This window comes from Xenopus tropicalis, chromosome 5 (genome assembly GCF_000004195.4).
Source record: "Xenopus tropicalis strain Nigerian chromosome 5, UCB_Xtro_10.0, whole genome shotgun sequence".
Classification (NCBI taxonomy): domain Eukaryota; kingdom Metazoa; phylum Chordata; class Amphibia; order Anura; family Pipidae; genus Xenopus; species Xenopus tropicalis.
In genome coordinates this window covers 18,626,886-18,698,974 of record NC_030681.2, presented here as the reverse complement: position 1 = coordinate 18,698,974, position 72,089 = coordinate 18,626,886, and the positions used below count along the sequence as shown (strand labels likewise).

General features: G+C 40.2%; 2 protein-coding genes across 7 annotated transcripts in view; both read right to left on the bottom strand.

Annotated features, from left to right (window-relative positions):
• The window catches only part of slc3a1 (solute carrier family 3 (amino acid transporter heavy chain), member 1), a 12,848-nt gene extending 12,198 nt beyond the window's left edge, over positions 1–650 (bottom strand). The window contains exon 1 of the mRNA NM_001079435.1: positions 1–650. This exon is cut by the window's left edge and continues 1 nt beyond it. Coding sequence (NP_001072903.1) covers positions 1–435 — 435 coding nt within the window. The 5' untranslated portion in view covers positions 436–650.
• Positions 651–12,943: 12,293 nt separating this feature from the next.
• Positions 12,944–40,330, bottom strand: ppm1b (protein phosphatase, Mg2+/Mn2+ dependent 1B). Of its 6 annotated transcripts, XM_018093856.2 has the most exons (7): positions 39,599–40,169; positions 32,528–32,581; positions 28,859–29,719; positions 27,328–27,445; positions 25,069–25,180; positions 24,006–24,063; positions 19,701–23,498 (listed from the first exon to the last, which is right to left on the bottom strand). In XM_018093856.2, the coding sequence occupies exons 3-7, from the start codon at positions 29,702–29,704 to the stop codon at positions 23,265–23,267; spliced, it is 1,368 nt and encodes a 455-aa protein (XP_017949345.1). In that variant the 5' UTR covers positions 29,705–29,719; positions 32,528–32,581; positions 39,599–40,169; the 3' UTR covers positions 19,701–23,264.
• Positions 40,331–72,089: the final 31,759 nt, after the last annotated feature.

Here is a 72,089-nt window from a genome sequence, read left to right as displayed (position 1 = left end):
TTTGAGGTCCCCGGATCCATCATTGTTGCTGTCTTTGAATGACTTTGGGTACACTTGATATATAGGGCTACGCTGCCACCAGTCGAGGCACTTTGGAGAAATGGCTATGATTGCGATGGTGGCGGCGATGATTGCTAGGGTAGCGACAATGATGAGCCAGAAGATAATTTCTCTAGCGATTCTGTAGCACGGCTGATTGGAGAACTGAAGGAGAACATCCTTTGGCATGCCGGCGTAAGGCTTCAGTGGTGGTGCGTTTTCAGGGATTTCATCAATCCTTACAGAGTAGATATGGGTATCCTCTTCTTTGCTGTTCCTTCTAATTTCCACTTTCTCAGGCTTCCCTTCCTCTTTCCCATCGTGGTCGGAAATAAAACCATTATTTTCATGGCCGGCTTTCTGCTTTAATTCCACTGAGTTGGGATCTTCCTCCATGGCTAATGAGGGATCGCCTGACTGCTTTGTCACGTTGGTGTTGCTGAAACCAGAATTTGCTAAGCAGAATGGGTCTTTACAGAGCCTTTATATACAGTTGCTGGGGTCAAGGTACACTGAGACAAAAAAAGACAAAGTTCAGGTAATCATTGATTTCCCACAGCAGCATAATGAGCTTCGGAGATGTGAATAAACCCTCTTTTTTTAATGCAGTTTTTCCATGGCTGTTTGTTTCTCAGTCGGGTTCCAGCGTGTGAAGTATGTTCTCGTCAGTCTTGGTAATGTGATCTTTGTAGGACAAAACAATGGTTGCTTCAAGTAACGAAATTCCTGATCCGAGACAAACAATACATCCATTATGGACTTTTATTTGCCTTTCAAATGTTTTGATTACAGTAGTTAAATTAACTGCTTGCTTTGCATTTAGCACAGTCACAATGCTGGTGGCATTTCTATCCCTCACCATTGCATTCTGTTAAATTCGTTTGAAATAAAAATGAGTCAATGCAATTAGATGCTTTCAAGTAGATGAAACACAAAGAAAACAGCAGATTAAAAGCTCCGAGCACTGAATCCTAAAGATACCTGGTTCACAGGAGCGTGTATACTTACTCACAGTCACACTTAAGGTGCCCATACACGTGAACATTTGCTCGCTTGGCGAGGTCACCAAGCAAGTGGATCTTCACCCGAAATCTCCATCTAAGGGTGGGTGATATTGGGGAACATGTAGGCTAATTCGTTTGTTTGGCCCTAGGGCTAAACGATAAAATTAAAATGGCGGCAATGGGGCAGTCGGTTCGGGGGCCTCATCAACAAGCCGATGCAGTCCCCGATCCGACTGAATCTTTTAACCTGCCCGATCGATATCTGGCCAATTTTAGGCCAGACATCGGTCGGCTATGGCCGTCGTTTCTGCCCCTACACGGGCCGATAAACTGCCAAATTGGTCCAAGGGACTGATACCTTCACACAGTCAAATGTAAAAAGACTTGGAGAGCAACACAAGCACCATAAAAGTTTATGGAGGTGCCAAATAAGGGCTGTGATTGGCTATTAGGCAGCCTCTATGCACACTATCAGCTTACAGGGGCTTTATTTGGTAGGAAATCTTGTTTTTATTCAACCAAAACTTGCCCCCAAGTCAGGAATTCAAAAATAACTCCCTGGTTTGGGGGCACTGAGAGCAACACCCAAGGGGTTGGGGAGCAACATGTTGCCCCCGAGCCACTGGTTGGGCATCACTGATATACAGTCATTTAGGGCCATGTGGATGATTAATAACTAGTGTGGCCCCCATCTGGTGTAGCTTTTTCCTGTTGAGCAGCTAGCAATACTATGCAAACAATGCAAAATTAAGGGGGTGATTAATCAATGTATAATCAAAATTTTTTCCATGATTCGATTTTATTTTTTTTTTGCACAAAAACTCCCAAATTCAAATTATGGTTTCCAAAACTCGATGTTCAAGTTTTTATTAAGCGAAAAAAAAATCCAAAACATCTGACTGTAAAACTTTGGCATCTAAAACCTTGTGAGCTCATGTAGAAGTCAATGGGAGTTGTCCTAGGCAAGATATGTGCATTTTTTGGAGATTTTGTAGACCCATTGAAAATGATGGAGAGAATACAAATTTGATGCATTTGAGTTTTTTTCCCACAGTTTAATTCAATCAGGATTTATTATTTACATTTTTTAATAAATAAACAAACGTTCAAGTTTGGTAACATTTTGGGGCACATTTACTAATCCAAGAACGTCCGAAAAGCGTCCGAATGCGTTTTTTCGTAATGATCGACTTTTTCGCGAATTGTCGCGAATTTTTCGAGCGCTCAATACGAAAAAGTCGCGACAATTCGCGAAAGTCGTAATGGCTATGCGAAAGTCGTAATGGCTATGCAAAAGTCGCGACAATTCACGAAAGTCATAATGGCTATGCAAAAGTCGCGACAATTCGCGCAAGTCGTAACGGCTACGAAAAAGTCGCGACAGTGACAGAAAAAATCGCAAAAAATACGAAAAAGTCGCAAAATGTTCGTTTCCAATTCGATTTTTTTCCATTCGGGATTCGGATTTGTGGATTAGTAAATCAGCCCCTTTGAGTTTATTCAAATTTTTTTGAAAAACTCTAAAATTCATTTGAAAATCGATAAATAAGCCTTCCTGTGTAGCATTTGTCATGTACAGATGGTTTCCACATGATAAGTTGAATGATGTCCAAGCTGACATCCCATAATACCCACATTGATTGGCTGTTCTAGCAGACCTTAACTTTCACAATAAAAGGGGTGACCAACACAGATTCCCTGACTATCCCCTATCATTAATTCATTTTACAAACATACACAGGGGATCATATTATATCACATATTTATGTTCATAAAATGCCATGAAAGGTCATTATGCACACATCAAGGTAGGTCCCATATAGTGATCCTAACTTACCTGGGTCAACTAGTTGCTTCGTCTGAATTTGCTTGGGAAAAGCCTTCTAACCAGTACATTTACAGAAAGAACATTTTTCAAGACCCACAAATATTATAAAAGGTGAGAGACCACCATTAAGACCACATAGAATTTGATTTTCTGTACACTAGCCTCGGTAAAATATAAAAGTGCAGGTTGGCTGTGGGTGCACTGTAGGGCTAATTGAACAATACTAGATGGACAAAGTTGATGAAGTTAATGTTTTACGCTAAAATAAAAGAGATTATGCATGAGTAACCAACTCTTCTGCTGGAAACAAATGGACACACACCAGCAAACTGGGTCCCTAGATAGGTTCCAGAGAAGCTGAAAGACTAGAAAACACAGTAAAGGTGGCCATAGATTATAAGATCCACTCATTTGGTGCTAAAGATGGGCAGTATCAGGCTAATGCGATTGTTTAGCCCTAGGCCGATGTGGTACAGGTATAGGACCCATTATCCAGAATGCTCGGGACCAAGGGTATTCCGGATAAGGGGTTTTTCCGTAATTTGGATCTCCATACCTTAAGTCTACTAAAAAATCAATAAAACATTAATTAAACCCAATAGGATTGTTATGCCCCCAATAAGGATTATATATGTCTTAGTTGGGATCAAGTACAAGGTACTGTTTTATTTCTACAGAGAAAAAGGAAATCAGTTTTAAAATTCTGAATTATTTGATTAAAATGGAGTCTATGGGAGACAGGCTTTCCGTAATTCGGAGCTTTCTGGATAATGGGTTTCCGGATAAGGGATCCCATACCTGTACTTGATTCAATTGGGAAATCAAATTTGCCTGATTGAAATCTGCCCAATTTTCAGGCAGATATCAGTTAAGTAGGCCTGTAGGAAGGCCAATACACGGGCAGATAAGCTGCCGGATCAGTCTGAAGGACCCAAAGAAGCTTTAATCTGCCTGTATATGGCCACCTTTAGCGTACTTAACTATTTCTTCATCTAAGCCTGTTCAAAGCACTTACTACTGTACCTATTTTCAAAAGAGAGACCATGTTTTTATCAATACATTTTTATAAAATTTTAGTTGCAGAAATAAAGCCATAATGTACAACTTGTGTTTTGTGTTTGCATTTTAGTTGGAATGGGCAGATGTCTAATATAATAGCCAGAACACTACTTTCTGCTTTCAGCTCTCTAACCTCTTAGTCTTAGTGCATGATTTTGGAAGCCTCCCATAGGACTCAATGGCACTCTGCAGCTCCAACCCGGCCCAAGGAAAGTCTCCCATAGGGCTCAATGGCACTCTGCAGCTCCAACCCGGCCCAAGGAAAGTCTCCCATAGGGCTCAATGGCACTCTGCAGCTCCAACCCGGCCCAAGGAAAGTCTCCCATAGGGCTCAATGGCACTCTGCAGCTCCAACCCGGCCCAAGGAAAGTCTCCCATAGGGCTCACTGGCACTCTGCAGCTCCAACCCGGCCCAAGGAAAGTCTCCCATAGGGCTCAATGGCACTCTGCAGCTCCAACCCGGCCCAAGGAAAGTCTCCCATAGTTCTCAATGGCACTCTGCAGCTCCAACCCGGCCCAAGGAAAGTCTCCCATAGGGCTCAATGGCACTCTGCAGCTCCAACCCGGCCCAAGGAATGTCTCCCATAGGGCTCAATGGCACTCTGCAGCTCCAACCCGGCCCAAGGAATGTCTCCCATAGGGCTCAATGGCACTCTGCAGCTCCAACCCGGCCCAAGGAAAGTCTCCCATAGGGCTCAATGGCACTCTGCAGCTCCAACCCGGCCCAAGGAAAGTCTCCCATAGGGCTCAATGGCACTCTGCAGCTCCAACCCGGCCCAAGGAAAGTCTCCCATAGGGCTCAATGGCACTCTGCAGCTCCAACCCGGCCCAAGGAAAGTCTCCCATAGGACTCAATGGCACTCTGCAGCTCCAACCCGGCCCAAGGAAAGCCTCCCATAGGGCTCAATGGCACTCTGCAGCTCCAACCCGGCCCAAGGAAAGTCTCCCATAGGACTCAATGGCACCCTGCAGCTCCAACCTGGCCCAATACCGAAGCTTGAACGAATCCGAAACTTTTGTACTCGTTGTGACAATACGATTTTGTCGGGTTTTTTTCAACGCACACACTGAAAAAGTCATGTAAAATAACGAAAAAATTGGTGAAAATACGCAAGGTACGAAAAAGTCGCAGAAAACACGAATGGTCCAATCGAACGAACAATCGGACCATCCGTGGATTGATAAATCTCCCCCATAGTCTAACTAACTGAGCATGTTCACTTGGTCTGGGGGGTGTCTGTGCAGGAGTGAGGCATTATGGGAACTTTCTTTATATAGCTCAGCATTTTTTCTTCCTGTTTGGCTTCTGATCTTCTGAACAGGTGAAATATGGGGAGACTTAAGGGCACTATTGAGAGAACTGAAGGTATGCCTGCAGCTTGAGATTAACTCTTTATTAGCCTTTCCTTCTCCTTTAATAGCACTTTACATTGTACTCATGGAGACTGCATTGTAGTTCTTTTTAGCTTTATCTAGGGAAAATTGCAGTTACGTGTATATGCAGTTCTTCCAATGCCATAAGCCTAGCCAATTAATGGTGCTTGAGGGTTTTGATCACCAATACTTGTAGATAGGTCTGGACAAGGATTTAGCATCGGGCCTGGCATGTTAAGTACAAGATTGTAATTTCTGCCATAAAATACAAACTGCCAAATTTTCAGTAGAAAGCTGCCCATACAGGGTAACCCTGGAATCTCCCCATCTACTAATGGCAGCTGCTAGGTGTGTGCAATGTCCTAAACTAATTTTATTTCCCCTATTAGGCAATTTTATCACATAGTACCACAGTAGATACAAAGGATATTTGTATTATATAGAAAAAAACAAGTGTCTCTCAGTGTAACTAAGCAAAGTCTAAAGCACAGCATTTAGCAGTGACACAAATAATCCTTTGTGTACATTGGACACTGTAAATACACCATACCTCTTTCTCTGGAAGTTATTTATTAGCCCTGACTAAAAGAATTTTGTATCCACTGTAACAGTAATTAAACTATAGGCTGTAAAACAATGAGTTATTTGATAAAGTGTATCTACTTAAATACAGCTTCTTATCTTTCAGAATGTCATTGCATGTCAGTGAGTGTACAGTAAGGTTACCCGTTCATATGAAGGTGTATTTAAAATACATGCAAGTTGCTGGGCCGCACTGATTGCAAACCTACAGCATTCAAAGGGGAACACCACCCAAACACAACTTTTTAAAAATAATTTCAACTTTGCAATATACATCACTTAAAAAATATGCAGCCTTTTCATGATTTTTAATGTAATAATATAATTTGGAACATGACTACGAAGATTTTCATTCTTCCAGGTCATGGTATATCTAGTATAAATAAATCTAAAGCAACATTTCACTACTCATCCAAGCAGCTTCTTCAGTTCAACTGACTGATCCATTCATGCAACTCTAACAAGTAACACCTGTTTCAATAAGTTGCATGATACTTTGGCAATCCTATCAAGGTAACTCCACAGCATTCACACCTCTGTGAGTTTCAGGTGTCACCTCTCTGAAGAGTTACAAAGTGCCATTGTGATTGGATTAGTGGAAGAGTTTATATGCTGAGGACTTCCCATACCAGTCAGTTGAACTGAAGAAGCTGCTCGGATGAGTAGTGAAACATCTTCAATGATTACTTAACAAGTCCAGTTGCTTTAGATTTATTTATACTAGATATAATTTGGAACAGTTACCTGAGCCTGGCACCCTGTTCCCCTGCTGATCTGGCTGGCTACGTTGAGACTCCAAAAAAATCTAACTGTAGTTGACTGACCCTGCAGATGACAGTGATAGGTATATTAGGGGTTTATGTGTTGAGTGGGGCTCTTTAACAAACTTTGGTTCAGAAGCCGAAGTTCCCCTTTAAGTTCAATACAACTAGTCAGTCCTTCTAGCAGGATTATATAGAAGCAGGGCCGCCATCAGAAATCACGGGGCCCCTCACAACAAGATTTTCTGGGCCCCCCCTCCTCCCACACTCCCAATGGCCCCTCCCCCAGTGACCCCTCCCATCAATACAAAGGACATACAGACATTTGTAGCCAGGGCCCCCCTAAAACATTGGTGGCCAGGGGTTACGTTTTGCATTGGTGCCAGGGCAGGTACCCCCTAAATCAATGCTGGCCAGCCCAGGGCCCCCTAAAACATTGGTGCTTCCCCCAAATTACTCATACTATGGCCTGCCCTCTGCTGCTTCCTTCCGCATCCTTCGGCTCCCCCCAAGCATCCTCCTGTTTCTTCCAAGGCCACCCAACCATCCTCCTGCCCCCCCAAGCATCCTCCGGCTTCCCCCAGGGCACCCCCAGCATCCTCCTGCTTCCCTCCAGGCCCCTCAAAGCATCCTCCTGCCCCCCCAAGCATCCTCCTGCTTCCCCTAGGGCACCCCCAGCATCCTCCTGCTTCCCCCAGGGCCCCTCAAAGCATCCTCCTGCTTCCCCCAGGGCCCCTCAAAGCATCCTCCTGCTTACCCCCAGGGCCCCCAAGTATCCTTCAGCTTCCCCCCAGGGCCCCCAAGTATCCTTCAGCTTCCCCCCAGGGCCCCCAAGTATCCTTCAGCTTACCCCCAGGGCCCCCAAGTATCCTTCAGCTTCCCCCCAGGGCCCCCAAGTATCCTTCAGCTTCCCCCAGGGCCCCCAAGTATCCTTCAGCTTACCCCCAGGGCCCCCAAGTATCCTTCAGCTTACCCCCAGGGCCCCCAAGTATCCTTCAGCTTACCCCCAGGGCCCCCAAGTAACCTTCAGCTTACCCCCAGGGCCCCCAAGCACCTTACATTTCCTGGCACCCAGCTCCGGCGATGTCCTCCTCTATGTGCCGCGGCTCTCTGCTACTTCCGTGCTTTTATAAAGGGGGCCCGGCCACGCTAGAGTTTCCTTAGCTCGGGCCCCCTTTCCTCAAGCCCGGGCCCTGTCTTTAGTTTTATCCTCCTCTTTATGCCGCGGCTCGCTGCCGCAACTTTGCTTTTATAAGGTTGCGCCCGTGCGTACTGACGTCACATGCACGGGCCGCAGGCCCCCTTTAAAGCTCGGGCCCGGGACGATCGTACCCCCTGTGCCCCCCTGATGGCGGCCCTGTATAGAAGTGTCCCATATTTTTTCACATGATCTGGTAACCTATGTGTAAAGTGCAGGTTAGGTAAAATAGAAAATGTATGGCCAAATGTGTCAGTTTAATCCTCATAATGTGCCCTCAGTCGGAACACTGATTTCCAAGCTGTTTCCAGAAGCGTATTGGCGCTTATACACAAGCTGCCTGTACCCAGAAGCACTGAATCTGTCCGGGTACAGTCACATGTAGCTGATATTCGCCAACTCACACCAAATTTAGCGTTAGTTAGCGGATATCGCCTGCGTGTGCCTGCCCCCGGGCGGATTCAATGCTTTCAAGTGCAGGCACAATGAGAAGAACTTTTAAGCCTACAGATGGATTGTCAGCCTCACAATCCACCTGATAGGGCCTTACCCTAAGAAAGTGATCCCCAACCAGTGGCTCAGGGGCAACATGTTGCTCCCCAACCCCATGGGTGTTGCTCTCAGTGCCCCCAAACCAGGTAGTTATTTTTGAATTCCTGACTTGGGGGCAAGTTTTGGTTGAATAAAAACAAGATTTACTACCAAATAAAGCCCCCTGTAAGCTGATAGTGTGCATAGAGGCTGCCTAATAGCCAATCACAGCCCTTATTTGGCACATCCATGAACTTTTATGGTGCTTGTGTTGCTCTCCAAGTCTTTTTTAATTTGACTGTTGCTCACGTGTAATAAAGGTTGTGTATCCCTGCCCTAAGAGCTATACACATTACAGGCAAACTAACATAACATCATCATGGCAAACATCAGCTGGAGTGGTGTAAAGGTCACTGACACTGTACTCTGGAGTAGTGGAAACAAATTCTCAGTAGTAATAAATGGCATTTCGCCATCTGGCAGTTTGGGGGTAGGCAGATGCCAAAAGAACTGTAGCTGCGGAATACCTAATACTGATGGTAAAGTTCACCAGAGGAGAAAATGGCCTAGGACTGTGTTCTGTGGCTTGAACTCAAGTCCCTGGTTCCACTAAAACTACAGTGTATAAAGATAATTTAAAAATTCCATGCTTTCTACTTAGTGGCAAAAGTCAAAGGAAGGCTTTTACAATAACAACCCCATGGACAAAACAAGGCCTGTAAATAATGGGTTTGCTTGGATGGAAATTAAAGCAAAGATTTCCCATAAAAGTAGAGGCTGTTGTAGCAGCCAAGGGGCAACCAACTTCATGTTAACACCCTCAGTTTTGGATGTTCTTGTGGCCCTGTACCATAGCACATGATTTGAAGTGACAACATACCATTTTGGTAAGTGGAATGCCAAAGTATCCACAGTGAAAAGCATAAAATCTGGGAGAAAGAAAATCTCATTATAAAATGTTCGGGAAGGGAATACCTTAAGAAAAACAAGTCGGCAAAGGCAGGAGACGCAGCACTGTGCCAGCTTTAGGCATTTGTGTCCAATATTTTTGAGGCAATTACTGTACCAGACATTGATAATCTATAGCAGGGCTGTCCAACTGGAGGCCATTGGGCCGATTGTGGTCATTTAAAGGATGGCACACAGTCACAGACATCCATAGATGTCACTATATAACATCAATTTAATTTTATCCGCCCCTCGAACATGCTATATGAGAAATAATCATCTCACTACATGTAAGTTGGAGAGCAATGATCTATAGAACCATTAATAATGAGACTGCTACAGCTGATCCTCAGGATAGTTTATGTATGTAAGTGGATTGATAGGTCAGTATGGGTCTGTATGTGAGTGGATAGATAGGTCAGTATGGGTCTGTATGTGAGTGGATAGATAGGTCAGTGTGGGTCTGTATGTGAGTGGAGAGATAGGTCAGTGTGGGTCTGTATGTGAGTGGATAGATAGGTCAGTGTGGGTCTGTATGTGAGTGGATAGATAGGTCAGTATGGGTCTGTATGTGAGTGGATAGATAGGTCAGTATGGGTCTGTATGTGAGTGGATAGATAGGTCAGTATGGGTCTGTATGTGAGTGGATAGATAGGTCAGTGTGGGTCTGTATGTGAGTGGATAGATAGGTCAGTATGGGTCTGTATGCGAGTGTACAGATAGGTCAGTATGGGTCTGTATGTGAGTGTATAGATAGGTCAGTATGGGTCTGTATGTGAGTTTACAGATAGGTCAGTGTGGGTCTGTATGTGAGTGGATAGATAGGTCAGTATGGGTCTGTATGTGAGTGGATAGATAGGTCAGTGTGGGTCTGTATGTGAGTTTACAGATAGGTCAGTATGGGTCTGTATGTGAGTGGATAGATAGGTCAGTATGGGTCTGTATGTGAGTTTACAGATAGGTCAGTATGGGTCTGTATGTGAGTGGATAGATAGGTCAGTGTGGGTCTGTATGTGAGTGGATAGATAGGTCAGTATGGGTCTGTATGTGAGTGTATAGATAGGTCAGTATGGGTCTGTATGTGAGTTTACAGATAGGTCAGTGTGGGTCTGTGTGTGAGTGGATAGATAGGTCAGTATGGGTCTGTATGTGAGTGGATAGATAGGTCAGTATGGGTCTGTATGTGAGTTTACAGATAGGTCAGTATGGGTCTGTATGTGAGTTTACAGATAGGTCAGTGTGGGTCTGTATGTGAGTGGATAGATAGGTCAGTATGGGTCTGTATGTGAGTTTACAGATAGGTCAGTATGGGTCTGTATGTGAGTTTACAGATAGGTCAGTGTGGGTCTGTATGTGAGTGGATAGATAGGTCAGTATGGGTCTGTATGTGAGTGTATAGATAGGTCAGTATGGGTCTGTATGTGAGTTTACAGATAGGTCAGTGTGGGTCTGTGTGTGAGTGGATAGATAGGTCAGTATGGGTCTGTATGTGAGTGGATAGATAGGTCAGTATGGGTCTGTATGTGAGTTTACAGATAGGTCAGTATGGGTCTGTATGTGAGTTTACAGATAGGTCAGTATGGGTCTGTATGTGAGTGTATAGATAAGTCAGTGTGGGTCTGTATGTGAGTGGATAGATAGGTCAGTGTGGGTCTGTATGTGAGTGTATAGATAGGTCAGTATGGGTCTGTATGTGAGTGGATAGATAGGTCAGTATGGGTCTGTATGTGAGTGGATAGATAGGTCAGTGTGGGTCTGTATGTGAGTGGATAGATAGGTCAGTATGGGTCTGTATGTGAGTGTATAGATAGGTCAGTATGGGTCTGTATGTGAGTTTACAGATAGGTCAGTGTGGGTCTGTGTGTGAGTGGATAGATAGGTCAGTATGGGTCTGTATGTGAGTGGATAGATAGGTCAGTATGGGTCTGTATGTGAGTTTACAGATAGGTCAGTATGGGTCTGTATGTGAGTTTACAGATAGGTCAGTATGGGTCTGTATGTGAGTGTATAGATAAGTCAGTGTGGGTCTGTATGTGAGTGGATAGATAGGTCAGTGTGGGTCTGTATGTGAGTGTATAGATAGGTCAGTATGGGTCTGTATGTGAGTGGATAGATAGGTCAGTATGGGTCTGTATGTGAGTGGATAGATAGGTCAGTATGGGTCTGTATGTGAGTGGATAGATAGGTCAGTATGGGTCTGTATGTGAGGGGATAGATAGGTCAGTGTGGGTCTGTATGTGAGTGGATAGATAGGTCAGTGTGGGTCTGTATGTGAGTGTATAGATAGGTCAGTGTGGGTCTGTATGTGAGTGGATAGATAGGTCAGTGTGGGTCTGTATGTGAGTGGATAGATAGGTCAGTGTGGGTCTGTATGTGAGTGGATAGATAGGTCAGTGTGGGTCTGTATGTGAGTGGATAGATAGGTCAGTATGGGTCTGTATGTGAGTGTATAGATAGGTCAGTATGGGTCTGTATGTGAGTGGATAGATAGGTCAGTATGGGTCTGTATGTGAGTGTATAGATAGGTCAGTGTGGGTCTGTATGTGAGTGGATAGATAGGTCAGTGTGGGTCTGTATGTGAGTGGATAGATAGGTCAGTATGGGTCTGTATGTGAGTGGATAGATAGGTCAGTATGGGTCTGTATGTGAGTGGATAGATAGGTCAGTATAGGTTGTGTGTGCTGGGGTCCCTTGGAAGGGCTGAACTTGATGGACTTCAGTCTTTTTTCAAACCAACTTAACTATGTAACTATGTAGTGCAGGGATGGTCAGCTTTCAATGCTCTAGCTCATTACCGCCTTAGATGTTGTGCCCACTGACCTTGAAGCAGGTTCCAATTTGAATATTCTTGACTTGGAGGCAAATTTTGTTTTAAAAACACAGCTTTACTGCCAAACAGAGCCTATAGCATACTAGCACACCACATAGGGCTATCAAACAGCCAATTGCAGAACTTATGTGGCAAGCCTGAGGAGCTGCAGCTGTTGCAAAACTAATGGGGTAATGTACTTATATATGTCCCTTGCCAAGGTCTGGTAACCCATATAATTACCAGTAAATGTTAACTGATGTTATTTATGGGTGCTAGACCAGTAGCAATAATTGCATCTTATTCTGTACATTAGCTGTGTATATTTTGTTCTAGATGGTCTAACAACTCAAATACCTACTTTATTGTTTTCCATTCTCTCCTCACCCTGGGATCCTTAGAGCCCAAGCTGAAAAAGTGTTGGGGAGCCAAACAAGCATGAAAAAAGTTCTTTGGGGATGGCAAATAATTGGCTATTTAGTAGCCCCATGTGGACTGCTGGCCTGCAGGAGGCTCTCCTTGGGGTAAAATGGAGTCTCTGTGCCAAGACTTCCTCCAAGCCAGAAATGTAAAAATGGCACATACTTTGAGGCCACTGGGAGCAACATCAAAGGGGGTAGGGAGCAACATGTTACTCACAAACCACTGGTTGGGGATCACTGCTCTAGACAGACACCATTAAACTCAGGAGTGGGTGTGTGGGAGAGTTAAAGTGCTTTTCAATAGGCCGGTATGTGCCATCAGCCATATGGTTAAACCAGTATAAAAGGTAATTGCAGCAACAGTTAAAGAAGCTTTCCCACACAGGGGTCAGTATTGAGCCAGCAGGTAATTTATTAGCTTTCCTGTGAATCTGTAGCCTTTACAATACACTTTGCATCCCACTGGAACTCGGCATCCCTGCGGTGGAATTCTGTGGCTTCCCTCAGACTAAGCACAAGTAGAAACAGAAACCCTGATTCAGAGACACAATGGAAAGAGCAAGCTTGGTTACAATTGAAACGGTTTCATCATTAAACATCACATTACAGCTACTTAAAGGGGAAGTTCACCTTTAGATTAAATATTAGGCTGTAAATGGGCCTGTTTTAAACAATGTTTTGACTGCTCTACATGATTAATTCTTATGGCACTTGAATTATTAGTGATCTTATTCAACCTTTTTCCACCTGCAACAGAAAACGCTACCAGGGTCACTGACCCCAGCAACCAAGAAACAGACTGAGAAGGTTCCATTTTACTGGCTATTTTTCTTGGCAGGCCCTCACTTGTTTATCTTATTCCAACTTCTGAACTGCTGTGGTGTCGCCAGGATAATAAATCCCTAAACACCAGACTGCAGTTGAAACAGTAATGAAGACTAATTGCAAGTTGTTTAATAATATAATGCTTTCTACGTCACTCTAAAAGTTAATTTTAAGGTGAACTACTCCTACTCGAAAAAAAAAAAAAAATATATATATATACACATGTAAACCATGTCAAAATGCCTGACTTATAAACGGCCACTTATGACACCTGAATTTATCATAAGGCTTATATAAAGTCTGTTTGCTGCATGGTCGTTCAATTAAGAGGGCAAGAGTCCATATAGTTTGCCCTTTGCTTCAAACAAATCATTACCCCAGCAGGGCACCTTTTCTAAAAAATTGCAGCTCAATAGCCTCCAGGATTAAACAGTGCCAGCACAGTAGTTTAGTAGCTAACACTTGGGCCCTTTGGTTACAACCACTGCCTATTTAGCTTAATAAACCCAAACAATGTAGGTCTCTATAAATATACATTGCATAAACAGCTCATATGTAAAACCCTGCTTCATCTAAATAAACCATTTTCATAAAAATATACTTTTTTTAGTAGTATGTGCCATTGGGCAATCCTAAATACAAAACTGCCATTTTAAGAATTAAGGGCCGCCCCCTGGGATCATAGGATTCTCAGTGCTCTGAGGGAGCGAGATTCTTTAATAGGTCACTTAATATAATATAAACTGTTGGTTAAGAATTCATTCTGGGGGTTTAGTTTTATTTTAAGCTCCACTGGGCCAAGGATCGATGTGAATAAACAATCTCGGAAACGATAACATAACATGCCAGCACTGTATAAAGGGATAATACAATGTATGTTATAAAATACTGTTAACACCAGTTGATTTATATAGCTACATAAATAACATTTACTTGCAATGGAAGAAACGTTTAATTGACTGTGTGTGTACACACATGTGTAACAGGGGCATTCCCTTTTGTGAGACAAGCAAGTCCAGCAATACCATTTGCCCAGCTAAGCATTCTGATCCCTGCTGTCCTCCCCGGCACATTCCAAGCAAAGTCTGCCTTCTAACCGTGCCAAATGATACTTACTGACAGGGTGCAGTCGCATACCGTATGTCCCATTCAACACAGCAAAGAGCAACTGACAGCAGGAAAGGGTGTTCTAGTTTCTCTGGTTGTATCATAAGAATTAAAAAACGCTTTGAGGGTTCTGTTGAAATCGTGGTTTAAGGCTGAATCCATTGGAAACACTGACTGTGGTGAATATTCAGGTGCTTGGGGAGTTTCCTTATATTTACACTTTGTTACTTTACAGCAGAATAATGGATCATAGGCCTATGATTAAGTGCCTCATGCATGAAGCGCGTAAAGGTGCCCATACACCTTTAGATCCACTCGCTTGGCAATGTCTACAGGTGGGCGATATTGGGAGAATCCAGGCTAATTTGATCCTTTGGCCATGGCGCCAAACGGTCAAATTATAATGACTGGTATAGGAAAAGAGCCGATCAACGAGCCGATGCAGTCTCCGATCCAACTAGATTCGATCGAGATCTGGCCGATTTCAGATATCGGTCGGGCAGGCCCATCAGTATTGCCCATACACGGGCCGATTAGCTGCCGAATCGGTCTAAGGGACCCATATCGGCAGCGAGAATCGACCAGAGACCTTTAGGATGTAATATCCTACATAGAGCCTGCTGTTAATTCATATATGCTTTTGTGTGGGACCCCTTGAGTGCCTGTTTCATTCACAGTAAGATCCTCCTCAAGCTGTAGGCCAGGGGAATGCACACCTGTACCCCATATGTTTTTTCGGAGATTCTCCTAACTATTGTGCAGTTAAACATTAAAACATTTATACCGACTTTCTTAGGATTTAGCTCACCCCTTAAAAGCATTTACTATCCAACCTCTCCTTGCTCCTTCTCATCTCCTTTCTATTCTCTCCTTCCATTCCCAAAATGTAATTTTCAAAATTTATGTTAAATTGCAAAAATCAAATTAAATGTAAATAAAAAAGGGGGGGGGGGGGGAGAAAAGAAATGCAGCGTGATGCCTGGGTCTACCTCCATGTGAAATTGCTCTTCTGAATACTTTTGCAATTTTTCCTTTACTATGCTAATATCATTAATGTGTAACCTCACTGCTCTTTGGGCCAAATTTACTGAACCAAGAAGTGTCAAAGTGCCCCTGTCACTCTAACTGATGGGAATTGCAGAGACTGTTTCTGCTTTGGTAAAAAAAAAAAAACATTGGGGCAACAGTACATTATATATTTTAATGACACTTTCATTTCTTTGCATTACTGTTTTCTTAAATCCCCACACACTGGTAACAAAAAAACAGTTTTCGTCTCTCCATTCCCAAAGAAATGTGTAGTAAATTAACCATTCAGAATCGCAATGAAATCTAAAAATAATAATAGAGAACACATTGTTTAGGAATCCTTTATTGAAGGTAACAAGTTGGTTATGTTCACTGTATTTAATGAAACATCACAATATCATACTGGGAAAAGTATCAGTACAGGTTTGGACCAGAGCAGACACTGACCAATCCATTTTGTGTGTCCCCCACCCCCCCTAAAACAAAAAAATAAAACCCTAAAAAACAAACATAAGCTCTAATGATCAATGCCTATTGTCAACATTTTGCAGCATCATAACATTTTAAGTTACAAATCTAAAATCTAGTGAATAAATAATGACATATGGTAGCCAAGAATTCTTTGATTTAACTCCCCCAACCCCCACAAAAAAAAAAAAAAAAAGGAAAAAAAAAACCCACAAATGATTGGGTACAAGAATGTGAGCATCCCTACAGATCCAGCAAGAAAAGGGTTACAGAAAAATACCATGAATTTTTTTGTTGTTGTTTAATTCACACAAAACATAGCTGAAGACTGTCATCAGCTCAAACTACACACAAAGGGTAATAACTTTCTGGCTGAAAGATTAGAAACAGCAGAAGAATTGTCACAAGGCATCCCACAGCATGTAAATCATTCAGAAAAAAACATTTACATTCCTTGTTGCCCCTCCGATATTGTTCTCTATAAATAATTCTATTTCTCCATTTTTTTTTTTGTTTTTTTTTTTTTAGCATAAAACAGTTTCTTTACATGCACTAATCAAAAGGGATCCATTAAAAATAAAAAATAAAACAAAGGTTATTGCAAAAATAGAATTAGATGGTCTTCAAGTACCTTATGACACTCTGTACCATGCCCATTGCTTAGAAAATGAAAAAAAAGGAAAAAAAAAAAAAACTCACTGAACCCATGAAAATATCTCTGTATTTTCTAAGATTTAAAATAGATTTTTTTTAATAGTATATATAGTCATTTCAAAGTGAGAAGTTGAGCAAACAATTAAAATTGATACCCACGTTACACAAAGCTAACATTTTACAAGTAAATTAATCAAAACTAGAAATCCACTGGGTGGGCTGGGAACAGGGGGGGGGGGGGAAATGTCACAATTTACATTATAAAAAGCTTGTTTTAGCTTTAAAAAAAATGAAAATAAAAGCCTGCAGCAATTAATGGATGTCAAAATCAAGTAACGATTAACCATAAATTGAAAGTACAGAGTCTCTCTGAAACGGTAATGATATGTTGCAAACCGAATTCCGGTCTTTAATGCCGTTACAATTGGTAAGGGGGAGGGGGCAATGGTCAGGGGCGGGGAGAAAAATGGATTCCAATTGAAAAAAAAATAAATGCGGGACAGTCCAAACCATATAAAAACGTAATGTCTCGTAAAATGAAGTGTTAGAACATGCACACGTGGAGGAGTTTAGTTGGAAAGCACTGTACCGTTCCGGGACAACGGCATGCACCTCAGTACACCTAAAAAAAAAAAAACCGCAGGAGGGGTCGGACGTCTTCCTAAGCAGCACCCAAAGGAGTCTGCACGCTGCAAGGTCCTCCAAGTTTTAAGTGTTACGGAGCAATGTTGCTGCACGAGTGACCAGAATCCTGAGGCTGGCGAGAATACTGCTAAGAGTGGCAAGATTATAAAACAAACCGAACAAACGGTGCAAAATACTAATCATTTCTCTTTTTATTTTGAATTTTTTTTTTTTTTGCCCATTTTGTACACAGCTGACGCTCCAACAGAAATCTCCCCTCAGTTTGAAGAGAAATGTGATTAAAGTTTTTTTTTCCCAAATTTTTTTTTTTTCCAGACCAAAAACATATTGGGAGATTTTGTAAGGCTACCAGGGGTCTTCTAGATCGCCAGAACCCTACAGAAAAGAAAAACAAACAAAAAAAAAAACAAAAACACAAGAACAGTTTACCAGTTTTAATTGTTCCTGCATATCATCATTCCCATAATAAGTGCTAAAACATTTTAATATATAAAGGAGGGGGGGACAACAAGCCATATTTAACACAAACAAAGAAAGCAAATAAGGTAAAATGTGTTCAAGAGGAGACAAAGCAGTTGTTAGAATGTGGCGTTGCCCACAGCCTGAATGGTATTCTCACTCCAGATGTACAATAGCAACGGTCGGCATTTGCACTTAAGCAATATGGCGGCTCAGTGAGGGGAGCCAATGGCTCCATGGTACCTCCCTGCAGTAAATACATAATATCTATTCTGTAACAGAGCTGCTGTAGCGCCAACCTAACAAACCAGATACATTATTTACATAACTAAATGGTTTTCGGGCTTTTGTTCTTTCGCCTTTGACAAACTAGGCATAACAGATTAAAAGAGAAACATCAAAAAAGTAGCAAAATTGAAAGATAAATGTACATTTGCCGTGCACTGGTTAAAATTGTGGGTTTGCCTAAGAAACCCTATTATAGTTTATATAAATAAAACTGTGTAGCCACGAGGTAGCAATTCAAATTGAAATAGGGCATAATGGCACTGGTTACATAGTAGAAAAACTCTGTAAAACACCATTGTATTCTACAGAGCTTATGTTATCTTATATAACATGTGTCTTTCCTCTTTTTTTCCAGCTTGAATAGCTGCCATAGCTACACAGGAGTGTGTTTATATAAGCTAAAGTAGTCTCTGTAGCAACCACACAACTATACCAGTGCAGGAATGGCTGCCATAGCTACACAGGAGTGTGTTTATATAAACTAAAGTAGTCTTTCTGTTGCAACCACACAACTATACCAGTGCAGGGCAACAGTAGAGTATTAATTACTAGCACTTTCACTTATTGGCGTTACTCATTTTACCCTAAATAAAGTTAGCTTAGACCCACTGCCACGCTGAAGGAAAACTGTTGCTCCTATCTCAATGTGACATGTTTAATATTTGCTCTTGATCTAGTTCCACCACAGAACCAAAGTATCAATGAAATAAGTTTAAGTGGCTAACTGGAAGCGGACTTTTTTTGTAAATATATATTCAGACATTCTAATGTTTAACAATGACATACACAGAATTATTAATTACATTTTTTTTTTTATAAGAGTGCCTTAAATTTTACCAATAGTTTCTTCTAAAATAAGGGGTGTCAAACTCATGGCCCTGCTGCAAATGGGAACAATTTCCAGCATGAAGCTTCAGCAACCCAAATGTAACATTCCTAGTTTAAATAAAATGCATTATTCATCCAGGCCTTTAATGGCTCCTTGTTTAGGGGTTTGGGATGCCTTGCTTTATCATTCATGTAAGAGAAGAACAAGCCTGGTCTCCTTTTTTGTAAACATGTTCTTCAGTATCAGACTTCCTCTCAGAAAAATCTTTAATTTCCTGGGCCCGAGTCTGCGCTCTCTCCTGCTCCCCCTCCCATATCAATGTGGGAAGCTACTGAGACCAAGCTAAAATGGCAGCTGCTATCTTAAACGGAGGGAGCTTCTAGAGCTCTTTAGGGCTGTGACAGAAGGGGAGATTAGCCGCCGTGCAACAAATCTCCCTTGTCGTGGGGGACTAATCTCCCCGAAATGCCATCCCACCGGCTAGAATGTAAAGTGGCGGAAGTTTTCTCTCAAGACAACTTCAGCGACTTCGGTAAATCGCTGCGTATGCCATCCCACCGGTGATTTACATTCTAGCCAGTGGGATGGCATTTATGGGAGATTAGTCGCCCGCGACAAGGGAGATTTGTTGCACGGCAACTAATCTCCCCGTCTGTGACAGCCCTTACTCAGGTATGGTAAAGCTTTCTGCATAGTGTTCTAGGTGGCACTAATGTGGCTAGTCTATTGGCCGTAAAATGCCAAAATGCCTTTCCTTCTCCTTTAACAATAAGGCAAGAGGCCCCAAATATAAAATGATACCTCCTCTGCCTAGCAATAAGGAAAAATGTAGTTAGCAGTGTTTAGGATTTTAACCACAGAAGTATTTATTAAACAAATACAACTTAATACAACAGCCCAACATCTTCAGAAACTAAAGTCTGGTAAAGCAACCGAGTTCAAAAGAGACACATTCACAGCTTATATCACAGCAAAACACAAAAACAGCAAAAATTACACAATGTAAAATGGCATTCCATCTACAATGCATTAAAATAAATCTCCACAAAAAGAATGTATGCAAAAAGAGAAAAATGAAAGACACGAAAATACAAAGCATGTTGGTTAAGAAAGCCTGCTTGCAAGAATACCAGCATTTATATGGGAGATTCCAAGCAGCTCTGACCTACAGAATAGCACAGAGAGCACAAGGGGACTAGTTACAAGGAATAACTTCTATAGCTACTGACTTAGGATTTAAGAGTAATTTATTTTCTTCTAGTGAACACCATTTGTTATTTGCACCAGTAACATAAAGCATAAGCATAACAAAAAAAAAAAATTAGCTTTATGTCTGCAAAGTTCCAGCCATCTGTGTGTGTATATATTAGTTCGGATAAGTGGGCACAACTAAGGGTGATGACAGACCTGGCAATAATAAAAGTGATGATTTTGATGTGGTGTGTGTGTGTGGGGGGGGGCATTAAGATCAATCAGGTCGCAAACCTGGGGCATCTTGAAAGTGCTGCCTATTCTCCCTTCTGTATTTCAGTGAGCTGCACTCAGAAACCCAGAGACTACGGCTGTCCAAATGGAGGTGTGCTGGGGGGCAGTGTGTACCCCCAGACTGCCCACAAGGGCAACTGAGCTCTTAGGATGACGATCGCTGTATTATAATCTGGCCATGACATATGTAAGGTAGTTAGTAACTGGGCCACTATGTATGAGCAGTTGGACAGCACCAGTGCTTTCATATGCTTGTTCTGACAATACAAATAATGTACTGACCTAAGGCTAGTTAGTACTATAAATGAAGAAGTCACCTCACAATCCTTTAAAGGGATCCTGGCATCCTTACTACGGACAGGTTCCCCCAAACAGATGTGAGGTTTGGCACTGCCAGCTGCCTTGCTTTGTGATAGAACATGGTTGCCATATTCCTTAGCACTCACTCTGCCCCAATACAGGTTTGGGATCAGTTATCCGGATACCCATTAACCTGAAAGCTCCAAATTACAGGAAGGCCGTCTCCCATCGTACTTGATCCCAACTAAGATACAATAAACCCTTTTGGGTGGCAACATAATCCTATTGGTTTAAATAAAATATAAAAATGATTTTTTTTTTTTTTAAAGACTTAAAGCATGGTGCCCCAAAGTAAGGGAAGACCCCCAGGTATGGATAACAGGTTCCATACCTGTACTAAGGGCCATGGCACATGCATGCAACATACAACAAAAGCCCACCACTTGCCCCAGATTGAAGCACTTTCTACTAATGTGAATGCAAAACCATTAGTGGGCAGTAGCAGCAAATCGAAACACTGTGTATGCCATTAGGCATTGGCCTTACAGGGCTGGTTTCATGCATGTTTCCTTTGCCAGAAAATGGAGGAGCAACAAACAAATTCTCATATACAAGTCTAAACTTTCATTAGAAACTGGGGTAGCCAATGATACCACAAATGAAGACCCCCCCCCCCGTCCCCAAAACGGATGCCTCTGCTTAAAATGGAAGGGGTGTCACTACTGAAGTCTATGCATCACCCTCTTTTTATTTTCACAATAGACTTTCCCTTAACTGAATGCCCTCTAATGCCCAAAATGAACTCTACTTAGCTGCTAAATAACCTGAAGGATAGAAGTGACTGACTCTACAGTTTACCAGTCATTTACTTAATCCTCCCCCCATGTACTGATTGGTCTTCATTATTTATTTTCAAATGCCTCTTCTACATCTTTCCAGCTTTAAAATGGTGGTCACTGAACTGACCCATGCAACCAAAAACCTACTGTTCTGAGACATTACCATTTTATTATTGTTATTCCTTATTCCTCATCATTCTGTTTATTCTCCTACCTATTCAAATTCTATTCTCTTATTCAAACCACTGTCTGGTTGCTAACGTAAAGAAGGCCCTAGCAACTAGATGGCTGCTAAAATTCCAAACTGAAGAGCTGTGAAACAAAAAGCTAAATAATAAAACAATTAAACCAACTTCAAATTGTCTCAGTATCACTGTCTACATCATACTTCTAGTTCTAATTCAAAGGTGAAAACCCATATAATTTTATGTCAACTGTGGGGATTCATGGTGGATGGTGGGTTATTAGCTGCTTATTTTGTGACAGCACCACAAATGAAGAATAGCACCTGTTATAAATGGCAAATTCTAATTTACACATGATTGGGTGTATATATCAAGTAAAATTGCATGAGATATTTTTGGTTTATAATGATAATGGGGCCTCTTGGGCTATGACACTGGCATTTCAACCACCTAAGGACCGTGAGGGTTAAAATACCGTGTGCCGCAGGCTTTACATAGCCTTAGATACGTAGCAGACCTGGATTTAAGACTCCACGCTGAAATCTGCCTTTTTCTAGTGTTTTGGGGAAGGGCTTTCCTGGCCATCAGTTCTCCCAACTCTGAACAAAGAGGCAGCTTCCTTACCGCTGCCACAGGTTGCACACAAGGGAACATTCACCATCAACACTGAAGTGACTGCAGGCCAAAATGCCAGGCGTGGTAAGCTACTTTATCCGAACAGGAATTAACAGCTGCAGTTTTAGAGGTATTTAATACCAGAACTATGCATTAAGTATTCTTAACACCTTTATTGATTGTATAGGTGAAACTTAATGACAGCTATATACTATACAAAACATTCACATATATGTGAAGAACCTTGAAGTCAACAAACACATTTTGTACCTAAATTTTGTTAAATACCGTAGCATTCCTTAAATTAGCAATAGGTGTGAAATATAACTTGGCTAACACTAGAGGTATACATTTATATACAGCGCATCCAACCAGACATTAACTGGCTCATCTCAGAAATGAAAATTTGTAGCCAGCTAATATGGGTAGCTTAGTATGTGGAAAATATGTTTTTTAAGTAATCCACAAGGCTGGACTCAAAAGAAACCAACTTTTAAAAGACCATTTTTGTAAAGCCGTTTACATGTTTTCAGATGTCAAGACAAACGATGGCAGAGATAAGAAACCCGCAGTTCTGTCGGTCCATAGAATTGTCCTTTCTGGTAACATTATCAGCAAACCTTCTAAAGCTAGGTTGTAAGGGCCCATGATTTACAATGTTATGGGCATTCACACATTTATCTAAAAACAAATAAAAAATTTTTTTACAGTCTTGGAAGATTTGTCTCCATGCTGTATATAAACAGTGTTTCTGGTTAAAAAACTGTTTTGAGTGGTAAATTTCCGTTTGGGGGCAATTTTTTTTTACAAAAAGAGAGTGCAAAGTAATTAAAAAATGCCTCTTAGTTTGGTGGAGGTGGGGTGCTGGGTAAGAAGCACAGCATCTGATACCTAGTGGATCAATAGATAAAACAGGATTGGGTAAAAGTTGAAAAAGAAAAAAAAATCATGCAGACTGCACATCAAATCAAGTGAAAGATGTTACTCCATTTCTGGGTTACTTCGAGTAATTGGGTCATCCACAGGTTTACTGGAGGAAGAGGACGATACTGAAGGTCCAGATGTGGATTCTTCACCCTGAACTTTAACTAGCCTGTAACTACACAGCATCTCCTCCAGGAGTTGACGGTAGTTCCCCCTATGATTAATTCTCAGTTCCCTGAGAGCTTCCACCAACTTCCCATGCGTTGAATTTTCCTCTGTTCCAGTGGGGTCCTTATTTAAGATTCAAGACCCCAGTGTCAGTAGGCAAGACAAAAAAAAATTCTACACATTCTAAAGAAATATTGCAGAAAAAAAAACCAAGGTTACAAACGCAACAAAGCAAATTGACTTCATTAACCTACTTCTGCAAATAGCCAGCACTTCTTAGAATAAATTAGAACAGTTTATAGTAATTACCAGCCAACCATTTATAGATGTTGCATAAAATATCATAAAACTTACTACTTTTAATGGTCATAGGATGTTGAACTAATTGTACTTCCCCTAAAAATGTTCCTGGTGCAACCAAAATGACAAAGAAGCTCATGACAAAAGGTTGCACAACAGCTATACGTGACAATGCCCCTTTAATATTTAGAATATTTAATAGTGCAAGTACAAAAAAAACCATAACCAAATAATAAAAGTGATGAAATAAATATGCACTGGCAAACACCAAGCACTGGGAACAAACTCTGCATATCTATTAGAAGGGTAGGGCCTAACATCACAACTTACCCCATCGCTCTCTCTGTGTGGATTCAACCTATTATATACCTCTTCAATAACACTGCGTCTGAAAAGAAAAAAAAAAAGATTAATTCTTGGCCTAAAACTATTTTTCTAATATTCTCCCACAGTTAGACCCAGAGTTCAACCCACATCAATAACTAACTGAACAGTAAGTCTTATTGCTGTTGACAACTTTTATTAGCAATACCCCCTGCCTTTTCCATACTTACCCTTCTAGTCTATAAGAGCCCTAACACACAGGTACACTCATCGATTCCTTTCAGAGTCACACCAAGCAGGGCACTAGCAGGTTAGGCGATTATCAAGTGAAAATATATTACTGGGTGTAGGAAACTCCCATAGGACTGAACAGAAAAGAGATTTCAAGCTTTCTGTCCCCAACCCAACAAGCTGGAAAATAGTTCAGGCTACAAAACACTTAGAATTACCCATGTTTTATTACCCTAATTTAACAGCATCAGCTTCTAAGAAGGACAAAGTACCTTTCTCCCTGCATAAAGACTTGCTTTTGTTTCTCTATTACAAGCAGCTGAACGACATCTTCTACTGACTGTTACCTAGTGTGAAGCTCTGCCCCATTTTGCACTCTCCATCTATGAAGGCCTCAGAGAGGTATGCTGGGCATGCTCACTGCCTCTGCTCCAATTAAAAACAATCAGGCACGAGCAGTAGGAATCTCTCTGGTGTTCAGAAAGCAAGAAGGGTGGAGCATCATGCTAGACACGGAAGTCACTAGAAGAGCTGCTGTTCAGCTACTCGTTATAGAAAAACAAAAATCTGAATGCAGGGAGGAAGGTATGTTATTTTAGAGATTTAAAAAAAAAAAAAAAAAGTTTACTTATTCTTAATTTCTTGATTTATAAAACAGCAGTGCCATAGTTGCCTGGATTCCTCGCTTTCTACTCAATGCATAATCAGCTAATCATAAGGTGCGGCTGGGCCAAATGGTGTCCAGCCCAGACAGAACAAGATGATGTCTATATCCGAACTCACACACTATGAACATCTCTTTTGTAAGGATGACTGCTGTAAAATAAAGGTTACTTACTTTGCTGCCAAGCCTCCACCTGGCGGTAAATGCGGGACGTTCTCTGCAGCTAAGATGCGCATTACATGGGCAAGATCTGGCATTCCTTCCTCCCCAGCGTTGGTCATGATTTCTAAATAAGACATTTCCAACATTGTTAGTTACACAGTATTTGTGTCAGGCTTACACAAGGAACAAGTTATATACACATGGAGGCAGACAATGTATTGTACATGGACCATTAACTTTAACATGATTTATACATGATACGAATTTATGTAGTGCTGATCTTTAGTTTAGTTTCTTCTGCTATTTATGGAAATCTAGCAGAAAGATTTCACATATGGGGCCAGGCAACTGCAAGCAAAGTGAAGAAAGTCAGTTTTGTCATTCACCAGAGCTACTAAATGCCCGGGCAACAAATTCTAAGGATCTCTGTTACTTAACCGATTTACCAAGAAGCAGGTGACCAGACCAGTTGCCCGACCTCACACAAAAAGGTCTTCAACTATGTGACCCCCATCTTTTTAAAACATCCTATGCATTACTACTACTAAATGCAACCCCCACTTTTTCTGCTTCTGGGCTCTGGATTCCTTATTCAGAAATCCTCCTGTCTTACTGAACAGGAGGAAAAGCAGGGACCCCACAGTAACTGCTATTTATCATTAGCAATGAGTTTAGGTTGCTGCAGACAGCATCTGTTTCAACAGGGAACGAGACAGCATCAGAGCAAAATACAGTTATGTATACAGTTATTTTTATAGCTTAGCGTATATGTTTGGGGGGGGGGGGGGGCATGAATAGTAAAAAGACTGTCTGCCTTTTAAAGAGATAGTAATACTTTACTCATTTACCAGGACCTCATAATTATCAATTAAATAAACCAGCTGGCACTCACTCACAAAACTGCACAGCAGATCCTGTCATGTCTCTACATCTTACAAAAAGTTCTGATTGGCTGAGGACAAATGTAAACAATGTCCCTGCTTGTCACAACTTTGCTCTGTGCCCCTAATGCAAAGGCATCTACAGGTATGGGGCCTGTTATCCAGAATGCTTGGGACCTGGGGATCTTTCTGTAATTTGTAAAATCTCCATACCTTAAATCAGCTAAAAATCATTGAAACATTAAATAAACTCAATAAGATTTTCCTCCAATAAGGATTAATTGTATCTTAACTGTACTGTTATTACTGTAGAGAAAAAGGAAATAATTTGTAAAAATTCTAAATCATTTGATTATAATGGAGTCTATGGGAGATGGACTTTCTGGATAATGGGTTTATGGATTATCATCCATTATTATTATTATGCCATAACTGTAATTAGACTTTATTGACAGAAGCAAGGCAGCTGGATCACTTTAAGCATGGTTTCCCCACTGGATTCCCCAATGCCATCTGTTATTCATATGCATGGAAATCCCAATAACCAATAACTGCATTAGAATACAAATTATACTTTCAGTATAAAATGCAGACCAAAGAACTAGAGCTTATAAATTGCTTCCATCCTCTCCATCCAGAGCAGTGAAATATCTCTCACATCTCTTACATACAGTATTAGAAGCAGAGAAACATGACAAATGTTAATGCAGAACTGGAGTCCCCACTTCCCTTATTAAAGGGGCGGTTCCTCTTTGTCAGTATGTTACTGAATGACCTATTCTAAGCAACTTTTCAAATTGTCTTTTCTTCAATATAGTTTTTGAGTTTATTTTCCTGTTGTGCCTCTTCCCAGCTTTCAGAAGCTGGAAAGAGCTTTGCATTTTTTTGCTTATCTTTCTATTCAGACCCTCTCCAATTCATCTTTAAGCCTTTCATTCACATCACAACTTGGTTGCTAGGATAAACTAGCCCATGGTTTCCCAACCCTTTTTACATGTTAACCACATTCAGATGTAAAGTGTGTTAGTGAGTCACACAAGCATGAGGAGAGAGCTTTGGGGATGCCAAATAACGGCTGTGATTGGCTATTTGTGGCCCCATGTGGACTGCTGGCCTGCAGAAGGGCACCTTCTTAGACGCCACTAGGAGAGCAACATAATAGGGGGTAGTGAGCAACATGTTGCTCACGAACCACTGGTTGGGGATCACTGAACTAGACCAACTAGATATAGCCAATGATTTCAAACTGGAGAGCTGCAGAATTACAAAAAAAAATAGAAAACGAAGGCCCAGAATATGGGCTCAAAATATCACTGTTAACATGATGAAAAAAATTAATTTAAAGTGTAATAACCTCTTAAAAGGGGTGACATTTTAGCAAACTACTTACCTTCAACCCTGGACTCTAAATGTTTATCCAAATCAGCATCTTTCTTTATTGCCTCTTCAGAGACCTTGGGGGCATTTGGAAAACAAACTAGAACAATGCTCATGTTATCACGGCTTCCCTGTAAAAAAAAAAAAAAAATAAACATAATGGTAATAAAATAAGTTTCATAAAACAAATTGGAGATGCGTAGTTTTAGAAAATGGGTGACCTACTGTACACCAGTCACATTAAAGGGCCAGAAACACAAATTAAAATGACTTTCTATGCATTTAGAAATGTAAAAATCTTTGTGAGGGGTGACTAAGCATGCACCAGCCTGGCAGCTGACTCTTTAGGCCCTGTCCCTATTTGACCCTCCTTATCCTCATCTCCAGCAGGCACCTAGGCAATGAATCTAGCATGATAAAAGGAAGGCTGTGTACTACCCTAAGCTAATGAGCTTACTATGTCCCAACACCTAGCACACACTGGTCAACTAAATATGACAGCACTGTCATGTCCCTGAATGACATTACAAGATTGACATTGTGTATGCAGAATGATTTACTTTACAGCATAATCACTGATTAAAACAGTGCCAGATTCACAGGTATAACAGCAGGATACCACAGCTATCCTCTCACACTCGATATGCTGGCCTTGTCAGCTTCATTAACTAAGTTTAAGCTGGTAACTTAACAGCAGGCAAAGGAGAGAGGGTCAAAAGAGCTGGAACTAAAAAGTATGGTACTGTTTCACTGTGTAGTACTGACACGACCCAAAATAATATAAATAGGAAGGTGCAGTATTCTGAACTACCCCATTAAAAATGATGAAACCCCAAAAAATTACACTCTAAACAGAGTGTAGTTCATTTTCTATTTCAAAAACTGTAAGAAAAGCACTGTATGTATAGCTAATTATGTACAGAACTGCACAACACACACCACTTGGGCTGCTATTCTAAAGTTGGCCATTCACAAGTCAATATAAGCTTCCAACAGACAATCAGCAGCTTATCGACCTGTGTATAAGGCCCTTAGATGGGCCTGCCCAGTCGATATCTGGCTGAAGACTGGCCAGGTGTCTATTGGCCAGGTATAATAATCCATCAGCTCTTTGATACGGTTGTGGCACAGAAGGATTATACAGACGTATCCCATTATTATGATCCAATAAGGGTTAATCCGATAATTCCGAGGGCCGAACGTTTGATCAATCCGAGGTGCAGAACGTTCAGTGTATGGCAAGCTTATAGTTAATTGAAAAAACAAGGTGCCATCTCCGATAGATAAATATACACAAGTATTTTTGTGAAAATTAGATGTAATCATTTTATTGTCAAATAGTAAACTAGGTACATTTTTTCCTATCACTAAACCTTGTCTGATTCCCATTGCACACTTTAAATGGGCTAATTTCAGCTTACAGGCCATTTCTCTTACATTTTTCCAACAAAAACCATGAAGAACTAGTTGAGGACTGCCTGTATGCAATAGGTATTAGGTAAACTGGAGGTAAAGGACATGCATCGAAGTGGTATTTTGCTTACCTTATGTAAACAGGTGTCCACTACTGAATTGCACACTTTTTCAAGGTCATCCGTTAGCTCAAGCCTATATTTCACAAATTCACAAAGCTCCTCGTTGCTCATGACATCCCAAATGCCATCACAAGCCAAAATGATAAACTCATCTTCATCAGCTCTCACGATTTCATATACTTCAGGCTCAGGTGAAACAAGCTGCTCCGTAGGGCCCTTGCCATCGACGCACTTGTAATCATAGTCTCCAAGTGCACGGGAAACTGCCAGCGATCCATTGACGCGCTGTATCATGACGCTGCCGCCGGCGTTTTGAATTCTCTCCTTCTCCCTTGGGTTGCAAGGTTTGTGATCCTGCGTTGAAAAACAAACTTGTCCGCTCCTATACAAAACAGCCCGAGAATCCCCGCAGTTAATAAAATACACGTGACTGGGTGAAAGTAAGACCGCTACTGCGGTAGAACCACTTCTATCCATTCCATTTCTTAAATCGGCAAAGTTGCGCATGTACTCGTCAATTTTTAAAAACCCAGTTCTAATGCCACTTTTAACATTTTCTACTGTTGGCTCCAGAGCGGATCCCGGTGTTTCTGTTGCCCTGAAATCTTCATTGTCTGTGATGTGCTCTAGTAAGTGGGAAGAGCAATAATTTGCAACGCGTGATCCTGCATGGCCATCGTAAACTGCAAAAAACGACCAATCATCCAAGCCACGAGGGATCCCAACCACGGCTGTGTGCGCATCCTCCATCTCCACTCTCCAGCCCTGCATGCTGCTGAGTCCATAACGCAAGCCATTTCCGGCACCGTGTGCATTGTGTTTCTCTGTTTTCGGTTTGTCCAAAAATGCCCCCATCTTAGGTTTTTAAATCTGCAAAGAAAGAGGAAAAATATTTATTTTTTTGTTTTGCACACATTTTTATTGTTGCATTGCTAATTAGGATGTGTTTGCAACCTATTTCTACACCAATATCTTTGCACACAGGTATAGGTTACTCTACATAGTGATCCAATTTATCTCTGCTTATTTATACCCGCTGCCATGACTGCTCAGAGCTATCCTGAATGATAGCAGTACCACTGAAACAAAAGATGGCCTAACCCAGGGCTGTCCAACTGGAGGCCAGCGGACTAAATGTGGCCTAAATCATTTTGATGGCCCCCAGACTTTCCAAAGGTTCTATGGACTTCACTGTATAACAATTTCAAAAGGGGGTTGCCCACCTTTGAGCTATCTTTAAATATGATGTAGAGACTAATATTTTGAGATAATTTGCAGTTGGTCTTCATTTTTTATTATTTGTAGTTTTTTAATTATTTCAGTTTCAGTAGCAATTTGGTTGCTAGGATCCAAATTACCAGTTTGAATGAAAAACCGATATATGAAAAGGAGAGGGACCTGAATAGAAAAGCAAGTAATATAAAGTAACAATAAAACTGTAGCCTCAAAGTTTTTTGGATGTCGGGGTCAGTGCCCCCTATTTGAAAGCTGCAAAGAGTTAGAAGGCGAATAATTCAAAAACAATCAAAAATCGAAAAGTTGCTTAGAATTGGCCATTCTATAACATGCTAAAATTTATCTTAAAGGTGAATCACCACTATAATCTGCCCCTTAAACATGCTATATGAGAAATAACCGGCCCACTACATAACTTGGACAGCACTCGCCTTACCAGATCCTAGATTGGCAGTTGCTGTGGACATTATGTATCTGTTATAGGGGGTGCTGAACCTATGGGCTGGTGCAGTGAGTTTCATAAATAAAGTACAGAATGTTTGTTTATATTTTCTTTAGTTCTCCTGTAAGCAAACATGCAGGCAAATAGAGCACAATTTGCTTAGCTAAATGAGGCACACTGAGATTGCACACACAGGCATGCATAGAAGACACCTGCATACAACACATCAATGTGAGCTGCAAAGGCCTTTTAGCATTGGGGGACATACTAAGTATCTGGGACTGTGATCTTCTTTAATATAAATGCAGCAGGTCCGTCAGCTGTTTAAGAGAGCTCCCAAGGGTAAAGCAAATCTGAATAGTCATAATGGTAATTATTTCAGCTGCTGTTCCTCTTTTGTGGTTTGCACAATGAACTTCTAGTGCAGTAAGTGGGCTACATAAGTCAGCTGCAAGCCCTGTGGGGGAATACACTGATGCAAATAAATGAGGGCAATATTACAACTAAAAATCACATAGTAAAGACAGTTTATAAAAAGTTTGCTACAGAAACCCTACTGTAGTTTATTTAAAAACCCTGCTGTGTAAGCCCCGGGGGCAACCATTTAAGCTAGAAAAAAGGAGAAAAGGCACAGGTTACATAGCAGATAACAGATAAAGCCCCATTAGATTCTACAGATCTGTTATCTGCTATGTAACCTGTGCCTTTTCTCCTTTTTCAAACTTGAATAGCTGCCCCCGGGGCTACACAGCAGCTTATTTATATAAACTATAGCAGTGTTCCTGAAGCAAACACCCCAGCTGTACCAGAGCAGGGCAACAGTGCATTATATTTTAATTACTTTAAAACACTTTCATTTTTGGCGTTACTGTTCCTTCTTTTGCATTTTCCCGCAATTAAGCCTAATAGCCGTAATGTAATTTATTTGCTGTTTTTCCAATGTTAGAGAAAGGATTGGCATTTTCAGCAAATTTGTCATCTTTGGTAGCGCATATTTACTGTGGGCGACAAATCTCCCTGTGAACCATTGCCCTAAAGGCATCAATTATCACTGCAGAAACTATGGCCTGATACAGTAAAGCAGTAAATAAAATGCAGCATTACAAGTTTATGCTTTACTTCACCTTACATATAAACGAATGAGAAAAGGCTCACATCCCAAGAGTTGCAGTTGCCAGGGTAATTTAACAGTAGTAATTCAGTAGCACTAAAATTTACTGGCAAAAAGCAAGTGCCACAGGCAACTTTCAGGCCCCACTTAGCCTCTAGTGCTCCCAGGGGCTGTGACAAAGCACAATAGTGTGCAGCAATGATGGGGTCTGAGATGTTCAGTTAGCCCGGGGTGTGGAAAATGTTATTTATATAGTGCTACTATAATACATAGCAAAGTACAATTTTACAATGTAGATGTTTAAAGTGCCACGTGCTTAGTAAGGAGGTTCCTAACCATAGAGCAGTGATCCCCAACCAGTGGCTCGGGGGCAACATGTTGCTCTCCAACCCCTTGGATGTTGCTCTCAGAGTCCTTAAAGCAGGTGCTTATTGTTGAATTCTTGACTTGGGGCAAGTTTTGGTTGCATAAAAACCAGATGTACTGCCAAACAGAACCTCCTGCAGGCTGCCAGTCCATATAGGGGCTACCAAATAGCCTTATTTGGCACCCACAGGAACATGTTTCATGCTTGTGTTGCTCCCAAAGTCTTTTTACATTTGAATGTGGCTCATGGGTAAAAAGTTTGGGGACCCCTGCCATAGAGCTTACAATCAGCAGAGAATAAATTACTGAGATAATTCACTGCAAGAGAGTTGGGCTTAAAAAAAAATGGAAAAATATGCATATGTCAGTCAAGAAGTATCTGCAATATATAACAGCTTGCTGGATGGTAGCCTTCAAACCCTGCACCCCTTCTGTGCTCCCAGATTAGATTGACTACTAGCCATTGCTTCCTGATTTATAGCCTTTTTGGAGTCTAAGTTTTCTGGCACATGAAATTAGTTACCTGCGGTAGGGTAGATTTATTGTGGGAAATTAATCTTCTCCAAGTGCTTTCCCACTGGCAATAAATAAGAAAAATAACAAAATTCAGATATTTTCCCATAAGCAAATAGTATGCTAAGCACAATCCATGGAACTTGTGTTTAACAAGGGGGTATTACGGCACCATTTAGAGCAGCAATGCTACTACTGATACAGACTGCATAAGTGTTTTTTCCTTTAGCCCTTTCAATCCCGAGCACAGGCATGCTGCCTAGGATAGTACTGCCAGAAAAGGAGCTTCTCTAAGCAGCACACTCAAAATACCAATGACATCAGTGCAGAAGGCTACAGAGAGGGCCTTACCCATAGAGCCAGGGGAAAGAGATCACAAAGCACAGAGTAAAATCCCCTGCTACGATCATATTAATGATCTGCAATACCAAATAATAAATCTTACCAATAGCCAGTTATGATATAATAGATTGGCGAATATTGCTGCATTAATCAAGCACAAACAGCCCCCAATTTACAGAAGTTATCATTTTGGAACTTAAACCAAATTCTAAATATGCAGACTTACTAAGACTTATTAACTGGACACTCATTTAAAAAAAAAAAAAAAATGTAGCCCAATGCCTTTTTGGGTGACCTTTAAATGCGCTCTTTAATACGCTCTGTCCCTAAGTACAAATTTTCCTAGAGAATTAAACCACATTGAGTAAACCCACAATGTAGGTCTCTATAAAAAATATATTGCATAAACAAGCATATGTATAACCCTGCTTCGTCTAAACAACCCATTTTCATAAAAATCTGATTTTTTTTTTTTTTTTTTTTTTTTTTAGTAGTATGTGCTATTGGGTAATTCTAAATAATAACTGCCATTTTAAGAATTAAGGGCCGCCCCCTGGGATCATAGGATTCACAGTGCACACAAACAAGTCAAGGCACACATACATTCATCAGCCAATGAATGGACAGCGTTCTGTCTTTTGCTCCCACACTACTTCCTGTTCCAGTTAGAGCTGCTTTATTTCCTGTCAGCTGATCTCTGAGGGAGCACACAGCCCATCACTAAATGGCGGCTCAAGGGAAAGGATGTAAAAGGGCAATATTTACTGATATATATATATATTTACTGATATATAGATAGATATAGATATAGATAGATATAGATAGATATTCCAGTTTGGCGAGATTCTTTAATAGGTCACGTAACATAATATAAACTGTTGGTTAAGTATTCATTCTGGGGTTATAGTTTTTCCTTTAAAACAGATTTTTGAGCATAGGTGTTAAATTGCACAAGTGTAGATGCCAGTGGCAACCTGTTGGGTCCTTTGATAACATTTCCTAATTTTTCTTCACTTTCTGAAGTTTAAACATCCTTGTTTGTCAACAGCAGCACTCAAACAATTAACAATAAGATCTTGGATTAGATACTTAGATTTTGGTACAGAGGGAGATTTAAAATTTGGTCCCCGCTATTGTAAAATCATTTCAATTGCCCTTGAAACTGACTATAACCTGCATGTGACAAAATGTAATTGAAGTAAGTGTTATTGCAGTGACTTCCATCAGCTCTGACACCCACAGACATCTCTGGCCTAAATAAAGCCACACCCAATATGTTGTACTTAAAGGGATAATGACATTTTCAGGAGAAAGTCCCCAGCATATTGCTTTATAATACAGAAGAGCCATGAATATCCTGTAAATTATATCCTTATAAATGGTACTTAGTGATGTCATCAGTTATCAGTGCTTAGTGATGTAATTAGTCACGACTCACGAAACTTGTATACAGTAGAACCCCCATTTTAAGTTTCTCAGGGGACTGGAAAAAAATGGCGCAAAACCCAGGAAAATGTAAAATCAGGGCATTTTATTATGTGTTATATAGTAATGGGACCACAAAACAATGGTGTAAAATGCAGGAAAACTTAAAATCAGGGGATGTAAAATTAAGGTTTCACTGTATTTTAATAATGTACCCCCTGTTGTAAAACTTGAGGATATTAGAAGTCACCTCGGAGTTCCATGACCTGGATAAAAACACTATGCCTTGGTCAAAAGGTGACATTCTCCTGATGGATTGATACAGATTTCCAGCATAGGACGCCAGCAGTAAATCCCTTTATATAAACTCCTACCTATGTGTTAACACAACAAATCTAAACACATTAAAACTGAAGAAATACCCCAATTTTTACCACAAACATTTATGCACTAATTCCACCCCACTACTTTAGGCTAGCAGCCATTCAACTCCTCCCTTCTTCTATTACACAGCACCACAGTTATCAAGACAAGACTCTGAACAGCCGCAGAGGAATTTATGGGGCTGATTAATGAATATAGATGTTAGTCTGCACAAGTGCAGTTGCCACTAATGACAAGGCAGGTTAACTGGTTCCTTATTGTAGAAAGTGGTAGGGACTAGTGATGTGCTGGGTGGGGGCAGGAATAAAGGAAGAGCTCAGCCAAAACATGCCTGTGACCCACAAATCTTGGGTCGTCCCAGATGCACCTGGTCCTGCAGGTTTTTGGAAAGGCCCGCAAATCACTAGTAAAGAGCATAGACTAAAGCTCCACTGGGAGGGACTGATGTGAATTATGTCGTTAAATCTGTTAAACTCTGCACAATGTTGGTGCCATATAAAAAGAAAGATAAATTAGAAACTAAAACCACAAGTGCAATTGTTATGGCACCTGTTTAGTTTGACACCTACAGTGGTTCTCAAAACTTTGTGAACCTTTAAAATTTTCCATATTTTTTATATGAATGTGACCTAAGATATCATCTGATTTTCAAACATGTTTTAAAGTTACCTAGTTAAACAACAAAAAATAGAACTTTTTGGCTTAAATGAGGAGCATTACATTTGGAGAAGGAAAAACGCTGAATTCCAGGATAAGAACCTTATCCCATCTGGGAAACATCGTGGTGGGAGTCTGGTTTGGACCTGTTCTGCTGCATCTGGGTCTGGACGGCTTGCAGTCATTGATGGAACAATGAATTCTGCACTGCACCAGGGAATTCTAAAGGAAATGTCAAGACATCTGTCCATGAACTGAATCTCAAGAGACACTGGGTCATGCAGCAAGGCAATGATCCTAAAACACACAGGTCGTTCTACCAAAGAATGGTCAAAGAAGAATAAATTGAATGTTCCGGAATGGCCAAGTCAAAGTCCTGACCTTAATCCAAATGAAATGTTGTGGAAAGACCTTAAGTGAGCAGTTCATGTGAGGAAACCCACCAACATCCAAGAGCTGAAGCTGCTCTGTATGGAGGCTGGAGGCATGGGCATTGGAGTCAATGTGCAGGACTGATTAACAGTTACCCAAGCGTGTAGTTGCAGTTATTGCTGCACAAGGGGTTCATATCAAATACTGAGAGCTACACGTTATTGGATCATTTTTTCAATAAATACATAACCAAATATACAAATTTTTGTTTCATTTGTTTAACTAGGTTTTCTTTATCTACTTTTAGGACTTGTTTGAAAATCAGATGATGTTTTAAGTCACATTAATAGAAAAATATAGACAATTTTAAAGGCTTTCGAGCACCACTGTATGTAAGTAAATGAGCCCTCACGTCTATGTTGATTTACATTGAGTCTGAGATTTAATTAGAGGATCACGGAATAATATTCAAATTTCCTGGGAAAATCCAATGAGACCTGCCCACAACTATCAATGTAATTTTGCTTGGGGGCAGAATGATTTATAACCCCAATATTTATTGAAACCACTTTGTATGCCCACTACACACACATTCCAGAAAACCACAGTCTAAAAGTACATGTAAAAATAAGGTCAGGCAGCCTGCCCAAAGCTACGGCCTGGGGAAGTTTACTCTCTAGCATGAACTGCTTGTTTAGGAAAACTTATGGCCTGGTTTCCCAACATTTAGCTTTATCCTTTGTAAAGTGCAGATTATGCAGCATTTTATAACATTACCTGTGTGCAAGTGAAAAAGAAAACACATTATGGCTAATAAATGCACAGCATGCCATGTTTATAGAGATTAAGATGTTCTTCTTTATCTATCTTAAAGGAAACTATAACTCCAAACAATGTTGGTTTCTATACTAAAATATTGGGTAATCCTAAATAGAAAATTGCCATTTTAAGAGCCGCCTCCTGAGATCATAGGATTCACAGTGCACACAAACAAGTCAAGGCACACATACATGCTAGGCCCCATCAGCCAATGAATGGACAGAGTTCTGTCTTTTACTCCCACACTACTTCCTGTTCCAGTTAGAGCTGCTTTATTTCCTGTCAGCTGATCTCTGAGGGAGCACACAGCCCAACACTAAATGGTGGATGAAGGGAAAGGAGTTAAAAGGGCAATATTTACGGATATAAATTCCAGTTTGCTGTACTAGGGTACAGTTTTCCTTTAAAAGGACAAGCGTATACACTTGGGACCTTCTACTCTGGGCCCACACGCCTGTTCGCTTAAAAAGCTCACTGGCCTGGGGTACTATTCCTCCTACGCTGTCGATGCCCCAGTGATACTTTTCTGCGTCCTAGACAACGTACATGCACAGTAAAGTACAGATTAGACCTTAGAAGTCTCAATTTTTACTCAACTGCTCAAACATACCAAAACAATGCAGAGGATATCTAGGGCATCAGGAAATGATGGCAGCATGACAATAGAACCCTGGGCTGGTTTACTTTTCAGCAAACAGGGGCAATATCCCTGGGTCTAAGGTTAGCAATTATATTTACTAGGGGTTCTTAACACATTGGCACCCCCCCTAGTGAATTTCATGGTCTTTTAATGGGCCCTACATAAAGTAAAATATGGCCAGCCCTAAGGCCCATAGGGTATCAACTGTACAAGCCATTAGGCTAAAAACAGCAGCTATCAAAACATCCCTCTATAACGGTCACCACTTCCCACAGAGAAATGTGCAAGTTAAAGCACGTGCTGTAGGGATAGGAAGAAGTGCGGCTCTAAGATGCCAAAGTGATGGCAGCAGCAGTCAAAATGCTCAGTTGCCATAACCCTAACAGGTAAACATAGTAGACTTAGTTGCATACTGCTTGACAACATGAACACTAAGGTCAAACAGTTGCAATTTATTAGTCAAGTAATTACATGTGTACTGTCTCACCACCTCAGGCAAAATCAATGAAAAAGTTATAACTGTTGGGCCAAGCTCACACTACAGACTTTCATCTAATTTGACCGACCAGCACAACTCAAACCTTTTTACTTCATTATTCTTTTAAGCGTAAAGCAATGCTTCCATTAATTTACTTGAAACAGTAGCAAGGGTAGAAGGACCAAAAGCAGCATATCCATTCACCTGTAAAGGAGTTCCATTGAAAATAGGAGGCAATCATGAGTAGTAACAGAACTTTACTTTTGTGGTGATATATGCACCTGTTCTAATTGTATTTCCACCTGTATGCATGCAACACTAAAGTGGCTAAAACTAACCAGCAGCCAATCAATGTATTCAAGTACCAGCTACAACACAGACTTGATAAGCTGCATACGGGATTTGGTGCAAAAAGTCTATTCAACGAGTCTTACCAAAGTGCTTAGCGATAGCAACATTAAAAAAAAACTACAGTAACCATTACATTGAGTTGTTTGTGTGACCTCGGCCTCAAATGACCTGCATGTTACTGCTGACATCTGTTTAGTTAGCCAATATAACTTTAACCGTTGTGAGTTAAATGAGCAGAGGGCTATGTTTTTAATTGGGTACATTCTAGTGTGTGAATGCAGTTCTATTACATTTCATGCTCTAATAAGCACTCCAAACTACTTTCACTTTTCAACTTTCCTTGTTCTTCAGATCAGTTGTGGGTAGATAAGAAAGCAGTCAAATAAAGAGTCACTATTTAGGCCCAATGCATGGGACTCTTGTAGTACAAGTTTAGACCCACTATATATACACATTCTCCCTTATGTGAAAACCTAAGACACTGGGGAGGGGTGGCACTTTTATAGTGGATATAGACTCAAAAGAAAAAAATAAAGAAAATGCAATTTTAAGTATCTATCCAATATATATATATATATATTTTTTTTTTTTTAAAGTCTATTAAGTACAGGTATGGGACCGGTTATCCAGGATGCTCGGGGTTTTCCAGACAAGGGGTCTTTCTGTAATTTGGATCTCCTACCTACGTTTGCTAAGACATTATTTAAACAGTAATTAAACCCAATAGGATTAATTATATCTTAGTTGGGATCAAGTACAGGTACTGTTTTATTATTACAGAGAAAAGGGAATCATTTAACCATGAAATAAACCCAATAGGGCTGTTCTGCCCCCAATAAGGGGTAATTATATCTTAGTTGGGATCAAGTACAGGTACTGTTTTATTATTACAGAGAAAAGGGAATCATTTAACCATTAAATAAACCCAATAGGGCTGTTCTGCCCCCAATAAGGGGTAATTATATCTTAGTTGGGATCAAGTACAGGTACTGTTTTATTATTACAGAGAAAAGGGAATCATTTAACCATTAAATAAACCCAATAGGGCTGTTCTGCCCCCAATAAGGGGTAATTATATCTTAGTTGGGATCAAGTACAGGTACTGTTTTATTATTACAATGAAAAAGGAAACCATTTTTAAAAATGTGAATTATTTAATTTAAATGGTGTGTGTGGGAGATGGCCTTTCCATAATTTGGAGCTTTCTGGATACTGGGTTTCCAGATAAGGGGTCTAATTGGAATTAGAAGTAGCTTTGGTTCACTGTTGGGTCTGAATGTTGAGGAAATGTAGCATAAGTCAGTCCTGTTGCCAACACGCCATTAATCATAACGCCTTGCAGATTTTTTTTGTTATCAGTTGGCTTCTGCTTATTCAACAGTCAGAACCAGCAGTGCACAAGTAGTAAAGGGAAAGACAAATGTAGTGTTTGAGAGTATATGCGTTGAATAGGGCGCTTTTCCGGAACTGTTCCTGCCAGACTGCCATGACAATATGGGCCGCTGGGAATGGCAATGCAGCAGCCATTGAGTTCTCTCAAGGCCTGAGCAGCCGGCAGGCAATGTGCTGTGTGACACGGAGAGGATGCCGGGACAGCTCCTCAGGGCACTTACCTAACGGCCTGACCCGCTCTCTGTAACGCCCCTTCTACTGTGTGAAGTAAGCGAGGCCCACACGCATCTCTCGGGCCCCGAACCGAAGGTGAAAGGAAAGACAGGGCCCTTATCCCTACGAGACAACGGAAGTCTGACAGCGGCGACCCTTCCCCCTATTTACAGCCTCATCATGACAAGCAGGGGCGGGAGGAGGGCTGAGAGGTCCCAGTCAGATTTTACATGACGCGGTTGCCACCAATGCAACGACCGTGAGGCCTCCTAAACTCCCAACGACCGAGCACGGCGGCGACTGCAACGTGGGGGGTGGGGAAAACAGAACGCCGCCGCGTTACTCCCGTTGGCCGACGTGCAGAGGGAGCGACTGATAAGCCAGATTCCTATTGGCTGAAAGCGTTGTCCGTCAAAACCTGTACCCTCTTCCAATTGGTTAAACCGATTGACAGGTTCCTCGGACCTTCTCCCTTGTTTTATTGAATGCGTTCAAAATTGCGGGCTATTGTTTTTTGCCACATACGACAACTCTCAAGCTGATTGTTCAGCAAACCCCGTTGCGTGAGAAAAAGCGATACCGTAAACTACAGCTGAAGACGTCACCAACCTTATGTTAAAGCCAAGGTGTCGCTCAGAACCTTCCCGTGATGGAATTGGCTGCTTTCTTATGGTTGACGTGCTTGCTGACCTATAGCAAGCGAGAATAAGTAATATCAGGGGGGTGGGGTTGATGAACGCAAAATGAATGTTGTTTTCTTCAGTGCGAAGCTTTATGGGCGGGGTTCTTGCCAGTGTCCCGTATGTAACATGAAATCATCGCTGTCCAATAGCTATCGAGGGTGACGTCATGGTCTCACCATAACAACTTGGTCATCCTGATCTGCAATATTTGTTCTGCCTGTGGCATTGCGCTTGTTCCTTAAAGGAAAATGGGCCTAGTTGTTAAATAAAGCTTACTTTTCAACACAACTTACTATGTTACTATGTTACTTGCCTATTAGCTGCCATTGTATGTAGGTTGTTCTGTCAGAGAATTATCAGCACCTCTGACCTTTGCCAACTGTTCCTAATTTTGACAGAAACCGACTTTTCCTCTGGAAATTGCGTTCTTATAAAGTCTGACCATATAAGTGTTTCAGCGTTCCTTCAACCAAAAAGCAATTCCGTGACCATGTTATGTAGAAAAATTTAGTAATAACAAGGTCAGTGATAGCTCAGCCCCGGGCGATTCTTTGACAAATACATACCAGGCCCTGCTTCGCCCACACCACATTCCATTCCATGTAGACAATGCCCCATGCTCTACCCCTGTGGGGGTATAAATACAGAAGGCACCTGAAAAATCTAGCAGGGTTCACAGTCAGGGTTGGACTAGGGTTGCTACCTTTTCTGAATAAAAATACCAGCTTTCCTATTTTTTTTTTACCATTTTCCCTATTAATAACATTAGCATCAGGGACCTTTTTTACTAGCCAGGTGGCAACCCTATGTTGGACTGGGATGCCAGGGGCCCAACAGATAACCTCAAACCATAGGTCCTCTCTTCAAACTACTTTTACTCCTCCCTTACTCAACCTATTTATTCTCCTAGTATTTTTTCTTTACTTACTACAATCTATCCTTCCATATATTTCTCCTCTATGTTCCCATACAGAACAGGGAAATAGGCAAGAAATAGGCCAAATGGTTAGGGCAGGAGGGCCCACTGACACCTGGGCCCACAGACAGTTTTCCTGGTATCCAGGTGAGCCAGTCCAACACAGATCTTAAAGATTTACTTAATAACAGAATAGTGATGATTATGACCATGTGGCAAGGCAGGTATGGTTGAGGTAGTACCTAGGGCCGCCGCATTTTGTGAAAAAAACTTACACTTCTTCTAATGTCTTATAGTAATACTGGAGGGTCCCTTTGAAAACCACTATAAATGTTAGTGTTAAAAAGAAAAACTCTGCAGTAAGTATTGCAGGGTTGGGGGAAGCTTGTGGTCAGTTTTGCTGCAAAGGAAGGCATTGGTCATTCTTACCTAGTATTATTATTATTAACACGTTTCGCCCAAACCACATTCCATTCCATATAGACAATGCCCCTTGCTCTACCCCTGTGGGGGTATAAATACAGAAGGCGCCTGCAAAATCTAGCAGGGTTCACAGTCAGTGTTGGACTAGGGTTGCTACCTTTTCTGAATAAAAATACCGTCTTTCCTATTTTTCTTCTAATGTCTTTTAGTAATACTGGAGGGTCCCTTTGAAAACCACTATAAATGTTAGTGTTAAAAAGAAAAAATCTGAGTAAGTATTGCAGGGCTGGGGGAAGCTTGTGGTCAGTTTTGCTGCAAAGGAAGGCATTGGTCATTCTTGCCTAGTATTATTATTATTAACATGTATTTATAAAGCTCCAACATATTCCGCAGCGCTGTACAATTAGTGGGTTTCATACATTGGACATACAGAGTTACATACAAAGCAACCGATAACTGATACAAGAGGTGAAGAGGGCCCTGCCCAAAAGAGCTTACAATCTATAAGGAGAAAGGGTTGAGACACAAGGGGCCAGATTAATTAAAGTACGTATTACAAGTACGACTTGCGAAAATTTGCATTAAATACAAAAAAGTTGTAAACTTTAGAAAAAATACGAATTTTTTGTAATCGGACCTGTCGTACATTAATGAATGTGCCCCAAGGTGTGGGAATGGGCATGATCAGAATTAAGCAGTGTAAGAGATGTAGCACAGGGTATTGCTTTTAGCAGCCTATTGAGGTTCTGCTAAACTAATGAGGGCATGCTTCTCTAAATAAATGTGTTTTTAGAGATTTTTTGAAGGCAGGAAGATTGGGAGAAAGTCGGACAGATTGTGCAAGCGAATTTCAAAGAAATGGCTCAGCCCTTGCCAAGTCTTGAATGCAAGTGTGTGAGGAGGTAATGAGAGAGGAGTTGAGAAGTAGGTCAGTAGAGGAGCGTAACAAGCAGGTTGGTTGGTATCTAGAGATAAGATCAGAGATGTAGGGTGGGGCAGAGTTATGAACTGCTTTAAATGTGAGGGTTATAAGTTTGAAATTTATCCTGGATGGTAGGGGAAGCCAGTGCAGGGATTGGCAGAGTGGCATGGCAGAGGATGAGTGCTTGGAGAGGTGTATGAGCCTGGCAGCAGTATTCAGTATGGACTGGAGAGGGGACAGTCTTTGGAGGGGAAGGCCAATTAATGGAGTTACAGTAGTCCAGGGGTGATATGATGAGAGAGTGAATGAGAATTTGGCAGCATTTGGGCCGCAGTGGAAACCCGGGATTTACCACGACATTTAGGGTTGCGGCAGGTTCAAGGTGCCCCCTGCTTCAATATATGTACTTGCTCACAAATCATCAGACCGGAGTGGCACAATAACACTTGCTCGGTCAAGTCACCATATTAAAAAGATAATATTTAATATTTAAAGATAATTGATCTTTATCCATTAATCGATTTGTAAGGTTGCTGCCATGTCCCTTTAATATTAGCCACTTAAGCAACCAGCATGCTGTATGAGTAATCCAATCTGGTAATGCATGCTAGTGTAGCCTGCCCATGCATCATGATCAATGATTAGCCCTTTATTGTGTGTATTTCACCGTGTGGGTGAAATACACACAGTAATATATTATGATTATGAATATATGCGTATTTCATACCATAATCCCATTTAAATATACCAATTTAAAATTACATCCTGTAGAGCTGTGCTGAAATATGTGTAAAATGGGCAGGTTGGTGGTCTCTCAAGACTTTAAGAATCTCTCCCGTTGCTTTACCATTAAAATCTATGGGAACCTTGCACAATGACTGGATTTGAGAAAATTCAAGTGGCTAATGATAAATAAGCTTGTCTTTTTATTTTCTGTTATATCTTTAGCACATGCGGTGTTATTGATTACAGCGGAACCTACAGTATATACAGCCAGGCACACACAATCTGTACAAGTTATTTTGTATTTGTTGTTTGTGGGGAGATGGATTTTGCCAGCTTTTCAATTCATCCCGGAGGAACTCCGTGTCCCCAGCTCTGTTTTTACAGTGAAAATCGATGTCATTTGTTGAGTGACAGCAGCATCCGGTAGTAGGGAAATTTGTGTCTAGAACATGTTACAGTAATGAGCAGCCTGACAAGTGGTGCTAAAATCTTGTTTTACATGCTGCCAGATGGGGTAGAGTTGGAAGACAGGGAGATTTACAATGAGGTAATAGGAAGGACTGAGTAGGTAGAAGTCTCTCTCTCAGATTTTAACATGTATGCTTTAATGGTGGGCAGAAAGGGCATTAAAAAACATTGGGCCCTAAGCTGATCAGAAGATATGCCCCCTCCTGTGTCAGCATCACAACTAGCTACAAAGTGCCAGCTTTTCTAACAGCTATTGTTATTCTGCAACTACTATAAGAGGCCCATTTATTAACCATTTTCACGAACCACGAGCAAACTCATTTTCTGCAAAACTATGAATGCCAAGTGATTTATTAAAACAGCCTTTTAAAAAAGCATGAAGGAAAAAAACAGAAAACATGCAAAAATCAGAATTTTTAGTTTTGTCATGTAAATGAAAGGGTCAAAAAATCCAGTTGTAAATAGGACACTTAGGGGGAGATTTACTAATCCACGAACGGACCGAAAGCATCCGAATGAGTTTTTCCGCAATGATCGGTATTTTTGCAACTTTTTCGTATATTTTCCGCAACTTTTTCGTCGCCGTCGTGAAAAAATCAGATTGGTTTTTCCGCCGTTTACAATCGCTTAATACGAAAATATCGTGTCGGCGACAAAATAGTAGCGCAAAATACGTTAAAGTCGCGGCGGCGACAAAAAAGTCACGAAAAAGTCGCAAAATTTTCATTTCCAATCCCATTTTTTCCGTTTCGGGATTCGGATTCGTGGATTAGTAAATCTCCCCCTTACTATTGACTTCTGCATGACCTTGACATCTATTAGATGGCATATTTTTACTTTTTGATTAGTCACAGTTTTGATGCTTAATAAATTGCAAAAAAAATACTTTTTTTTCTTAAAAATTGTCTTTTTAAGTAACAAATCGGGAATAAAAAATATGACCGTTAGTAAATGCCCCGCTAAATCTTTAGATAACATTTTTACGTTTGAATGGAGGGATAATACTGAGCACCCGTTGACCTGTGTAAAATTGTCAGGTATATTTATGCGCCACATTGTATATTTACTGAAAATTGGGAATCCAGGATTTGGTTCAGGACTTGGCCTTTTTCAGCAGGATACGGATTCGACCAAATCCATGTGCCCTGTCCACTTTTTGTCACATGAACATGGAAGTTGAAATGTTTTCAAAGTGCGCGGTTCTCTTTACCACTTCCAGATCCTAAAATAGTGGATTCGGTGCATCCCTATTGCTCCCTAAGCTATAGGAAATGTAATGTGCTTAAAGTATGCTGGCACTAATGCTTTGGTAATTACACCAGTGTACTTTCCCCATACAATTTTCATGGGGAAAATATGCTGGTGAGTTAATGCGATAAAGCATGGGACAATATCATGAATGATGCTAAAGTGTCTTCTGCATCTTTATAATTGTAACTCAGCAACCTGGACCTAGCGCTTTGGTGCTCTTGATAAATGTGAGTATGGAGTATTGGAGTATTTTCTAAGTGGCATAATAATGCCTGGTTCGTCACTGAAAGCTTTATAAGCTAAAATTTGCGAGTTTTTGTTTTTTGGCAATAGTTTGTCCACTTCAATATTGCCCCTTATAACTCTTAACAGGACAGTTCACAAATCTTAGCTTTTTTACCACAAATAGTGAGTTACAATGCCTTGTAAAATTTTTCATCCACTTGCCCAGTTCTCACACATAAGGGGGCATTTACTAAACTGCACTTTTACGGGTCAGGCTTTTTGTTGCAGAAAAAAAGCATGACTTTTCCCAGATTTGTTGTTATGCCACCAAACTGCAACAATTTTGAATCTGAAAATTCCTGAAAAACCTGTCGAGATCATGTAGAATTCAGTGGCAGGTGTTCCTTTTACAATTATAAGATCTTTGCTTTGTGGTTTTCGGGTTTATTGACACTAATTTCTGTGTGACAGTACGAAAAAGTCATGGTTATGGCGCGACAGGTTGGAAAAGTTGCAGTTAACATGCAACGCGTTTTTTTTTGTTCATGCTTTTTTAAATCTTTTGATAAATGACTTCTATTTGTAGAAAAGATTTTTTTCAAACAAATGTAAATTCAAAAAAAGGTTTTAGTTCATTTCCCCTAAATCACAAATCCTAAAGTGAACTTTTGTTTTCTGAGTTATTTTTGAAGTTCATCAAACTCAAATTTACGTTTTTTTCACATGAAAGAAAAAAATTAAAGAAATAGTTGCATTTAACATTATCTTTAGAATGATGTTGACAGCAGAATATTAATACAACTTTCAATGAACTATTCATTTATGGTTTTTACTTATTTACATTGGGTTATTTACATTAGCAGAGCCTGGGCTCTTGTTAGAATAGAAAGAAGAATGGATGGTGCAAAATACAGGTAAAAATTCTGCAAAACAAACGGTTTCATATAGCTAAGAAACTAAAATTTAATAGAACATTCTACTGTTATTTCCACACTTTAGGGGACTGTTTTATCAACGTGTGATTTTTTTTTTTTAGCTACAGCTCGCAAATTTGAATTAGAGTTTCCAAGACTTGAATGTTCGATATTTAAGTGCAAAAACATTTGAATGCAAAACTTAAGGAGATTCTGTCATGATTTTTATGGTATACATTTTATTTCTAAACTAACTGTATACTTAGCAAATAATTCACTCTACCATTTAAACTGTTATTCTTGAACCAACAATTGCAGTCTCTCACTAACACCACTGCTAACTAAAGGTGGCCACACACGTGGCGATCTGACGATCTTTCGTGCGACCATCGGTCGCACGAAAGATCGTCAGATCCGCCACTAACCTTCAGAGCTGAAACAGGCAAATAAGGAGGTAGAAACAATAGGATTTCTACCTCCTTCTGCCGATTCAGCGCTGAAGGCAGATTTTGGTCAGGCGCCTTCTATGGCGCCCGATCAAAATCTTTTAACTGGGCGATCGGTGAGTCGACCGATATCAGCAGCTTCCTGTGATATTGGTCAACTCGCGGACTTGCCATACACGCACCAAATATCGTACAATATTATCGGTGCGTGTATGGCCAGCTTAACACCACTGCCTGGTTGCTAAGGTAAACAAGACTCTAGCAACTAGATAGCTGCTGAAACTACAAACTAGAGAGCTGCTGAGCAAAAAGCCAAATACTTGCAAATTGTCTCAGAATATCATTGTCTACATCAGGGATCCCCAACCTTTTTTACTTGTGAGCCACATTCAAATGTAAAAAGAGTTGGGGAGCAACACAGGCTTGCAAAATGTTCATGAGGGTGCCAAAAAAGGGTTGTGATTGGCTATTTGGTAGCTCCTATGTGGACTGGCAGCCTACAGCAGACTCTGTTCGGCCGTACACCTGGTTTATTTGTAACCAAAACTTGCCTCCAAGCCAGGAATTCATAAATAAGCACCTGCTTTGAGGCCACTGGGAGCAACATCCAAAAGGTTGGGGAGCAACATGTTGCTCACAAACCACTGGTTGGGGATCACTAGTCTACATACTAAAACTAATATAAAGGTAAACAACCCTCCTTTGTCACTTTTTCTCTGTTCTGCATTCAAATTCCTATTCTTCCATTGTTCCTTTATATTTACATTCAGGGCCTCTTTTTTTCCGGCTGTTCCCTTATGCATGCCAGGTGTATGTTTTCTTCAATACTTGCACATGAGCACATAGTTGGGAACCTTTTTGTGTATGTGCTGTACCTCTGACATAAGGATGGAGGCTGGCCATTCCACAGAGGCATCTTGAAAGTAGGCAGCAAGGAATAACCCTATGCATTGAGATGTGCTAGCAAACACTTTTTTAGTACATGACTGAAAGCCTTCTAAAATTATGAAAAAGATGCAAGCATTTTGTTATCTAATGTCTATTAGTGTAACTAAGAACTAAGAACATTCTTCCCCATACGGGTATTTCAAGCATTCAGGGTAGGGCACTGACAGATGTACCACCACTGATAAAAATGGAATCCTATCCTTAGAAATAGGAAATTGGCTTCAGCTACACAGAATTCATGTTTAAAGGAATCGCTATGAACTAAAACAAGAACAAAAAGCTCTGTATTCATTTAACTACAGAAAATAGTCAAATAAAACTGCTATAATTTCGGAATAGTTGTGTCTGGAAGCATGTCATATGGGATAGGTGCCAAAATGAGTATTAGTGTTCATGTTAAATATATTTCCTGTTTAATGATTTTTTTCAAATATTTTTTTTTAAAAATCAAGTTTTAATCTGTCAATACTGTGTAATTTTTTCACATTGGCAGTAATATGAGGAAATGGAAATAGGATAGGGATGGGTGCAGATGAGGAGGGTGAAGACATTGATCAGTCAGAAGGAAGCAGTTTAATATTTGTAATATTTGTTTAATTGGGTGTAACAAACATTATTTATGATGTCATAGCCTGACATAATGTGTTTATTTTACTCTTATTATAACTGTCTGTGATACTGTACATGCACAAATCTTTCCAACCTGAGTAAAGGTACTCAGTGCCTCTTATTCCTGTCCCCACCCTATGTATTTTTGAGAGCACTGAAAAACAGTAATTGGCTTTCTTAAAGGAGAACTAAAGCCTAACTAAAGAAGTAGGGCAGAAATGCTGTACCATATATTTTTGGCTTCTGTACCAGCCCAAGGCAACCACTGCCCTTTAGCAGGGAAGATCTGTGCCCCTGAAGATGCCCCAGTAGCCCCCCATCTTCTTTTCTGCTGAATTACTGCACATTCTCTGTGCTGCTGTCACTTACCTGAGCTTAGGGACCCCCAGTATATAGAATATAATTGTCGCAATATAAGTCTGACTAGTAATAAATACACATAATTACAACATGGCAGCTCAGCAACCAGTGTAATTAGCATCAGAACTTAATAATCAGCCCTGTAGTATCAGTTTATATGACAGGCAAACCTCATTCTCTGTTTGGTAATTTGCGACCCCTAAGCTTAGCTTCCCAACAGCAGTCGAGAGCCCACTGAGCATGTGTGTGTCCCAGACACTTTTAACAAAATCGAATATGGGGAGCTCCTGTGACAAGTTTTAAGTCCTGGATCATTGCTGCTATTGAGATTTTGAAACTATAGGCTGGTAAATTAGGTACAGTATATAAAATATGGAATTTTTAGCCATATTCATTTTTAGGGTTTAGTTCTTCTTTTACTTCTGTCAAAAGGCATTTTTAACCTTGAAAATACAAGTTGCAGGTAACTGTTAGTCCCTAGAAATGCTACATCTATTGGTAGTATCTTTTCTAGGATGCTGCTAGCATGACAAGAATATATAAGAACCAGTGCTGGGCCAAGAGGTATCTCCACCAGAGGCTACTACCTCTTGTTCCTTCTTGCACCACACTGGGCGGCTGCCACAACAGTTGGCCAGCTCTGATCCCCAAATGTGCACCTCCTTCCCCACTGTTCTTATTCAGCCTTTCAAAGTTTAAGCCAGGGCGGGCAGGAGCGGCGTGTATTATGTAGTTTTAGTAAAATTACGCCACTGTAGTTTCCACCCAAGGGGCCCCCCACACCCCCCATGGGCCCCCACTGAAGCATGCATACCTCATAATTACCTAGGTGTGATTGGGGGAGGGAGGTCCAGGTGGTGTGTCGATGCTTTCTGGCAGGGTTCGATTCTGGGTCGGTGGGGTCCCCAGTGTCCCGCCAGCCCAATCTGACCCTGATTATGCTCCCTCCCCACATTAGCAGTGCCCTAAGCAGTTGCCTGTCCTCCCTACCCCTAGTTGCGGCTCTGTAAACATGTTTGCAACATGCAAATGATTTGATTTGTGGACATTTGTTCCAATCTTTCCTTCCAAAGAAAAGAGTTGTTGCAACTGATTAGTGGTAATTTACTTTTTCTACATGAGCTCCGTATCTACTGATCACTGTAACAGGGTCAGAATCATCCTGATATATTGTATTGTTTCAGGTTATAAATAAACCCCTTTGGTTTCCATGGAATTGCTACTTTAGATGTACAAATCTATGTTTGAACTACAAGGAAGGGAAGAGACCGGATGAGCGTATGTTTTAGCAGATGAACATGAGAACATTGGAGGACTGGATGGGAATAGAACTGGTTGCAAGGATGAGGTACAATAAAGGACAGATGGAGTCAAGCTGCATTTCCTTTTTGTATATAAGATAAAAATCCAGAAATTCCAGAATATTTGTGAAAAACACAAAACACACTGACAATGTATTGCCACAACGGGTTGCTTGCAGCAAGCTTTGCCTCCCTAACTCCCCTAGCAAGTATGCAAGTATGAATCATTTTGATAATGGTAATAAAATAAGAAGATAAGGAGAGATGGTTTAAATGCTTCAGATTTTCCTGATATTCATAGTTACATAGTATAGTTACATAGTTACATAGGGTTGAAAAAAGACCATTGTCCATCAAGTTCAACCCATCCTAGTAAACCCAGCACACAACCTATACTAACCAATTCCTGGGAATTAAAACATGAGGAGTGCCACAGAACAATGCTAGTGTAGACTAGGTGGTTATGAATGGAGGAAATATCTCTTTTCAGGCAACCTGCCACCACAATAAACCAGAAAACTCAGTAAGTCCAATGTCAACAACCTTTGGCCCAGAGGACCCCTAAATCTTCTGGGTACCAGTGCCCCTACACACCAGATAGATCCACCCCCAGCAACAATGATCTGCAAATGTATGCAATAACATAGATATTAAGTCATTAAAGACAAACATTACTAAAACGAAAAGGACCAAGTTGCCTCCTGGAAGTAGCTACCCCTCATTTTAATCAGCTTGTATTACTTCACAACTTTTTCATTAGACCAAAATACCAGCAATAAAAACTGAGCTCACCTGGAAACAGTCTGCAGCTCTCTATCTGAAGATGATGTTTTGTACCTAACCCTGGATATGTGGAGATTTATTCCTTCCTTTAGGCACAAGTATTTCCTCCAGGGAACAAGACAGGTCTTTGCCCAGTTTCAAGGTGATCGTCCCACTGAGAAATCCCAGCCAGAGCCTAAAGTCAAGTTATGTCTAATAGGAAAGCCCGAGAGCTTCTGGCCATAGAAACCGGATAAAGCTTCCGAAGAATGTTGGGCACTAAAATTAGCCCTTTCAGTGCTATATGCAGAAGAAACATATTCTGCTGATAATAGATAAGTGCAAAATCCTATAAAAATAGTGCAGAAGTTGTAATAAAGATTCATTTTTATAGATTTTTTAAAGATACACTGTATAGAACTTCTTGAAATTCAACACTATTCACTGAGGTACTAGTGTCTATACCCACTCCACTATACAAAAGGAAAACTATAATCCCAAACAATTTAAAAATAAATTGCATAAAACAGCTCAAATGTGAAATTCTGCTTCATCTAAATAAACCATTTTGAAAAAAATTTACTTTATAATATTATGTGCTATTGGGTAATCCTAAATAGAAAATTTACTAATCCACGTATCCGAATCCGATTGAGAAAAATTCGGATTGGAAAACGAACATTTTGCGACTTTTTCGTATTTTTTGCGATTTTTTCATCGCCGTTACGACTTTCCCGTAAATTGTCGCGACTTTTTCGTAACCGGTACAACTTTCATAGCCATAACAAATTTCGTGAATTGTCGCGACTTTTTCATTGCCATTATGCCTTTGGAGAATTGTCACAACTTTTTCATTGCCATTATGCCTTTGGAGAATTGTCGCGACTTTTTCATCGCCATTATAACTTTCGTGAATTGTCGCGACTTTTTCATAGCCATTACGGCTTTCGCGAATTATCGCAACTTTCGTATTGAGAGCTCGAAAAAGTTGCGACAATTCGCGAAAAAGTCGCAAAGTACCGATCATTACGAAAAAAACGCATTCGGACACTTTTCGGACCTTCGTGGATTAGTAAGTGTGCCCCTAAGGGTCAGCCCTGAGATCATGTTAGTTCACTTCAGCCAATTAATGGACAGAGTTCTGCCTTTTACTCCCACACTACTTCCTGTTACAGTTAGAGCTGCATTATTTCCTGTCAGGTGATCTCTCAGGGAGCACACAGACCAGCACAAAATGGTGGCTCAAGAGAAAAGATGTGCAAAGGCATTATTTACTGAATTACGGTTTGGTAAGATTCTTTAATAGGCCACTTAATATGATATAAACTATCTGTTGGTATTTATTATGGGGATATAGTTTTCCTAAACCCCTTGTAACTTGTGTGCAATTTAGCAATATGTATAATAATTTGCCACCTGGCCGGTATTTTACCAGCCTAGCCAGTAAAACACCTACCAAGACCATGGACGCTGTGTGCCCACCCTCCCAGCAGCCGAAAAATGGGAAGGTAGGAAGAGAGCATCTCCCAGTAGATATCAGAACAGCACTCATTAGTAAGAAAGCCAAGTCCGGCTTGGGACTCCTCCAGTTACATGGGAGTAGGAGAAACAATAGGTTATCTGAAACCAGTTCTACTGTGTAGCGCTGGCTCCTTCTGAAAGCTCAGACTCAGGCACAATGCACTGAGATGGCGCCTACACACCAATATTATAGCTTAAAAAAAATACATTTGTTGGTTCAAGAATAACATTTTAAATGGTAGAGTAAATTATTTGCTATGTAAACAGAGTCATTTTGAAATAAAAATTAACCATAAGAATCATGAAAGAATCCCTTTACGTGGAGTACCCTGTAATGATTGAGGTGCAACAAAGGGACACTGGATATTAAATGGATTTGTCTTAAAAAAATATATCATTTGAAAATGAAATGAAGATCCTTTGCGGAATGGGATAAGAGCTTATGGGAAGTCCCTCGTAATAACCAGTAATGAATCTAGTTTATATGAGAGAAGGCATACCTAAAGCACAGGCTTTTATAGACATGTGACATTTCTGAGGTGGGAGCGTGCCGCCCGCACATTTGCTGCTGATTATTTTTTGCAGAGCTCGATATGACCCTCTAAAACAAGCAATCATGTGCCCTCGGGGCACTAAATCAAGAAATTCCTTTCCATACTTATTACCAAATGTAAAAAGACAGAAATATATCCACTCGGGGGGAAATAGCACTCTCACTGGCAAAATAACAGTCATTCTTCATTTGCTGATTTCAGGTTTTGCAAATTGCAAGAGTTAGTATTAGGGACCCTGTAATGGAAAGTAAATGGCGCAAGGGACAGAAGCTCCCAATAAAATGAAATGTGAAGCACATTAACATGCTGTACGACAAATACAGGGGGTTGGTCACTTTCCATTGCTTTCTCTTTTGACAATAATGTTTAGAGATACATTCTGTACAAACCAATCCATCATCCTGAAGATTTTGGGGTTCAGGGTCTAACCAAAAATATTTTGCTGTAGGACCTTGCCATACAGTCAGTGCTGCATATAACTACTTGCTGGAAAGAAGTGCAGTGAATACAAAAGAAGAACTAACCTGTGATTTTTCTCCCACCCTCCCTCCCAAGTATAGGATTACCAAATTACCAAGCATCAAAAACTGATCCACAAAGGAGAGGCGGCAATGCGGGCCCCATATGGTGGTTGGCAGGCCCTGGAACTGTGTGGGGGCAACTGCTGGGAATCCACCTGGCACGGATTCTGCTTTCTGGCCTTGGGGTTAAACCAAGCATAGCCCATTTTTAACGGAGGGGCAACCACTGAGGCGCCCACTGGCACTGGTTCTGCTTCCAAGTCAATAAGTATGCCTACAGGAGAAGCCAAGTGTGTTTTCGGAGGGGCAACCACTGAGGGGCTCACTGACACTGGTTTTGCTTCCAGGCAGGAATTCCTACAGGAGAATCCCATATATGTCTACCATGACAACTGGTGGTGGGCCTGCCCATTTGCAACAGTGCAAATTGTGTTCTCCCTTAAATAGGAATGATTTGGGGGGATGCATTTTATTAGGTGAATTTATAGTAAAAATTTTAATAAACATGACCTCCCATTTTTTTCCAAAAACTAATTATGTTGTGCGAGTGGTTATTATGATTACTGTCTTATGATAGAAGTTACACGCTATGGACCTTATGGCTGGCACTCCACAATAATTTCTCAGGTGCAAATCTGACAGCATTTGGCTACCACTGGACTTCTCTAAGGGGCACAATTACTAAGGTGCAAAGTTTTGCCTTGGGAAGCTTCACCATATTTCATGCAACTACGTCAGGCGGTAGTTCGTGGCAAATGCACTTATTCACTAAGACACAAATTTTTGTTGCAGCAAGAGAATGCCGGCAAATTTTCCCCAGAGATTTTTTGATAGTGTGTATTTTTCCTAGCAAATTTTATCTATTGGCACTACCTTTCAGAGACAATTCGCTAGTGTATATGCGCTAGTGTTAATTGAGATCAGTGGCTATAAAGGACAAATATGTGTATTTATTAATGATGTCGCTGAGCTTGGTGAAAGTGCCCAATTATTTTTCTAAATGTTCACAGAAGCAAAAGGAAGACTAAGGGGCACATTTAATAAAATCTGATTTTTGGGGGCTTAAAACCCGATATGGTAAAAATTCGGAGTAACCACGATAATTTCTGATATTCTAAAATGTCACAAAAATGCTTTTAACGGTCATACGAAAATATTGTAATTATGTGTACGCTATTTTCGTACCGAAAAGTTCATTAAACCACAAAAACCTTTCTGGCTTTGAAGCCTTCAATGTCTGGCACTCGACAGATCCAACTTGGCGAAAAGATAGTCCTGATGAAAGTTTAACCAAAGCTTTAATGAATTCCGAAATGTTCGTAGTCTTTGCACAAAGTACGATTTTTTTCGTGAAACTTTAACACAAACCATGAAAAAGTTGAGGAATTTTAACGAACTTTTCACATACAAGTTTGAAAAAATACAAATTTGTGTCATAAATGCTAAATCGGAGTTTAGTAAATGGGCCCCTAACTCTCTTGTCAGCCCCAGTAAGAACAAAGTCACCCGCAGAAAAAAACTATTATTTTTACAGTTCAACAACATTAACAAGCTACTTCTGAATGCATTAATACCTAGACAAACAGTATAGATATGTTAATGACTTTAATGAACCACAAACAATTAACAGGTTAAGATAATATTTTTTAGTTATAATCATTTGAGCATTAATAAAAAAGATCTTTGTGGGAGGATGGCAGTCAGTATGTGTGAAATGCACAGTCATTAACAGTACAGGAGGTACAGGAGGTAAAATAAAATTCAGAAAGTCAAATATGTTTTACATTTACAACTTATATAACGAATACCACTTTAAATATTAAAAAACGCATCAGATTTGATGCCAGATATGAGGTTTTTGTTGGAATGCAGGATTTTATATCAGTGACACAATCACTTTGCGGATCTAGCTTCATCAATTCGCAGGTCAGAACCAGGCGAAATAGACTTCTGCACTGAGGTTTTTCGCTAGCAAACTTTCTCCTCCTTTTGGTAAATCGGCAAATGTGCTGCGAATTGCCGTTTTGACGAATTTTGCCAGAAAAAGACAATTCGCCCTTTAGTAAATGTGCCCCATTTTTTGTTCAAATTCTAAGCATATTTGCCTATTGGGTATGGGCAGGTGCAAAACACAGTTCTAAGCGACACATGGCTCTTGATCAAGTTCTCATATACCTGGAATTTTGGTAGTGCTGCCAATATAATTGATAAGGAAAAGGGAGAACCATGTAAACTCACAATAAAGCTTATTTTATTGTATTTAATTAGTGTTTTTGCCCCATGCCCATATAACACTTATAGGGGCACATTTACTAATCCACGAATGTCCGAAAAGCGTCCGAATGCGTTTTTTTCGTAATGATCAGTATTTTGTGATTTTTTCGTAAATTGTCGCGACTTTTTTGTAGCCATTACAACTTGCTCGTAAATTGCCGCAACTTTTTCGTAGCCATTACGACTTGCGCGAATTGTCGCGACTTTTTCGTAGCCGTCGCGCCGAGTACGAAAGTTTCGGATTCATTCAAGCTTCAGTATCGTGACTTTCCTTGGGCCAGGTTGGAGCTGCAGAGTGCCATTGAGCCCTATGGGAGACTTTCCTTGGGCCGGGTTGGAGCTGCAGAGTGCCATTGAGCCCTATGGGAGGCTTTCCTTGGGCCGGGTTGGAGCTGCAGAGTGCCATTGAGCCCTATGGGAGGCTTTCCTTGGGCCGGGTTGGAGCTGCAGAGTGCCATTGAGCCCTATGGGAGACTTTCCTTGGGCCAGGTTGGAGCTGCAGAGTGCCATTGAGCCCTATGGGAGACTTTCCTTGGGCCGGGTTGGAGCTGCAGAGTGCCATTGAGCCCTATGGGTGACTTTCCTTGGGCCGGGTTGGAGCTGCAGAGTGCCATTGAGCCCTATGGGAGACTTTCCTTGGGCCGGGTTGGAGCTGCAGAGTGCCATTGAGCCCTATGGGAGGCTTTCCTTGGGCCGGGTTGGAGCTGCAGAGTGCCATTGAGCCCTATGGGTGACTTTCCTTGGGCCGGGTTGGAGCTGCAGAGTGCCATTGAGCCCTATGGGAGACTTTCCTTGGGCCGGGTTGGAGCTGCAGAGTGCCATTGAGTCCTATGGGAGGCTTCCAAAATCATGCAATGTCTGAAAGGTTTGCCCGCCGTTTACGAGCGCTCAATACGAAAAAGTTGCAACAATATACGAGCAAGTCGTAACGGCTGCGAAAAAGTCGCAACAATTCGCACAAGTTGTAATGGCTACGAAACAGTCGCGACAATATACGAAAAAGTCGTGACGGCGACGAAAAAATCGCAAAAATACGAAAAAGTCGCAAAATGTTCGTTTCCAATCCAAATTTTTCCCATTCAGGATTTGGATTTGTGGATTAGTAAATCAGCCCCATAGAATAGCTTGCTCCTTATTGTTTGAAAGGTAAAGGAAAGTAACAATCACTGGGGGGATGCCAAATGTTAGGTGTCTAATTTTGATTGACAGTTAGGGATAATACATCCTTTGGCCTAGAACAGCGTTTTTCAACCACTGTTCCGCGGCACACTAGTGCTGCTGGGCACCAATGTATTAGGGGGGGCCACGGGGCACACTGACTTATGGGGGCACTGCTGCTGGGCACCAATGTACTAGGGGGGCTGGCTCTTGGCACCAATGTACTAGGGGGGCACTGCTGCTGGGCACCAATGTACTAGGGGGGCACTGCTGCTGGGCACCAATGTACTAGGGTGGCACTGCTGCTGGGCACCAATGTACTAGGGGGGCACTGCTGCTGGGCACCAATGTACTAGGGGGGCACTGCTGCTGGGCACCAATGTACTAGGGGGGCACTGCTCTTGGCACCAATGTACTAGGGGGGCACTGCTCTTGGCACCAATGTACTAGGGGGCACTGCTCTTGGCACCAATGTACTAGGGGGGCACTGCTGCTGGGCACCAGTGTACTAGGGGGGCACTGCTGCTGGGCACCAGTGTACTAGGGGGGCACTGCTGCTGGGCACCAAATCAGTGGGGGGGTGGGTTTGTGGAGAAAATGTCCCGGAAAATACTTTCTTTGTGTTTGATTCCTATTCAAGAGAATTACTTTATATATAGTCAATATAGGCACAGAGTAAAATTTTTTAACATTTTCTAATGGTGGTGTGCCTCGTGATTTTATTCATGAAACAAGTGTGCCTTTGCCCAAAAAAGGTTGAAAAACACTGGCCTAGAAGATGTTTTTTAGGTCAAGCTTTTAAAATCTTGCCTCTCTACATGCCAAATTCAGTTTTTTGTTGTATTTTGTTTGTGCTGGAATCGATTATTTGTGTTAACCTTAATACATCTGCTAGGAAAGGGAGCCCCCCAAAAGATATATTAGACCTTCCTGTCAATCAAAATCAGGCTCCCAACTCCTGCATAAAGAGAAAATGAAGAGGGAAATAGAAAGAGTTAATTGATTATTTCAGAAGCAGTATAATATAATATAATAATTTATTATATTTAGAGAGTTTTTTTATTTCAGTATGATGAAGCTTATATTAAATTTCCCCATAGTTCCCCTTTAAACATCAGCCTGGTAAGCCTAAAAATGTCACCCCTAATATTTTAATGATTTAATAAAGGAAATAATAAGCCTGTGGGTCCTGTAATGTTCGATATTTAAAAATTATTACAGAATAGAAATTATAATATAAAAAAATATAATTACCCCTTATTGGGGCAGAACAGCCCTATTGGGTTTATTTAATGGTTAAATGACTCCCTTTTCTCTGTAATAATAAAACAGTACCTGTACTTGATTCCAACTAAGATATAATTACCCCTTATTGGGGGCAGAACAGTCCTATTGGGTTTATTTAATGGTTAAATGACTCCCTTTTCTCTGTAATAATAAAACAGTACCTGTACTTGATCCCAACTAAGATATAATTACCCCTTATTGGGGGCAGAACAGCCCTATTGGGTTTATTTAATGGTTAAATGACTCCCTTTTCTCTGTAATAATAAAACAGTACCTGTACTTGATTCCAACTAAGATATAATTACCCCTTATTGGGGGCAGAACAGTCATATTGGGTTTATTTAATGGTTAAATGACTCCCTTTTCTCTGTAATAATAAAACAGTACCTGTACTTGATCCCAACTAAGATATAATTACCCCTTATTGGGGGCAGAACAGCCCTATTGGGTTTATTTAATGGTTAAATGATTCCCTTTTCTCTGTAATAATAAAACAGTACCTGTACTTGATCCCAACTAAGATATAATTACCCCTTATTGGGGGCAGAACAGCCCTATTGGGTTTATTTAATGGTTAAATGATTCCCTTTTCTCTGTAATAATAAAACAGTACCTGTACTTGATCCCAACTAAGATATAATTACCCCTCATTGGAGGCAACACAAGCTTATTGGGTTTATTTAATGTTTAAATGATTGATTATGGAGATCCAAATTACGGAAAGACCCCTTATCTGGAAAACCCCAGGTCCCAAGCATTCTGGATAACATGTCCCATACCTGTACTTTAATAACTATATAAGTGCCTTTTCTTCCTTTTCTTTTTCTTTCTTATTTTCATTCTTTCTTATTACTAATGTGTTATATCATATATTATTTTTTTTTTATAAATAAGAGGAGTTAAAAAAAATCCTCTTTTCACTTTTTATCACCATTGAAAATTTTGAAATGTCATAGCATTTTCTTCTTTTTTTTAACCTTTTAACCTAAATGGCTGATTTTGAATTTGTAGCTGACTTTTGTGGTTTTATCTAGCCAATGTTGGTATTCTTCTTCTGGTGAAAAAAAAATACTGGGGTGAAAACTTTGATCAATGAGCCAGATTGTGTAATGTTTTCTTCTAAATTTGACTTTGCCCAAAATTAGTGATTTATTAAACAATAAAACAATTTGATCTTTGATAAATCAGCCTCAAGTGATAATAAAAGGAATGTTTAATGGCCCTGTAATGTCTGCCTCTGTTTCCACATCTGAAAGATCAATTTCTGATCTATAGATTATATCATTGAGTACATATTATATACATTCTATATTATATTTATTATAAAAATAGTTTCTATCTGTAAGTGTTGAGGTGTTAGCTTCTTTTTGAAGTTGTTTTTTGGCAAAATTGAATTATGTAATTGAATCTATTCATTTTAGAACACTATACAACCCTGGTTGTTCTTATCAACTCTTGTAGCCTTTCCGTACAAGTCAGAAGGAGGTTTGGCATAATATTGTTGAATATTATAGAATTGTAGAATTGTTATCAGCACCATGCAAAATGCTACTCTCCATAGCAGAGACAACTCCCTATCCCTATTGCCTTGTTCTTAGCACATTTTTGATGGGGAAATGTAAGTTTTTTAATTAGTCTTTAAAAATACGACATCGATGAAAGGGTGGTGGAACGCAAATATATGAGTAGCTGAAACAAAATGGTGAAGAAAACGGCAAATTAAAGGTTTTGCAACACCTCAAAAAATGTGCTTAATCTCAACCCTTTTAGCACACTTGGAATGGACGGATCTCACTGAACCCCTAGAGCTCTTGTTATATAAATGTCTATAGTCAACAACAGTAGTTCCAAAGCTTTTGCTTTCAATCTTTTCAGCCCATATCAGTTACAATATATGAAAATATTAACAATGAGGCCTAGATATTCAGATAAGGGGCCTTCCATATTGAAATCAAGTTGTCTATAAACTCTTTCGAAGACTTCCTTGGCTTCTATTATACCTGTAGAGTGTTTGTATGATTTTTGTATCCATTTGACGCTTTGTCTAGCATCTTCTCCCTCCCTTTGTTCTCCAAACCTCATTATTATGCTAGTGTGTTATAGGCAATGCCCGCCAGTGTCCTTGCTAGACATGTTGTGCTGAAAACTTTTTAGAAGATAGGGTTTCTGAGACACTGATTACATTTACGTATTTCAGAATGCATTAAGGTGATTGCTTGGTACCCTTTGTAGGCGCTGATCCTTACGGTTTGGAGAACCTAATGCGAGCATCCAGAAACGCGGAGATTAGTGATTGGAACACCACAGCACGCTTTTAAATAAACTTTTCAGATAGAAAGATCGGATGCGTCTATGATGGAGATGTCACTTGATGTATTGATGACTGTCATTTCGGCTTTGAGCCTTTGGGTTGAATACACTTTTCCTTCCCATTAGAATCAACAAAAATGTAAATTCACCGAACCAACAGTTCCTCGCAGCAATGTAATTTGTCTGCCACATGGAACTAATGTGTTTTCATCTCTGTTTTTCCACGCATGAAACATGGTGAGGCTCATGAATTGCCCGTTCTGCTAAAATGGAAGGGGAAGGACATATCTTTGGCGAAAACGGGAAACCTTTGCAAGTCTGGATAAAATAACTCTAATGATATCCACTAGGTTAACCCCTTATCTTTTAGTGACACTCTCAATTGCTGCAGAAAAAAGCTTAGGCCAGCGTATTCCCTTGATATGAAGGTAGAAGTAAATAGAAGGCAAACGAGAGACTATAAAATAGGAATAACAGGCCCTTACTTTTATTCTTTACTTTATTTCTGCAAAGCCAGATCTAATAACAGTTACAATGCTTGCTTAAGGTATGGAAATCCATGGCAACCCATCAAATGTTAGATTTCCAATGGTAGACCAGTAAATATTACTTGTTTTAGGTTGCTATGGTGCCTAGACTTGGAGCCAACTTTGCAACTATTACATTGAGCAATACACAAAGTCAAAGGAGTCATACACATAGCAGAATTCATGCATCGAGTATGAGAAGTTGGCATTTAGGCCATGATGTAGTTAGTTGCCTTTACACACCATCCGAGTTGGTTGTTTTTGATTGAACCGACAGACCATATGTCCATATATGGATCCTCCTTAATATCCAGACTCTACCAGACAGGCATATAAACAGGTGGATGAAAAAATCACATAACCCTAGGACTTCCAATCACCACTGCAAATGGTCTAAGAACCCCACAATACACTTCACTCCTTTCAAAGGCCCAGTACACAGATATCATCAATATAACCGAATGCGAATGTCCACATTTCTCAAGATCTACTTTTTTTATGACCATTCAAATGTGTCAGGCTTAGTTAATGACTACACGGTATATTATATATATGGATTTTTTTTTTTAAAACAATAATATTTTAGTATAGTAAGGGAAACTCAATATATTTCTATGCCTTACACATTCATATCTGATATAAAACTTTACTCTTAATTGATAAGCTGTTAAAACACAAACTACTGTTTCCTGATGGAGTTTGATGAGCAGTTGTCATTCCTTATTAGAACTCCACCAGGTTTTCGGTTAGGCATGATAAAAATTTGTGACTAACCCAATACTTGTCCACACTATAAAATTAAAGAAATACAAACTGATTTAGTGTTTTAGTTGACCTTTTAGTTGACTTACTAAATCCTTTCCACTGGTGCTTTTGTTCCACTATTATCTAATTGGTGTTGGATAAAAAAAAATCACATAAATCTCAAGGGTACACTTTCTGAAGTGTGGTTCAGTACTTCCTTAAGCTATATTACAAAATCATTCCCTCAGGCATGATGTGTATTCTTATATTTCCCTTAAGATATACCTCTCTGTATATGATAGATATAGCCACTAGGACAAGGAAAACAAGTTCTCCATATAAATGAATATGAAGGAAATGGCTTTGGTTGAGTAGATGGTTGGACAGATGCCTACAAGCTGAAGGGTACTTCCAACCATAAATACATATGTCATTATACTTTTAAACATAAAACTCTGCTAAATGTGAGATGACCATGTGGTAGAAAGAGCATTTTTTGATTGGCTACAAGTTGTGGACCCACAGATAATATACAGAGGACAATATACACAGACAATATACTGATAACAGTAAGAGCATGAGGAATAACACATTAAGATGGAGTCCATAAAGGATAGTGCTTTCTTCATATGAACCATCTTGTTGTCTGTTCAAAGCTCTGCTCATTGATCTGTTCTGAAATGGCAAGGACACGCCAAAGCAGAGAGAAGTCTGTCAGAGACAGAAGGTATTTCATCCAAGATGAATGTGCCATCACTTAGATCTCAGTAATAATACTGTCTGTAGATACCGCACAAAATTTTAAGAAAAAAAATCAAAGCGCCGTCTGAATATTGATGCGCCTGGGGGTAGATATATATTTTGCATTGTCACGCTATAAACAATTGATGCTTCGGGCTATCAGTTTGGAATGAAAACAACTGAACTGGCAGAGTTATTAGTAGTTTTGTTCTGCCCGCACTCTTGTTATCTTCCTCCCGGCTCTCATGCAAAACATTTACACCTTTTGAAACACGTCTGACCTTTCTCTTTTTATTCTTTGCTTTCCATACACCAATGTAGACACATGAAAACACTTGTTACTGACTCCAGTCTGGGGGCAAGCGAAATGCAGGCACCAGAAGTGTTCAAAAATGGGTTTTTGGATGGGATTCATAGTTGAAAGTTGACAGATGAATCACTCAAATCAGAGCAGCCTGACTGCACACACATTTCTATTATTCTTACCTTGTCAATCAATGTTGGACCCTTGCTCACTAACAGTGAAGATCCTCTCCTGTCCTACATCGCCTTTATTTCCTCTCTAACATCCAAATATTGTCTTATCTGGGGAAAATGGCTTATTCACTTGTAAGAGTCAACAATCAAAAGGCAGATTTTTCTTTTTGGAAATAACTTTGCTTTTTGTGTAGGTTTAAAAATAAAATACAAAACTAAATGTAAAATGATTATATTGTAGAGGACACTATGGGGCACATTCATCAAAATACGAGTTCGAATCCTGAACTGGGTAAAATTCAGATTAAATACGATAATTTCTGATGATCGCAAATATCACGAAAATGCTTACGAAAAAATCCCGATAATATCATATTGGCGATCCGAAAGTCACACAATTTTCATATCTCAACAATCATAAACGGTGGGAAAACCTTTCTGACTTTGATCCTTCTGTGCATGATTTTGAAAGCCTCCCATAGGACTCAATGGCACAATACTGAAGCTTACATGAATCCGAAACTTTCTCACTCAGCGCGACTTTGTCGCAAAGTTGCGCAAATGTACGAAAAATTCACAGAAAATATGCACGGTACGAACGAATATGAATTTTTTGTATGTTGGACCTGTCGTACTTTGATAAATGTGCCCCTACATTTATAATACAGACAATGGAATAAACATTGTGTAAATTTTACATGGGGTATTTTCCAATCACCCAGAAAGACAAGAGGAAGGAGGGTTCTCTCTGGGGAGCTTACAGTCTAACTAGAAGGGGCATGACATGACTAAAATTGGAATATATAAAGAACTGTAGTTCATAACACTGGTACTGTTGCTTTAAGACGTAACACTTTTATGTTTCATAATGGGGTGGAGCTCCTCAAAGTCCTCAAACACAGGAATAGAATTCCACAGGTACCTAACACAGAAAGAGCTTCACAAAGCAGTGGAAAGAGATGTGCTTAGGAAGATAGCAGTTCCACAGGTAGCTTTTTATGTAAGTTTAAAAAATAAAATACAAAACTAAATGTAAAATGCTTATATTGTAGAGGACACTATATTTATAATACAGACAATTGAAAAAAGATTGTGTAAATTTTACATGGGGTATTTTCCAATCACCCAGAAAGACAAGAGGAAGGAGGGTTCTCTCTGGGGAGCTTACAGTCTAACTAGAAGGGGCATGACATGACTAAAATTGGAATATATAAAGAACTGTAGTTCATAACACTGGTACTGTTGCTTTAAGACATAACACTTTTATGTTTCATAATGGGGTGCAGCTCCTCAAAGTCCTCAAACACAGGAATAGAATTCCACAGGTATCTAACACAGAAAGAGCTTCACAAAGCAGTGGCACTTAAGAGGAGATTTAGAAACTCTGGATTTTTACAATTGTTCTAGATTTTTAGTTGCTGAATCGGCCCATGAGAAATGTTCCAGAGTATTCTTTGACTTTTTTTTTAATCTTGGATATTGATCAAATGATCTGGGTGGGCTAATTCAAGATTGAATTTGTTGCTTGAAATTGTTCCCATAGAAATGGTAAAATAACTTGAGAATTTTTATGTTTTAAGAATTCTGAGAAGAGTGGAGTAATAAGGAGCTTTCCATTCACACAACTGCGGAAGTGCCCTTTGGTTTGAATACAAATTGAGAAGGATCTGGGGGGTTTTATAGATAACAAGTTGTCTAATTACTGGCAGTGTTGTTCTGTGGCTACTAAAACAAATAAAGTGCTGTCTTGTATAAAAAAGGGCATTGACTCAAGGGATGAGAACATAATTTTGCCCCTTTATAGGTCTCTTTATAGAGTTTTGTCCCAGCTTCAGAACGCTGAAACCCAGATAGGCAACACTGAACCAGAAAGCCTAAGGAAAAACTAGGCAAGTGGAAACCCAAGAATGTTACATCCGCAGGCAGTTGTTTAGCAGTAACCTTATATATTATCACACAGCCTCACCAGAAATGTTTTAATCTGATGACAATATCCCTTTAAAATGAGACCAGTGTTGTGGAAGGGGTCTATCTATAAATATAAGCCATTGAATTCTCTACCTGCACATAGATAAGTGCCTATCTATCATCCCATCAAGCAATACAATACTGCCAATCAAAGAATAATGGACAACCTGGATAAATTCAAATGTATATAAGGGTTCATAGATGACGATTTATTTGTCTGAATTTATCTATCCTTTGATTGTTGGAGTCTTTTTGTGCTTCTCCCTGTGCTTCTCCCTGTGCTTCCGTCAGCAGTGCATCTGATGATTGCATGACTCAGTCAGCTCCTTGGATGACACAATTATCTCACCATGCTATTTGTAAAGTAAGAAGCCTTTATGCAATTTAGTCGAGAGATTTGCTAAGTATAGAAACATTGCTCACACTAGGGGTGATATATTAATACGATTTGCACTTTTATCTCCTGTCAGTAAATGAACATCACCGCTCAGATCTTTGAACGGGGTCATTAACAAGTAAACAATCAAGTTTATGACATTTCTTTACCTGTGTGATATAAAAGGACAAATAAATAAAAGACTGTATTTGTGATGCAGAACAGTGTATGCTGTAAATAATACTTGTGTATGTAGCTCTGCTTTCATGTTATAAAGCTTTCAGGGTCAGTTTTACGCTTTCAGTCCTGCAGATCAGACAATGTAGAAACAACAGCGCTGCCATGGAAGTCCCAGTGTGCCAATACCTGTAGGCATCTTAAACAGCCTACGACATGAATAAAACTTATTTTCCTGAGAACAATGTTTAATCTTGCAAAAATAATTGTGACTTTTTTGTTTTAATTGGAGAAAACGTTTGCCTGCTGATCATGTGAAATGACAGCTAGTGTTTCATAAAACAAAGCACAGTTAATCAGCCTTTTGGGCTATGGCACACATAGGGGGGAATTAACAAATGTAGTGATATTGAGACAAAATAAAAGTGTCGGATTTTCCACCTAATTCACAAACATCTATCTCCACTTTTGTGAATTTGTCTTTTCAACAGTTTTCAAATTTTGTCAATTTTCTGACATTTTTTTTTTATGAATTTGCCTTAAGCTGTTAGTAAATCTGCTAGTAAATTTCCTTCCTGCCAGCAACATAGGATCTATATTTCTAGGCTGTCTTTAAACTAATGGAAAAAACAGGTTGCTAGTCAATGCACTGTTGCCAGAGCAGCTTTGAAATATAGTTCTATAATTATTATTATTATTATTATTAACACATAATTATAATGTACCAACATATGATGAGTGCAAATCTTTGGGGTCTTATTGCTGTGGGAACCTTGGAAGGCTTACTTTTCAGGAGGTAATTTTTGTTCCATTACTGTATTACTTAACACAGTATTACACATTAAAGGGGTTGTTCACCTTTAAATTAACTTTTAGCATGTAGAGCGTGATATTCTGAGACAATTTGCAATTGGTCTTCATTTTTTATTATTTGTGGTTTTTACATTATTTAGCTTTTTATGTAGCAGCTCTGCAGTTTGAAATTTCAGCAGCTATCTAGTTGCTAGGGTGCAAATTACCCTAGCAACTAGGCATTTGTTTGAATTAGAAGCTGGAATATAAATAGGAGAGGCCTGAGCAGAAAGATAAGTAACAAAGTATCAATAACTATTAAATTTAGCCTCACAGAGAAATAACTTTTTAGCCACCTGGAGGTCACTTGAAAGCTGGAAAGAGGCAGGAGAATGCAGCAAATCATTTAAAAAAACAAACATAAAAAAGAGAAAATAAAGACCAGTTAAAAAGTTGCATAGAATTAGTCATTCTATTAAAGGTGAACACCCCTTTTAAGACTCATTTACGTTCCCAAGCACTGTGAGCAAAGTGCTCTTTCGAGTGCAATAGACATCTTTTCTCCCACATTGCAGAGTTTCCCCCCAGAATTCCATCACCATTGCAGACACAAACAGTGTTACTATTGATGCAATTGTGCTTCGCCTACTGCGATTGTGTCCCTCGCAAATCGGGCGCCAAATATTTTGAAAGTCTGTTTGGTGCCATTTCTGGTGTTTGGCGTGCAAATGATGTGTGCACCCTATACTTTCAGTACAACTATACGGAGGTGCAATAAGTGCATTTTGATGCAAGTACCTTTAATGAAAGTGGTTTTACACGCAATTCACTGCAGAGAAAAGCATTACGCTTGTGGACATGATTAAACCCTATTGTTTCCAGACAAATGTCTGACAACATTAGGTAGGATTGTGTCTTTATCAGTTGTACCTGGGCCCCTCAGAACCCATTCCTTAACCAGACCATAGATATCCCCTTTGTACAATATATCTCATGCTCTTACATACTGCGCCAATATATTGAGGTAAAATACAAAAATCACTTGTGTGCATGAATGTATCATTATGTTCTGATGAAATAAACAGTACTTATCTATTATGGTGCTTTATGGGGCGATATCATCCTGGGGAAGTTCTGCCTTGGCTTCAGCAGCCGATCTATTGGCACTCACGCTCAGTGCAATCGATGGACGTTCATTATCCCTCCGCATTCTATGGCCTGCCATGTGTTGCCTTTGGAATAAAGCAATTTCACTGCTGCCTGAATAGCTGATTAGAAAGTGGATAAAGCTCAGCGTTAATGCACTTGTTATAAGAGAAAATGTGTGGGCTCTTACTGAAGTCCTGGGTTCACATTCTCTCGTTTTCCTCTGCCCTTAACCCAGTACTTACGCTTTGCCCAAATAAGCGTCTGCTCATTAATGAAATTCAGAAGGAAATCTTTACTGAAACTAAGAAGGTCTGAATTTTTGTTTTTGTTCAGTAAGTAAAGAAGTGATCAATAATCTTCTTTAATTAATACATTAGAGGCCCAAGCTCTTTCTATTACATGTAACTCCGATCAATAACTAGCATGAAGGACGCAACAGGGGAAAGTGCAGTAGATCCGAGAATGGTTTTTAATCTGGAACAACTCCCTCTGGTGGTTCAGGCTATTATAGCTCTATGAGGGTACAGAAATCAGTCATATGTCAACATTCTGACATGGGTATAGTATAAACGCAATAAGCAGCAAGCTGAACAATCCATGAGCATACCAGTGTGTATACAAGAAACATATTGGGTGCAATATCTGACATGTTTGTAGATTAGGAGCATAGACAATGGCCATATTTGCTAACGTGTAAGCAGTAACATGCAAAAATTGGCCTTAATTCACCATTAAAGGGGAACTCTACCCAAACAGAACTTAAGCTTTTTGAAAAGAAACAACTTTCCAATATACATCAATTTAAAAATATACAGCCTTTTCATGATTTTTTTTATTTATATCATAATATGGTTTGGAACAGTTCCCTAAGCCTGGCCCCCTTTTCCCCTGCTGATCTGGCTGGCTACTTTGCGACTCAAATAAAATGTAACAGTAGTCGCCTGCCCTCAGCCTGCCTTCAGCCTGTATCCTCCCAATCCCACAATTCCCTGCACACGTGATGTCAATAAGGAATGAAACATCACAGTGCAATGCATTGTGGGTTATGTAGTTCCTGCATGCTGTCTGTAAGCTGTGGAGAAGTTGTTATTATTTGTAACATCAATGTTTTAGTCCCTCCTCCCCTGCCAGGATTTGAAATGATGCAGAAAGAGAACTGTTTTGCAGCTGGATTTCAGTATATAAAATGGTATTTATTCATACTTTATGAAGGAACAGATTACAGCAATAGGTATATTAGGGGTTTTTGTGTTGTGTGGGGATTTTTAGAAAATTTTGGATCAAGACTGCATATTTTTTATTGATGTATATTGTAAAGTTGCTTAAAATTAATTCTAAATTACATTGTTCACATAGCAGATAATTCACTCTACCATTTGCAATTTTATTCTTGAACCAACAAATGTATTTTTAGCTGTAATATTGGTGTGTAGGCGCCATCTCAGTGCATTGTGCCTGAGTCTGAGCTTTCAGCCAGCGCTACACATTAGAACTGCTTTCAGCTAACCTATTGTTTCTCCTACTCCCATGTAAAGGTAGCCATACATGTACCAATAATGATCTTTCTTGTGACCTTTCTTGGGACTACTGGTAAATGTTGTCATACCACTGTGACACCACTTTGTGGTAAATGTTATCACCAGCGTGACACCATTTACCAATAGTCGCAAGAATATCTAGGGTGCTTCACCCCAAATCTCACCCTAATTGTCCTTCTTTTTCTACAAAGTAGAACCCTCTATTTAAATTTTCAGGGGACCAGAAAAAGTGTTCACCCCAAATCTAACCCTAATTTTCCTTCTAGGATGGCTTTAGTGGTATCTAGCAGAGCACTTAGGCACTATCAACAAATCTCACTCTGATTCTCCTTCAGGCTAAGCCCCCTGGTGCTGCTCCAAGCCCCCGCAGAGTAGCGGTGTGCAGGTTAACAAAAAACCAACCCACAACTTACCCTAACCCATCCTCTCCCAACCCGGACCCAAGCCCGTGATTAGGTAAAAATGTGTTTTGCTGTCCCCAACCCACCTGACTCGCAGGTCCCACGAGTTTCAGGTTGGCCCTTGTCTCTACCCTGCCTCACAGTCTGTCAGCGCCAGGCCAATAATCTTTAAATTCTGCCCCCTAGCTGTTGCTGAACAATAACTCCGAGCAGCCAAGAACTCAGGATGCTGGGAGTTGTACGTTGGAGACATCTGGTAGCCACAGGTTGAAGATCACTGCCCTAGGCCAACTCTTACATGTATACATGGCCAGAGCAGAGACAGATTACTGCACTACATTCTTCCTTTATTGGTTGTAATACAATTGCCCGCATACTGTAATACTCAATTATCTCTGGTTCTTTTTCCCCTAGTTACAAATCTGCCAGGGCATGGAATGGGTTAAGCCACACAACAGCATGGAAATCTTAGAAAAAGCTACACATTCCCAGTGTCTGAAAGATGATTAAACTTGGCAGCATTGCTGGAAATTCTAATGGGGGCGCAGCACTTAGGTTCCAGCGTCCAATTCATCCTTCCCGCAGCTCAAAATATGGAAATTTCAGTCACTTTGCCCATTATTTGTGCTTTGTTGTCTATGTTTCAATAAGTCGTTTTCAGAGCATATTCCTGTCAGAACCATTTCCCAACATATCACTTGTTCTTAATCAGATATAGGCCGGGAGGGGACCATCTCGGCCTAATTTTCATTTTGCTCTTAGGGAGACAAAGTCATCAGCATCCTATCTACATGATACACACGCTGGCTATTGTGAAGCTGCTGCCAGTAGCACAGCCCGCTTGCCAAAAAGCAGACGCTCCTGCTGACTAATATCTTTCTCAGCGTGACGCTAGTGTTGGGCTAGGAACCGGCATGGTGATCAGTAAACAGTGTTTTACATATCCTTCCTCTGTTTTACATTTAACAGAAATGAGGCCAGAGATAATGGAAGTGGATAAGCGGGATGCATCGCTTAAGTAAAGTCTAGAAATAATACAGGGCCTTCATGTTGATTTTATGTAAAAGTTTGTTTCTTTGTTAAATGTAGGTTTGCTGGGGCCCACTCCATTGGCTTGGCCTGAATGGCTAAATAAAGTAACCAATCGTGGCACTTCTGTACCAGCCCAAGGCCACCACAGGCCTATAACAGGGAAGATTTGTGCCTTCAAAGATGCCCCCATTGGCTTCCCATCTTCTTTTCTGACAGACCCTAAAGTTAAATTCTCACCAGCCCAGAGTGCATAGAGCATGTGCAGTGCCACTGACACTCAAAAGATGGGCTAACAAGATCCATGATGGGGAATAGCTGTGGGCAACTTTGAAGGCATGGGTTACTTCTGCTAAGGGGTTGCTAAAAGTAAATAAAACACAGCATTTTTCAACATTATTTTCGGTTTTAGCTCCATTAAAACAGATCATTATAGTTCTGTTTATTACTATCATTTATTTATATATAACATTCCACAGTGTAGAATAAATCATTGACTGCCACAGCGGAGCTTACAATCTAAGATTCTTTTCACATTCTCTCACACTAGGGGCAATTTCATCAGGAGACAAATAACCTACATGTATGTTTTGGGAGTGTGGGAGGAAACTGGGATCAAACCCTGAACTCCAGTGCTGCAAGCCACACAGAAGGAAGTTTGCCATTACAGTTCATGTCACATTCAGTACAGTATTCTGAAACGAAGATTTATATGAAATGTATTATTTACCAAAGCCTAAATGGGGAGCAAATTAATATGCATTTTCCCCAACCATGTTTTTCTATACGTACATACACATATCTAGTAGTATATGGCACTGCTCCAGTCATGCCTCCCTCTTTGCCTACTTTCCTACCTGATCCCATAGTAGACGTGTACCCCACTCCCCTTAGCTCCAATTTTGGGGACTAGAAAAAAGTAGATGGAAATGATTCTGTATAGCTATCTGGGGGTTACCTCTGGTACCATATCAAGAAGACCTTCTTGCAACCTCTAATAGTCATTTTGCAGAAAAGTATCCTTCTTCCAACAAACACAAAGGTTATGCCAGTGATTTTTGCTTTAAGGATACCTCTTCCAGCAGTTTCATGGCATTATGCGGGTAATCTGTTTTACCAGCAGTGATTCCCACTGACTACAATGCAGTCCTGGATTGGGAGCCAAAATAGGCCCTGGCATTTCAAGTACACAGAGGCCCAAACAGCCCCCCATAGGCCCAATAAATAGTGACTGTCTATGGTTTCTTACAGCCATACCCATAAGGACAAGTCTCCCAGTGTGGCATCACCCTCAGAACAATTGACTTAACCCTACTACTACTTAACACTACAAGTGCTGAACACCAGCGTTAAACTGCTTAACTTTCTCCCTTACTTGAACTTACTGAGCTTCATGCCGTGAGTGCTTTTCAAGGAATTGGATGTGTGTTGTGGATTAGCCCCCGGCCATTGCCTTTTATTTTTGGTGAGTGCGAGACTATATATATATATATATATATATATATATATAAAGCAAGACAGTGAGCTGCACACACCAGGACTTGGCAAAAAAATGATAAGTTTATTTAAGCAAAGAAATCCAACGTTTCGAGCACTAACTGTGCTCTTCCTCAGGTTTTTTCCCTGAGGAAGAGCACAGTTAGTGCTCGAAACTTTGGATTTCTTTGCTTAAATAAACTTATCATTTTTTTGCCAAGTCCTGGTGTGTGCAGCTCACTGTCTTTTTTTAAATGTTTTTGCTAGCACCCTGGGCATTTGAATTTTAATAGGGTGTGCTCCGTTTGTTCCTATATATATATATATATATATATATATATATATATATATATATATAATTAAATGGGAACAGCCCATTCTAGATGCCTTTTAACCTATGTTTTAACCAGTAATAACAACAATGATGTTTATTCATTGTCCTGACATGCTATTTATTTCTAGCCTGTACATATTAAAATCTTTTCTTTAAAGTATAAGTAGCAATTTGTATTTTAGCATATAATA

Coding starts and splice junctions, on each gene's coding strand:
- ppm1b (XM_012962919.3), bottom strand. CDS start 29,704: ATGGGGGCATTTTTGGACAAACCGAAAACAGAGAAACACAATGCACAC. Junction 25,181..27,327: donor TTTAGAGTCCAGGGTTGAAG/GTAAGTAGTTTG, acceptor TGTCTTATTTAG/AAATCATGACCAACGCTGGG. Junction 24,064..25,068: donor GGTGGAGGCTTGGCAGCAAA/GTAAGTAACCTT, acceptor TTTTCTTTTCAG/ACGCAGTGTTATTGAAGAGG.